At 44.5% G+C, this 72,089-nt stretch overlaps 1 protein-coding gene and 2 pseudogenes across 1 annotated transcript; 2 read left to right on the forward strand and 1 right to left on the reverse strand.

The window, feature by feature from the left end:
- Positions 1–12,510: 12,510 nt before the first annotated feature.
- LOC147607170 (putative clathrin assembly protein At2g01600) lies at positions 12,511–49,823 on the reverse strand. Its single transcript, XM_086791415.1, has 15 exons — positions 49,388–49,823; positions 49,228–49,297; positions 48,966–49,063; positions 33,443–33,584; positions 33,252–33,355; positions 25,625–25,717; positions 25,445–25,495; positions 25,271–25,336; positions 25,117–25,182; positions 24,864–24,944; positions 24,580–24,660; positions 24,268–24,444; positions 24,062–24,137; positions 23,848–23,966; positions 12,511–13,447 (listed from the first exon to the last, which is right to left on the reverse strand). Exons 1-15 carry the CDS (start codon positions 49,484–49,486, stop codon positions 13,067–13,069), a joined length of 1,704 nt encoding a protein of 567 aa, XP_086647541.1. The 5' UTR covers positions 49,487–49,823; the 3' UTR covers positions 12,511–13,066.
- LOC147607171 (uncharacterized) lies at positions 43,788–45,725 on the forward strand (annotated as a pseudogene).
- On the forward strand, positions 45,776–46,666 carry LOC147607172 (uncharacterized; annotated as a pseudogene).
- Positions 49,824–72,089: the final 22,266 nt, after the last annotated feature.

A 72,089-nucleotide genomic window follows, 5' to 3' on the forward strand; every position in this document is an offset into this window, starting at 1 on the left:
TGGTTCAGAAGATGGCACAACATGCGCCAACTCCCAAAAATGCTCACTGAATATCCTAATCCCATAGAGGAAAAGGAGACTCTTGGTAGTCCAAGAGTTGGTTCAAGATTGCCAAGCGTAAATGGAAGATGAGCCTCCTACCATCTACCTTGAGCCTAGCTTGAGCCATGCCCATCGGTCTCAAACCTAAGACTTGCTAAAGAAGCTCAGGTATATCCTAGAAAGCACCTAGACTAGCCACCCCCACAAAGGCTAACAAAAGCAGCAGCTTCCACTACAGTAGTTACCCTCCAGTAGGGAAACAGGGTGGCTGAATATCTTAGAAATCTAGGGGATGACCATCTTAGGAGAACGAGTGTTGAAAACCTTGTTCACATCCTGTACACTCAAAAGAGCTTAAGACTAAGCCAAACCAACCTTCCTCACAGGAAAGCCTCCACTCTAAGAGACATTGCAGGTCTCTCGTGTCCTTTCTTCTTAGATCCAAATCCCTATTGGCACCTTGCTCCAAGGCAGCCCAAGTTTATGGAATGATCTGAAAGATTGGATGGAGGGACGTCTCGGGGTAGGCATGCACGAATCTACAGATCTCCTGATAGTTCCAATGAATCTGAGGAAGAGGAACTCATTATACCCCACGAGATAACTGGCACCCCCATGGTTCGAGTGAAGAAGCATGGACAACACTTTGAAGGAGACAAACTCAATGCGGCTTTAACAATAACCTTTGATGGCCTCCAAGTCATAGCAATCTTGGATGGGGGAGCAGGAGTGAGCATTGTTACAAAACAATGCTGGGAAAAATGAGGAGCACCTACCACATTGTTGGTCAAACTAGCTGATGGAGACCCATTGGTCTACTGAGGGATCTAAAAATTAAGATCCTTGGAACTACCGCCACACATTTGTGGTGATGAAATTTGGATGTTAGTCAGTTTCTTACGACTGCATCCTTGGTAGACCATTTATGAGTGAATAAAAAATGATTCACGACTGGGATACCGACCATATATATATTCGGAGAAAGGATCAAACATTCAAGATCAATCTATGCATATGGAAGGTACACCGACTGGGATACCGACCATATATACATTCAGAGAAAGGATCAAACATTCAAGATCAATCTATGCACATGGAAGGTACACCCAATGAGTCGCAGACCATTTGTAGAGGACTTTATCATAACAACACGATCCACCGTAGTCCATCTGTGTCATACATTCACAAGACACTCGAAGATGAGAAGGATAGTTAGGAGTGTGCACCTCTTCCAGAGCCGAAAGACTCTGAGAGAACTGGATGCATATCCTTGCTACCTTAGACATTTTGCCTAGACGCACCAGCACTAGGTTTTCTACGGCAGACGAGCAGGAGATTACATCTCTATACATGCTTAGCTTAGCAAACCTACCCAATGTCCACACCAAAAAACTTGAATAGGCTATTAGAGCGGAGCCATCAAGGAGCACACGCTCCCATAGAACTCACAAGCCTGAGGGGTTCCCTGGGGCTAGAACGATACGTCTTCCAAAACGATTTAGATACCCACTGGTTGAAGTATGTTGGGGCGGTGGAAGCACATGACCACTTCAATGAAATGTGGCAAAAGGAGTCACTAATAGCTCCCTTCTGGTCTACACTATGTTCCCACAGCTAGCAGGGCCTATCAATTCCCAACTAGAACCAGAAAAGCTTTCCCACTCAGCGAGCAGAGCACGCAACAAAAAGTTAGCACTTGCAGAAAATGAAGCCAAAAGGCTAAAAGAGCCGAAGCCAAAGAGACCAGACAGGTGCCTAAACATTTCAAGACCTTCCAGATGGCCGACCGATTTGTCCAATATGATTTGGCTCAAAGGTCCAACAGTGGGCAACCAGGGACCTCTTATGATGGTCTAGCCAAGGTCAAGGAGATAAATCTTACAGGCCTGGGTGAAGACCTGAGGTCGGTATATATTGGAGAAGACCACTCTATAGAGGAAGTACACGGACATGAAAGGTGTACCTCCAACACACCATCCTAATGGTTGATGGAGCTAGGCCGGTCAAACAACGGGCTTATGTGATGAACCCTAAATACTCCAAGATAGTCCGAGAAGAGATCAACAGGCTCATTGTTGCTGGATTCATCTATGAAATCGAGCATAAGGAATGGGTATCACCCATTGTGATAGTGCCCAAGAAGAACGGAAAAGTCAGAGTGTGCGTAGACCTCAAAAAGGTCAATGCCACTACCATCAGGGATCATTATCCCTTACCTTTCACAGAACATGTGCTAGAATGAGTAGCAAGAAAGGAAGCCTACAACTTTCTTCATGGATTCTCTGGATATAATCAGGTGTTGATCAATCCCAAGGATCAGCCCACAAAAAAAGTCTTCGCCCCACTGAATGGGGCACCTATGCATACCGTGTTATGCCCTTTGGGATGACCAACGTCCCCGATACCTTCCAATGTCTCACGTGCATGGCTTACAAGGAATATCTTTAAAAATTCCTTGAGGTCTTTATGGATGACCTTTGTGTCAACTCCTCTTGGAAGGCACACCTTACATGTTTGCGCAAAGTGTTAGAAAGGTGTAGGCTGTATCACATCTCGTTAAACCCACTTAAATGTCAATTTGGGTTTAACATGGAGTGATCCTGGGACATATTGTCTCACCAAGCACCATGCCAAATTTCTCCACCATTCCATTACTTTCTACTCCAGCTAATATGAGTTTACCTGGCACTAGCAGCTCCATCGGGGAATTTCCTATTCTAGTGGGAGCGTTTAAAAAAAATAGCCTAGTGGTGGCCACATCGACGGCAATGCACTCGAAGGCTAATTTTCGTCCAGCCTGAGCGAAGTGACGAACGTCATAAAATCTTCCTGGTTCCACCCGCTCAAGTTGATCTATCCAATAGTAGGAACAAATCAGCAAGAGCAGAAACATTCACTCGTTATGGGATCCCGATCCAGACGGAGTACTGAAAGACGGCGATAAGTCGATTTTCGACGGATCAAGTGAAAGATTCCAAGTTGATTTGAACCCGTGTTGCACTAAGTTACTCAATCATGGAAGTATGTGCTTTCTACTTATGATAGCAAAGCACGGCTCATCCTTGAGCTGCCCCCACCCACTAACTTCAAGGGAGTCTAGCGCTTCATGGGGCACGTCAGCTACTATTGGGGGCAATTCATTTTTATGTACGTTGATATTGCTCGACCTCTTTATTACACGGACTCTTAATCGTCTTCAAGTGGAATGAAGAATGCCAATGAGCTTACACAACGCTCAAAAAAGCCTTGGCAAGTGCTCCAATTCTCAGGTCCCCCAACTGGGACATTATCTTCCATGTTCATATCGATGCCTCAGCTTTTGCTATTGGCTATGTGCTGGCCCACCAACCGGGAGAACACAAGATGGATTTCCCCATTAGCCATCAACTCAATGAAGCGGAGAGGACCTACACCACAACTGAGGGAGAGAAGGATTAGCCATGGTCTACACTATCAATAAGTTTTGCCATTATCTTTTGGCGCGAGACTAAGTTTGTTTTCTTTGTAGTCCATCAAGCTCTCCTATACCTGGTAAATAAGCCATGTATGACAGGCATAATCACTAGGTGGCTGCTTATATTGCTCAAGTTTGAATTCATTCTCACAGTAGTAAGAAGAAAAGGCTCTCAGCATGTTCTAGCAGACCACATATCAAGGATCCCCAACAGTGAACCGCCGGTGGGAGTAGATGATGATTTACTAGATACCGCCCTATTTCAACTATGCTTGATTCATGAATGGGGTGAGGAGGTGGCACACTTCTTAGCCAACGGCTTACTAGTGGATCCCCTCCTCAATAAAGATCGAGCCCATCGCAATTACACAGGAAGCCCCCTACCAACTCTTTGCAAGCCAAGTTTATAAGCAAGGGAAGGATAAAATTCCATGACATTGTGTCCGAGAAGACACATCAGAATATGTCAAGCGGTGTGATGAGTGCCAGCATACAGCGATTCCCCGCTTCAAGGATTGCATGCTCCTGAACCCAATTTTTTCCTTACAACCATTTGAGAAATGGGGCATAGATTTCATTGGACCCATCAGTCCAGCAAACAAATACACTCAAGCTCAATACATAATAGCTGCTATGGACTATTGTACTAAGTGAGTAGAAGCTCGGGCGACCTGCAAAGCTGATGCGCGATCGACTGCTAAATTCCTGTATGAATTAGTCACATCACACGCTTCGATTTCTCCCTTGAGCTCGTCAGTGAGACAATGGGACACATTTCATTAATGAGGTAATCCAATTCCTCTTGCAAGTGTTCCTTGTCACTCACAGAAAGTCCTCTCCCTATTACCCACAAGCGAATGGCCAAGCGGAAAGCATGAATGAAATCTTGTGTGCCAGTTTGACTAAAACCGTGGAGGCCAACCGCAAATGATTGGGAACAAACGTTACTGGTTGTACTTTTTGGGCTTATCGAACTTTCTATAAAGTAGCAACCAATGCCACCCCTTTCAGTTTGGCCTATGGTACTAAAGTGGTCATGCCCATGGAGTTCTTAGTCCCTAGCTTACGTGTCACGATACAAGAAAAGCTCACTAGAAATGTCTTAGGTTGTCGCCTAATTAAGCTTTAAAAGTTTGATGAAACATGCCTTTTAGCAGTATACAACATGATTGTTGAGAAGCTAAGGCACAAACAATGGTTCGACGACCAGCTTAAGGACAAATAAATGGAGGGAGACATGGTCCTCTTATTCAATACAAACACAAACAAAAAGAAGCTCAAGCTTAGAGGCTTAGGACCTTTTCTAGTCACTGAGATAACACCACAAGGTGAAGTGTGCATCGAAACGCTTGATGGTGTAGAAATGGCTGGTTATTTCAATAGTAGCAAACTAAAACATTACTATGGCCCTCTCACCAAGGCTACCTTAAGAGCCATCCACGATATAAAAAAAAATAGCACAAAAAAGACCATAAGGATATGAAACAAGCTGCACAACAAGAGGCCAAAGCAAGGCAAGCTAAGCTTCAATAGAGACACATCATGGTCAATATGGCCCAAGTGGTCAACCTTGAAGAAGAAGAATGGGAGGTGAATCCAGCTCGGTTAGGAATGACCACCCCGATGGGCTTTGTCCAAAAATTAGCTCTTGTCGATACAGGGGCTAGTTACAATTTGATTGTCCCATGAAACATGGCATTCACTTAGGGAACCCTCACTAAAAGAAACCCCGGCCATCGTTACCACAGTGGCGTCACAACATGTTTATTGTTTAGGCACAGTCATGCTTTTATTCCACATTGGAAATAATCCCTTGAAAGGGAAGTTCTATGTGATGCCTGCACAGCAGGAACCATGCGTGATGAAATACTCCTTGGAAGGGGTTGGATGGGGCATAACAGGTGCAACATCGATTGGGACGCATGGATGACGACCTTACAAAGCTGGCCTCTAGCCAAGTTACTGTCCTCTCATGAACAGACGAAGAGCCCATACCCATTGCTCCCCCATGCCACAAAATTCCGCCACCCACCATCATTTTCACCACACCCCCACAAATCTATCCCACTAAAAAAGAGGCCGCTCATCATTCCAACCACATCAACGCCTCTCACAATCTCCCTCCCAACCCACCTCCTTGGCCCGGCCCTAAGTAGGAAAGCTTGGAATGCTGCACGTGGTAACTTCTATAGTACCTATTAGGGATTGTGCATCTTTTGCTCTTGTGATGGAGGTAGGAAATATTTCTTGCATCATGTGCTTAATATTTACAGTTGTTTTAAGTGATCCATCATGTGCTTATTAATATTTACAATTGTTTTAAGTGATCCATCATGGTGTGTGATGCATTACCTAAGAGTTTAATTACTTACCTCAAATGTGTGGTGGTGCAAGAGGCATCCATGCATTAGTGATAGAACATGAATTCATGTGAGGGGGAGTTCTTTGCTGCTGGAACTCTAACCTTGAGAGAGGGACACATCAAAAACCAAAGTATTAGTTAGTTGTGCAATGGAAAAATATGAGAAATAAGGGTGTCATATGGGACACCCATGCCTTGAGGATTGGTGCATTGGTTCCTAGATCTTCCCCTAAATTTGGGTTGGAGCATATGGGTTTAGTGGCAAGTGCTATAGCCAAACCCACCTATGTCCTCATGGATGTATTCATTGTCTAGGTGTAGATGGCCATTGATTGTAAATGCTTGGACGAGCTTCATGAGTATGTTTATGTGTGTATCGATGTTGGGAGGACACACATGAAGTGGAATTCTACTTGGGTTGTTTCATTTAGTATCATAGCTCGTTTTTCATGCTGGGAAATTAGAGCTTGAATCGAAGGTGTTGCTTTGGCTAACTGTTGAGAATTCAGGGAGCTAATTTGGTTGTTTTAGGAAGGATGTAGTATGTGCTTTAAGTTGCATGGATACCAAATCTTAATAACCATTCAGAGCTTCTTTGTGTGAGAAAAGGAATAACCTTTGTTGGTTAGAAAATAGGATTTTCTCTTATAAGAATATTAAGCTTTTGTGTAAAATTTAAGATGAAGAATATATTTGTTAAAAAGGTTTTTAAGAAAAATATATAAAGGTTTTAGAAACCTTTGTAGGGTGTGTTGGTTTCATGGCTTTTTTTGGGGGGGGGGAGGGGGGGCACAGAGAGAGAGAGAGAGAGAGAGAGAGAGAGAGAGAGAGAGAGAGAGAGAGAGAGAGAGAGTTATCCCTAAAGACTTTTTTCAAAGTTGGAAATTACCTTATCCTTTTAGAAGCTACAACAAAGGTGTTTTATGCCTTTCAAAACTTTTGTGAAGCCATAGTTTAGTTGCATTAAAAAAAAACACATGGATTATTGCTCATTAATAGATTGGTTAGAGCACTAAAATCTAGTTACCATGGAGTGGAGCCAAAATAGCCATGGCAAATAGTTGTTATCATGGTATCTCTTTGTAAAGCGAGGGGGGTGGTAGTGGTTTGGAAGGGGGATGGGAGGGTCAGTTAAGCTTGGAATGCTAAATGTGGCAGCTACCACATAAAGGGATTGTGCATATTTTTCTCTTGTGATGGAGGTGAGGAAATATGTCTTGCATATCGTGCTTAATATTTACACTTGTTTTAAGTGGTGTCAAATGAATTACCTAAGCGTTTAATCACCTACCTCAAGTGTGTGGTGGTGCAAGAGACATCCATGCATTAGTGATAAGGACATGAATGCATGTTGGCACATTGGAATGACTAATTTACGAGTGTGCTTTGAAATTGACACAATTATTTAAATGAATCTCGTGAGATAAATTGGCATATTAAGTGAGGCAAAACTCTTTTTTTAAAAAGAATTATGTGCCTTGAAAATAAAGATGCTTAAATTGGCATATTAAGCGAGAAGAAACTCTTTTTTTAAATTATGCGCATGCATTGCTAGGTAAAGAATGATTTTTACATAAGAGCCCTAATGTAATATTGACTATATACGTCATGTAGTCACTTTTGCACTTCATTGCTAGGTGAAGAGCAATTTTTACATAAGAGCCCTACTATAAATATTGACTATGTACATGTAGTCACTTTTGAACTTCATCAGAAGAATTTTACTTTGTATGGAAATCTTTTAAGTCTAATGAATAAAATGTCTTCTTTCATTGATAATCTGGTATGTTATGGCTTTGGAAACTATTGAAATGCTTCGTTAAGAAGAATGTAATGTTCTTTTCTCTATTTTTTAGCGTGAATTATAAATTTAATGATCATAGTAATTCATATTCAAGTAGGGACAAGTATGAAGAATTATTAAATAATAGTAATCCGGTCTTAGCTGGTTGTCTTCACAACATGAAGTTGAAAGCGTGGGGATGACAATTGCCAGTGGTGGATTGGAATTTGGATGGGAGAGAATTATGAATTGGTTGGATCAACAAGCTGGGTCAAGTTCTCATTTCATGAATTTGACAAGACGCAAGGTGTTAGGCATTAATAGTATATAGACTCTTACCAAATCTTTTGTAATATTATGTTTGAGTACTCAGAGGTGCTTCCAAAGAAACTACGATAAGGTTTATTTTTAAAGAGGGATATAAACCATAAGATTGAGCTTATACTTGAGGCACAACCCTATAGGTTAAGTGACTCTAAGGAGGATAATGTCGCTACATCTTCAAGAGTGCCTCTAGATGTGACATGTGAGGCCTAACAAACCACCTTGGGAGCGTTGGTTTTCTTGGTGGAGAGAAGAATAAGGTAAAGAGAACATGTGTGCATTATAAGGGTCTTAACAAGTTCACAATTAAGAATAAATATCCTTTACTTAGGATGGATGCTATCATTGATCAATTTTGTAGAACGCAATATTTCTTTTGAGAACATGTAACTATGAGATTAGGATATTTGAGGGAGATGTCTATAAAGACTTGTTTTAGAGCTAGATATGTGCATTATGAGTTCTTGTTTTTACCATTTCTACTCACTAATGTGCCAATCACTTTCCAACTAATGAGAAAAGTGTGTGAATGGTCAATTATGAAGACCAGCGCCTAAGTCAAATCAAGAACTTTATTTGGAATTATGTCAAGATTTTATTGCCTCTTTTGAATCTTGTGTAAAAAGGCAAGTGCAAAAAGTATAAGCTTGTGGAATGGATTGAGGAGCTAGACAAGTGTTTCAAAGAATTGAAACCATAATTCCAATGCTCCAAATTTTGGATCCCAATAAGTCATTTGTGCTTGAAATAGATATCTATGTTTATATTATTGGACCAGCTTTATTCGTGGATGATGTGCAAATTTCTTTTGAGAGTAAAATGCTAATTAACCCACAAATTAAATAGCTTACGTATGAGAGGGAGCTTTATGCTATGATCCATGCATTGAAAAAGTGGAGACATTATTTGTACGGCTCTACTTTTGTGCTTTTGTAATTCATCGAAATTGAGGGGGAGAAAGTTTGTTGGGACCAAAGCTTATGCAAGAGTTTTACTTTGAGATTTATTATTGAAAGGCTCTACCAATAAAGAGGAAAATGTTTTGAGTAGAATTTGACAAAACAAGTAAATCATCTTTCATTTACTAAGATTCCGCCCGATCTTTAAGACTCTTAAAGGCTTGTATCTAAGAGGCAAATTGTATAGAATTCGGGATATTGTTTGAGGGAGATTATTTGTACGACTCTACTTTTGTGCTCTAAAGTACTTTTGTAATTCATCGGAATTGAGGGGGAGAACGTTTGTTGGGACCAAAGCTTATGCAAGAGTTTGACTTTGAGATTTATTATTGAAAGGTGCTACCAATAAAGAGGAAAATGTTTTGAGTAGAATTTGACAAAACAAGTAAATCATCTTTCATTTACTAGGATTTTGTCCGATCTTTAAGACTCTCTTAAAGGCTTGTATCTAAGAGGCAAATTGTTTGATAGAATCTTGGATATAGTTTGAAATGGGATGAGCTCTATTTGTGTTGGGTTGAGAGACTATTCTATTCAAAATGATTTGCTCTTTTGAAAAGGAAAGGTATGTGTACTTGATGTGGATGTTGAGGAGTCGCATCTTGTTTAAGTGTTATGACACACCCTCTATTGGGAATCTTGGGGTATTGAGGACTGAGCATTTGGTAAGGAGAGATTTGTTTTGGCTAAAGCTGAAAGCTAACGTCAAACAATATGTTTGAAATTGCAAGCAATGCTAAGTCAATAAAGTTGAGCGTTTGATGTTGTGGCTTACTACATTCATTGGAAATACTTGAAATGAAATGACTGACTCACTACTTATGGTAGTTCAAATTATTAGTGATCGTGATCCTAAGTTCACTAGACATTCTTGGCATGAAATATAAAGAAAACGGATAATAAGTTGAGTATGAGCTCGTTTGATCATCCTAAGTCTAATGGACAAACAAAACACACAAATCAAATAATGGAGGAAATGTTGCATGCATATATATGTCTTCATGAGATAGTATCATTAAGAAGAGTACCTTCCCTTATCAAAGTTTTCTTATGATAGTGCTAAGCATTATGCTACTAAGATGAGCTCGTTTATGCTGATGTATGTGTATTAGTCCAAAAGCCTTGTAAATGATTGGCTGAAAAAGTCTAAGTCCATGATGCAATTGACTTCCTAAAACAACATAAAGACATACTCTAGTTTGCAAGAGAGAGCATACAGAGTGCGCAAGATAGTGTAATTTTATAGCGATCAACTAAAGTCCTCCAAAAAGGCCAATGGGTTTACTTGAGAATTCCTAAGATTCTCAAGTAACAAGGAGTGGAAAAGTCTATAAGTTGTCTTTGAGATATTCAAGACCTTATTTGATCGTCAAAAAGATTATTGTGTCTCTTGATTGGAGTGTGCATGCATCCTCTCTTTTATGTTAGTGGGATTGAAACAAAGGTGCTAAGTATAGAAGACAACTCAAAGTTTATAACTAGAAGCTTGCGAGACTTGAGGATCTATATGTTAATGTTTCCCATGAGCTGGTTGCAAATGTTGATTGTAGGGAAGAACACTTAAAGACGCCTCAGATTTTGAGTAATTGATTAAATGGAAAAATCTTGTAAACATTTGGAAGAATGTTGCCTTACTCCAATGCCAATACCCAAATTTTGTCTCTAAGTCTTCCTCTTGTTAGAAGGGGGAGAATATATTGTCTTGTGTCAAGACACAATGACGCTAGGATAGTTCATCATAGTGCAAACTTCATTATGGACTATATAGTTGGGATTATGGCTCATTTGTGTAGTTGTTCTTTGGTGAGACTCTTAACCTTGGGAGAGAGGCCTCCCAAGCACCCAATTATTGGTTAGCCCACTAGTTGGTAGTACCAATGACAATCATGAGGACAAGTAGGTGGTATTGGCCGTGCATATCTTGAAGTTGCTAGCTTCGGTAGGGTTGCATTGGTCTCTAGCAAGGATGTAGCTTACCGTGATATTCGGTTTGGAGCCTATGGTTGGATGGGGAACCCTAGCCGTATCCACCTATGTCCTCATGGATGCTTTTGTTGTTTATGTGTACATGACCATGGATTGCAAAAGCTTGGACGAGCTTCACAGGTATGTTTATGGGTGTATCAATCTTGGATAGACAAACAATTAAGTGGACTTCTTAGTTGCCGTGTTTCAAAACGTTTGTGTAGTAAGCGATGGGAGTGGTGGGCAGTGCAATCGAAAAAGTGCCAAATATGCTAAAGGAGAGATGGTATAGTCCACACCAAGAGGGAGGGGTGGCATGGTGAAGTCTGAAGGTGGTTGCCAAAGCCCGAGATCCCATTAAGAAGTCTACAATGTTGGATCTTCCATCACATGGGAAGCAAGCAAGGCCACTAGAAGAGTGCCATCCAAATATCCTGTTATAGATTATGAGTTACATAGTGCCTCTCCATCCTCTTTCGGGGATGCCCCTTTGGGAAAGCCAAACACCCGTGCACGTAGAGCCCTCCTCTTTTCTTCTTGAAGTTTGCTATTATAATTGTGTCTTGGGCTGGTTTTTGCTTTTTCCTCATCTCCACCCACTTGGTAATTTCATTTAAGTCCTTAGCCACTGCCACCCATTTTTAGGTGGCATCAACCTCCTTTTCCAGCGAGGCATTGGCCTTTTGAATCTCTAACTTGGTGGCCTCCACCTTTTGGAGAAGGTCTTGTTTAAATGCCTACTTGGATTCCTTCCATTCTCGACAAAGCTTCTTTTCGAGCTGGTGCAGCTTAATAGACCAAGATTCGGAGTGTGATTCCTCTCCAATGTCCACCCTTAGGCGCATGGATGTCCATTATTGCTTTGGTCTTTAGGGCTGCCATTACAATCTCCTCCTCATGGATGGACCCACATACCCCTCTTATCACTAGTAATGTGCCTATCCATGTTGACGGCCTCAAGGACCTTGCACAAGTGCCCATTCCATCTGGAGGAGCGTGTCATCTTGCTGTTGTTATTTGGTGGAGTTGACATCTAGGCACAGGGTTTTGAGAGAGAAAAAGAGAAAATCCTTTGGGGCAAGGGCAGAAGAGAAAAAGTATGCATTGAAATACTCACATCCTCTCCCCTAAGAATGGTGATTATGGAAGCTTCAAGGATGGAGGAAGATTGTGTAAGCCTAACTCAGGCTCACTTCATATTCTGGGTGCTACAGCTAAGACCCTGAATCCAGGTTCCAGAGACTCAAATCATAGCACATGTTGCAGTTATCTACCATTTTCTGTCATGTATGTCCAGAATACACAGCTGTTTTGTGAAGTGGAACCAAGCTTATTGTATACTTTCAGGATGTTAACATATTGACCTCTTAAGGCTGGACCTCAACTCTTTAATGGTTGCCAGATGACTCAATATTTATGAACACTTGCACACTTATAAAATCACAACTTTCTTTTTCTTCTTACTGGCTAGCTTGTTCCAATGCTGTCATCTACCAATGAAATATGTTAGCACATACAAAGCAAACAAAAAAAAAGTATTTATGCAACACTTGTGATGGCATCAGTCCCTATTAAGACTTGAAAAGTTGAAGTCACAAAAGCAGTACCCTTGCCACACATAAGAGGTCGAGATTCGAAAGGTATTGTCTAGGTAAATATCAAATGGGGCACTCTGCAAATGAATCTGCATTCAAATCATTTCTCCAGAAACCAGTGCACCTCACATGATGCCTCTGGTTGGGTTAAGAAGCATTCTCTTTAAGTACATATTACTTGGCAAAAACATGCCGCTTGGTGAAAGATAGAATCACTGAAATTATCCAATTAATGTCTCTATAATGCACCAAAATACTTTCGTTGTCCTCTATTTGGGGATTGAGCAAAAATTGTAAAAATGAAAGAGGTTTTATTGTAGTGAGAACATGATACAAACCTGTAAAAGAGATTTCACCAATGCAGCAGCCCCGTCCCCCTGCTGGCAATGGAAAGATGCTGTCCAACAAGAGCACAATGCCATGTACTTTTCTCTCCTATGGTAACAATAAATTATACAGCAACCACTGCATCATAGCTCTCCCAAAGAGGTCATGCAGGTGGGACAACATCAACAGAGAGTCTATATCCTCAAAAAACTATCCTCCGTATATAAGGGTACCCACTGAGTGTCAGCTTTAAATCTACAACAAGCCTGGGTTGCCAAAAGGGTTGTGCTGGTATTGATCCTGCGGCGTACTCCCAATCCCATAAGGAACATAAGGATTCATAAAAGGATTCGATCCAGCCTGTGCCCCCATTATTTGCTGTTGCTGCAGTAGGTTTTGTTGCTGTTGTAACATCATTTGCTGCTGCTGTGCCATCACTGCCAGCTGCACATTTGGAGGTGGTGCAACCCTGCTTGATGCAATGAAAGGATCCTGAAGACCGGACTGCACACTCAGACTTGAATCAAAAGGATTATTAGCACCTCCAAAACTACTTGGCGAGGAGGCATATGGAGCACGCCTCATCAATGCATCTTCATATAAACTATCAAGAGTGAGCTGGTCAAATCCTCCACCCTGCAAGGAAGAGAGGAGATTATAAGGATAGCTGAACCAGCAACCTAGTACATACTTCATGATACAGTAACGACCTTCGTAGAGCCAACAGCCCCAAAGATTCACAAGAAGCAAAGACAAAACTGGGGTAAATGTTTCATAAATCCTCTCCATGACTGCAGTATGCATTGTATCACCACCGTGAACTTGAAACTACATCAATTGCTCACAAACTTTAACGCCCTTTTTAAATGAAGCCATGTTCCTAAGAAAAATGAAGCAATCTTACGAGCACCTTTGGATCATTTGTAGACGTCAAATGACATCTATCCCCCCCCCCCCCCCCCCCACATCTCCAGTGTCCACATTCACCCGCATTCATTTTCATTACAGTCTTTACACCCCATTTATAGTGCCCATCTTTTTCATCCATCTTCCCATCTCTCCCACCTCACTTCACAACTCACCTCCACCATCCATGACTTTGCACAAGCCAAATTTTTTGAAACCTAAAGTTCCACGACCAAACCCCCTCTCCATTCACAACCTCAAAACAGATGCTATGACAATGAGTGCAAAGAAAAGGGAGAGTGGAAGGATCTTCATGTGATATGCAAAGATCTTTTTGCTGCCTTACTAATAGGAAAAAGCAAGCATTCTTGACTCGGCACTAAGAGGCATTATACCATCTTTTTTTGAGTGTGGACAGCTTGGACGCTGGGTGCATCCTTAAGCAAAAGAGGCAGCCCACACTCATCACAGACCCTCTTATATGGGAGACCTAAGCTCATTAGCTATATCACATCCCCAATCAGCCCTCTCCAAAAATGTTCCATATCTCCTGCGCCACCTCCTCCACCCTCTTTACCATAGCTAATGTAACCAAAGCCCTAACCAAGCTTCACAATGGTTGCGCCAGGGACCACGAGGAACTCCAGCGGAGCATTTTGCACATGGATGCAACACCTTGGCACCTGTCCTAGCTCAGATCCTCTTTTGGACCAATAACAATGTTGTCTCCATCCATAAAGCATGAGATACCATGGACCCATTAATTACTGGACCATCATGATTGGCCATATCTTGGCCAGGATCTATGGTGCAGTATTGGAGGCCGAGATTAGCTACTCGGTAGAGAGATACAAACACAGGGTCGCTAGCGAGGAAGAATTCAAGAAGAACTATACCACATTGGCCCACACCTGCAACCTCAGCTATCATTGAGGAGGCCAGGTCATGCAGACAGAGGGTGCTTTGTAGACTTCAGAAAGGCTTTTGACTTTGTCCAGAGAGCAACGCTTTTGGGCCGCTTCCAGGAGCTTCAGTTCCTACCGTAGATGATGTGGGGTGTGATGGCGTTATATAAGTCAGTGATTGGTTGGGTTAGTTTAGGTAACCACATGGCCGTCCATAGCACTATCTGAGTCAAACAGAGCAGCCCACTATCCCCTGCACACTGTGGCTTATATATTGACAAGATCGCTGGCTTCATTGACAGATTGGGAGGCACAAGCTCTCAAATAGCTCAAGAAGTGATAACTATCCTCTTGTATGCCACTGACAGTCCTCATTTCAGAATCAGCATGTAACATGCAAAAGCTTACACAGAAGGATCATACTTTGATAAATACTTTCAGCCCCTTTGTTCTTGACAATGTATAGCACAATGTAATGAAAGTAACAGTGCAAAAAGAAAGAGAGACAAATACACAGGATTGGGTCCCAAACAACCTCTGAAGGGTCCCCACCACGTATGGTGTATTTGCTTTATTGAATGAGTAGACTGACAGACAGGGCACAGAACAGGAGTGCCTTTTTTTTGGGGGCCTGCTATGGGTAGTAGCCAAGGTACTTTTTAGCCTGGTCAAGCAAATTGCTGGCTGTAAATAACTAGGATTGAATTGACTTGGATACCTTCCCTTGGTTGAGATTGTATTCAGCCTGAAGATGATCCCTTGATCTGCACTTTCCACCTTGCCATTAGCTCCCTCTTGGCTGTCTCAGCCCTTGGACCTTGGCTCTTGCAGAGAATATGAGATGAGAGATGCAAAAGACTGACCGTTGCTTATATAGCCTCCTCATCTCTTAGTTGGTTTTTTGTGTTGCTGTCAGCCTGCTCACGACTGGGGAAAAACACCATTTACTGTCATCACTTCACACGTGTGAGATTGGGCAGCCCTTGCTGCTGGCCGACAGGGTCCTATGGGCTCCCTACAGCTCGCTCATGGCCGAGGCTTGGCCTATGGCTAGCCCCTATAGCCATGGACTCCTTGGGGGCTTTGGACAAGCCTTACATGGTTGTCCATGAGAAAAGACTCTACAAATCCTATCTCCTTACTTGGACCAGTGCCTGTGAATCCGGTTGGAAGCCTAATAAATGCCTGCCGGTACACCTTTGCATCATTCCAAAGGGTAACACATACGTGCGGGACATGCACACCTAACCATGACCCTCTATAGTGGATCCTTGGCTAACTTGTCATGTACAAGGGCTCACAAAGGGCCAATTACCTCTCTAAGACTTGCACCTGTTGTACAAATATGGCCACGTGGCATCTAAGTGCAGGATGCACGTGAAATCCCCTTCTGTTTAACTTGACAAAAGCTACATGGCCTCCAAATAGTCCGTCAAAAATGCTAGATACTCTTCAAAGAAGCTCTTGTGAAGCCAAACTGCTTCATGCGTCCCTCGGTCCCGAAACTTCGTGAGAAACTGACGCTCTTTACCGCTAGAGCCATGCTTGAAGTGGTGCAAAAGGATCTATTCTGGACAATATCAAGTTCCGGTTCATCTTGGACATATGTAGGAGGAGATCCGGCATACCAAGTGACATGAAACACATCATACATGGTCCAGCTGGAAGGTAACTTCAACCTCATGGAAGCTTCGTTGATCTTCTTCATAATGGAGAAGGGTCCTAAACTCCGAAACGACAACTTTGGACATCGTTTGCCCAATTATACCCAATCCCCTTCCGATAATTTCACATCCCTTCTGTCCTTGTTGGCCTACCGAGAATAGGCCTCCTGTGCTTTGGTCCACCTTTCTTTCACAAACTCCAACCAGACACTAGAAACAATGTGTCACATAATGAGTAATATGTTTCTTTAACTGCGGCCACTAGTAGAAACGTTTAATAAGCTCAATAATTGTTTTCTTAATTTCCGGGTGTCCAGCACATGGACTATCATGACATTCTTGTGTCACCAATATCCTCAAATTATCTAAGTCCGGAACACATTCTGCCGTTCCTCTTGAGAATTCTCAATGGTAAACACGTTTACCAGACAATAATTCAAACAAGGCTGATTCCTTATCTACTTGGCTAGCCTTATTCCATTACGATTGAACATACCGATCCGTCTTTTGAGCTTCACGTATTCTATGAATGATCTCATTCTGACTATACCGAAACTCATCTGATACATTATGCGAGACAATGCATCGGCAACATTTTCTCGTCGACACAAGATTTCCATGTGAAACTCTTGCATCAATTCGGCCCATCTTGCTTGATGACCTCTTAAAATCAGCTCATTACAAAAATACTTCAGCTATAACTTGTATCATGATCCCTGTATACCTTAAACTTAGCTCCATACAAGTAATGCCTCCAGACCTTGAGGCTTGAGTGCATGTATAACTGTATACAATTCAAGCTCATGTGTGGGCCACTTGCATTGCGAACTAATAAGTTCCTTACTCTCAAAAGCCACTAGTCGGCCTTCTTGGCTCAACACAACTCCTATGGTAATGACGGATCCACGATCTTCAACACAAGTGCAATTCCAACCACTTGCTTTAATCAAAACTTTGCTGTTGAATGTTGGTCCAAACATAAACAACGGTAACTTGCAACAAGTCAATCAATGGCGCTGCTATTTCAGAATAGAAAATAATAAACTTTCTATAAAAACCAAATAGTCCTAAGAAAGATCTGAGCGTAGTTATATCTTGTGGAACAGGCCAAGCCAAGATTACTGCTACTTTCTTCGGATCCATCTTTAAGCCTAGTGTTGATATAATGTGTTGCAAATATTCAACTTCCTCTTGACATAGGAAAGTCCTTTATTTATTGACACACAACACATGTTCCTTGAGCACATCAAATACAGTAAACAAGTGTGGTTGGAGCTCCAGTAAAGATTTACTATAACCAAAATGTCATCAATAATATTCACCACAAATTTACCCATGAATGGCCTAAAGACATCATTCATTAACATCATAAATGTGGCTGGTGCATAAGTAAGCCCAAATGGCATTACAAGGTACTCATAATATGACCAAAACAAGTACGACAAGCAGTCTTACATACATCTTCGTCTTTAATACGAATTTGATGATATCCAGTTTTTACATCCATCATTGCATCTAGCTTGCCATATGTGCCAGGCTGCAATGCTACTACAAATCTCCCATCTCTGGCATGAGCCCGGTCTCCAGTGGTCAATAGATGGGGCTGTGACTGGTATTGTGAAATGCAGAGGTGAGAGACCTGAAGGTCTAGCCCCCCACCATCCTCCTCATAAGCCCTGACAACTTTAGCCTCTCTGGCCCAAGCGATAATGCCCCATGTAATGATCCAGATCAAGGCCAGGTCCATCATGAAGATGCGGAGAATCCGATGCCAAACCTGCTGGGCCTTCGGGCAATCCCAAAGACAATGTTGTTGAGACTCCTGAGGGTGGTCGCACCTCATGCAAGCTGCTGGTCAACCTCCAATGGCCAGCCGTGTGTCAATCGCCAAGCTCATGTGTGCCATCAACCAAATAAAGAGGATGATCTAGACCAAAAACTGTCCCAGAGCCTCTTTCAAAAATCTGAGAGGAAACGCTAGGACAGGCCTTGTGATTGCGAATAGAATATTGTTGCTCGGGTGCCATCAATCTCTAGCATCTGAATCCTGTGGCCTAGCCGCGCTGTGTATGCAAAAAAGAGGGGCATCCAACGTCTCCTCCCATATGCACGATCATGCCAAGTCCACTCTCCCGAGTCCCACTGGAGGCGTGTGAGAGGTCGGCTCTCCCATATCCATCGCCGCCAGAATTTCTCCCTGGCCACCTTGGTCGGCAGGGGTCTATGTGCCACTCACGTGCCTGAAATCCAGTCACCCTCACCCGATGTAAGGTGCAGCCATAGAAATCCTCCAAGGGGGTCTCGAATCTCTTTGATCTACCATGGAGAGCAATAGAAAAAGTGAGCAAACCATTGCCATCATCCGCTCCATGGATTGCCAATAGAAAATCATGCCTGGTAAACACACCTAGCCATAGTGGGCAGGTCGGGTTTGGGATAGGTGTCAGCCACTCCTGAGGAATAGTAGAGTTGATGTCGATGCTGAGCCTGTCTCTACCCCAGACCCCTACCATGCCTCTCTCCTGAACCACCAAGGGTAGTTATCTATGTGCAAGCCAATCTCCAAGGGACCTGGCAGGTCCTATGCTCAACGCGCCATGAGGCTCGGCCCCCAACATATGGCCGCCGAAGATGCTCCTTTGAGGCTACCGGAGCTAGCTACCTAAGGGCCGGCCTAAGGTGATCCCAAGCTCGGATCCCAAGCTCGGAGTAAACTGGCTGCAAATATGTCCTCAAAAGGATCAGGGGTTCCAGATCAATGGCTGCTCAAGATGCTCCTCCGAGGCTACCGGAGCTAGTTGCCCAAGGGCCAGCTTGAGGTGTTCCCAAGCTCGGAGTAGATTGGCTGCAAATCTGTCCTCAAAAGCTGGGCTAAGTCCGCGGGCCCACATTTGAGTGAAGATCCATCTGGTACTCTGTGGCCAAGGGCCTCCTAGACTCGGGGTGCAGGCTGAAATCCAGGCCAAGAGGAAGTCCTTCCAAGGCTCACCACCGGGAAGGAGTCCTCTAACAATCAGCTTGCCCAATAGGGCGCAGCTCTGAATGGCAGGGTCAATGATGCCTAGGCACTCTCCATGCCACCTTGGCCTTGGCAGGCCCACAAGAAGTTCTGGATCAACCGCTGTACCTAACCAATACATGCTCATCAGGAGAAGGCACAACAAGAAGTAATGTACCACATGGTGGCAAGGACCTGGTTCGCCACCACCACTCTACCAACTAGGGAGAGCCTCGCAGAACTCCAGTACAAAAGCTGCTTCCGAATGCTTAGAAGAAGAGGGGCGCGCTCCTACTCCGGAGAGATATCGATGCCCACCTAACATCCAAGATAGCGAACTGGAGTGCCCCTTGGGATCCACTAGAAAGTCTCAATTGGGCGCCAAGTCGGAGCGGGTGCAGAGCCTACCCGAAAACCACACGACTTGTGCCAGTTGATCTGCGCCCGTGATGCGCAACAAAAGATCTCGATCGACTCAACGAATCTATGGCGATTCTCCACATCTCCTGATAGGTAAGCTGCTATGTCATCTGCAAACTCGGAGTCCAGCAGCTCCTCCTGAGTACAGAGGGGAAGACGTAATCCCTGGAGCCCTGTCTCCTGAGCTGAGAGAAAACTGCTCATGGCCTTGGCAACAAATAGGAAAAGGTAAGGTGTCAGAGGACAACCCTGCCAAACCGAGCCGGAAAGGGGAAATCTATCGCCACAAGTTCCCTGAATGAGAACTGACTATGAGAGGCTAAGTAAAGTTCTGAAACACCATGGATCCACTCCATGGGGAACCCCATCCAGCTCATTGTGCCCTCCAGAAAGCTCCAATCAGCCATATCATTTGAAACCGGCCTCTGATAGAAACCAGAGTGCGGTAGACTAGCAGTCACCTGTCCACTTGTAGTCTAGATATGAAAACAGAAAAGATTGGGGCTAGAGTGCCCAAATCTGAAAACAAAGCGACACCTGTTGGCCCCAAAGCTTGGCGCCCCTTGTGGTATTTCTTTATTCAATTCCAAAAGTATGAAAGGCTGAGTACAACCAAAATCAGCTAAGAGATTACACCTGTATGTCCAATCTGACGGCCCACAATACCTCTTAGCACAGAGGATCCACGCACACAGATCTATGTCTCAAAGCAACACATTGTGCCTCCCTCTAATCAGCCAAGACCACTAAGCAGGGCAGCCATGAGCATACATCTGGCATAACTCAAGCACATGATTCAACATCTCAGCTCATACATACATGTACTATTCAACCTCTGTCTCCACCCTTGTCAATCTGCCATACCCCTCCTCTCACAAGGGGCCAGACAGCTCAAATCTGCAACACACATAAAGCAGTAGAAAGAGAGATAGATGAACAGATGCGGAGCTTACCAAAATCAGCCCGTGGATCTGCAGTGGAGGAAGTAACGGTACCAATCTGTACTTGCAGGCACTTGTTTCCACAACCCTGCTTCACACGTGTGTATGTACTTGTCTGTACCCTCCTCCTTGTATCCACCTCAGTGCTGTACCTGTCTGTACAGTCCTGAAAAACAGCACTGTACCAGTCTGTATTGCCTCGGAACACGTGCCAGAAGCTGTCCTTGCATACGCCGCCTGCAGCCAGTATCTGTACACGACTGTGCCTGAAGGCACAGTTCTGTACTTGCTGTACGGCCACCTGTCAGCAGTCGTACAGGTGACTGTACCTGCTGTACGGCCTGTCAGAGTGCTTCTGCCCTGTCCGTACAGCTGTACCTGGAACAAAGCCTGCAGCAGCAGTTCTGCGCCTGTGCGCAGCCTGTACCAGAGCATGTACCTGCAGCAGCCTGTCCACACAGAGCTGTACGGCTGGTTTGCACAGAGAAAACAACAGCAGCACACCTCCTTTCAGTCGACTCCTTCTCCTCTTGCTTTCCACGCTTCCCAACAGCACGTAGGCTTCACGTTTCTCCAAAAGCTAGAGAGAGAGAGGAAAGAGAGGCATGCACTCCAAAAGTGGAGTTGCCCCCTCCCCATAATAATCCTAGGGCCCCAACTTTAAAAATTATTAAAGTTCCCTAGGGGCCACTAAGGCCTAGGGGCAACTTTAATAAAACATTAAAATTCTAATGTTCTAGTTCCCCCCTTCACACCTAGGGATGTCCACACATCATTAACTCTGTCCGGGCACCCCCCATGTGAATCATTCAATATTTTGACTCAACAACCACCATGCCCACACTTGTGCTGTTCCATTTTCACAGGGCCATGACATCATTAGCTTTCTCAAAATCTAAGAGTAGCACAATGAGGTCTTGCGGTTGCATCGTGGCCGAAGTTGTCACCTCCCAAAAGGTGAAGATGTTGTCCAAAATGCTCCGATCCTTAATAAAACCTGTCTGAGTATCATGGATCAAGTTAGGGAGGAAGGACCGACGTCTCCTGCAAATGGCCATGGCCAAGATCTTGTAGACTAGAAGGGTGATGGGTCTCCGCTGTCGGATCTCCAATCAGTCACCACCCTCCTTAGGAATCAAGTGTATCAAACCCTCTGAAAGCCTCTCTGGCAGGGCACTTGTGATTATAATCTCATTGAAGGCAACTCAAAGGCCGCCTTCCATGAGGTCCTAGTAGCGAAGAGAGAAAGAAACTGGAAGCCTGCCCGCCCACAAGCATTTGCCCCTAGGAAGAGCCGTCAATGCCTCCGCCAGCTCCTTTGCAATGAAGGGAGTCAATAAGAAGGACCAAAGAGCAGGGGAACCACCTCTCTCGTGTGCCGCTAGACCCTCTCGCGCGCGTCCATCACCTGTGGGGATAATGGGACACCCTAGATTGGTGTCGGGCCTCCTCTAAGTCTGTCCTTTGCTACCTCAATCATGTTAAAGTCTCCACCCATGCACCAAAAGTCAGCCTGAGGAAGGGCCTAACGAACTATGGTCCAAAAGATGGCTCTACCTACTACAACTTTCGGGGCAGAAACATTGAGGAAACCCATGCAATCCTCTCCAATCATAGTGGTAACCCACAATGCTCGCCTAGAGATAATGACGCATGAGCCTGTCTCACTACCGGCAAGAGCTTCCCACTGACAGAAATACAAACTCCTCCCTGCGTCCTTGAGGGGCTGAAAGAGGGAGACCAAAAAGTGTGACTCTTGCGGGTATGCCCCTCGGAAAGGTGGTGCTCCAGGAGGAAAAGAATGTCATGGGTCTCCCAACTGTAGCTTTGTAAAGCTCTCCTCTGAGGACGCCTTGCCTCTGAAAGCACTGAGGCCCCCCCTAAACCCCAAATGTTCCATGAGGCTATCTGCATATCAATCTCTATGAGAGGCGGAACTATCGGAACTACCCTCCACTCGAAGAGTCTTGGGCGTGGGTTTAGATGGGAAATAACCTAGGGCGAAGACGCGCCAAGTGGGCGTAGATCCTACCCTCCATGTGTCGCCACTCTGTCTAAGCGCGAGAGTAGGCATACTCCGAACTCCATCGATCACAATGGAGGTATCTGTAAGAAGGGGGGAGGGGTACTGCGACTGAAATATAAAGGAACACAAAGAGTAAAACCTCTAGACAAGAGGCCACCACCTCCCCGTCTTGGTCTCTATGGCTTGACTCCTGGGCCTCCAAGCTCCATCCTAGCCAATGGCCAGAGGTGGGTGAGCACATCGGTGATGCATAGATCGTGAAGATGATGTGAGAGCTCTACTACCTGCCCCTGATGGCAGCCACCGACTCCGAATCCCACTCCATCTCTAGGGCTGCACTTAAAGGAAAGGAGACACATCTTGCCTCATTGTCTTTGGATCAAGCCTTTTCTTCTCTTGACTTACAGAAAAGCGCCAGTGCCAATGTGTTGCGCCATTAGAAGGCAGCTAAGACATCATCCCCCAAATCAACCCTAGAGAGTGGTTGACTCTAATTGATCCTTGTCTTCAACTTCTGTGGATTGCAGTCTTTTTTCCCCATGGCACCAGGGGTCCTCCGCCCGTGAAACAACCTTCCACCAGCAGTCTTCGCAATAGGTCATGAGGTTAACCTCAAAATCACTCACGATGCCACTAAGGAGGACCTAAAGGGTTTCTCTTTAGTGTATCCATGTGCTCGGCTTGCATGGCCGCAAATGGCATACCAACCCCTCGCCCCTAGTGGTAGTTGCAGACCCGTCATGGCAGCAGGAGAACCAACCTTTGGCTTGAATGTGTTCAGAAGGGGGACAACGGGACTGAGGAGGGAAGAGAGGCCCACAATGGGGACGGAGAGGGATCGTTTGAGTTGTTTCTATTTTTGTTTTTTAAGGACATTTTGTATGTTGTCTATAATCTTCTTCATTTCTAGTGACTCCGAGTTAATAATGGCATTGTACAATAAAACAATACTGCAAGAGAGCTTATTGTAAGGATACATGCAATTAACACAATTTCTACGCAACATAGTGTTTAAGGGAAGTTTTTTCGCTCACATTTTTACTCTGGAAGAGAATATTTTGATGCTACAGAAGATGCTCCTCAATTAAAAACACCTTAAGTCTCCTTATTCTTTTTTCCTTCAAAGAGAGACTGTTGAAGAACTAGACTAATATAGCTTTTAATTTTTCTTCTTACCAGTTTGCTGTTATTCAGTGCACTGTCATTGCTGCTCGGATTTGTTACTAATGCTAACTCCCATCCTGTGCTTCCAGGTGCACTTGGATCATAAGCCGCACTCCCATTTGAGGTAGGTCCTGTTGAAACAGTGCAACACAGCTCTTCCTAATTTCAGAAAGATTCTAGAAAATCTCGGGGAAGAGTTTGTGTGTTTGTGTGAACATGCTTTAACCTGATGGAACAATAGCAAGAGCCAAAGCGTTGCTCTCTTCCAGGGCAGAAGCATCAGGATGAAATTCACCTAGGCCCTGAAAGCCATGAGAACACAAACATGATCTTCATGATGCTGTAATATAAGTCTCTCGAGAGCTCCTCTTATATAAAGGAAGAGCAAATTTGGCTCAATAATCCAAAGGTTACTGATAAGAATGTACTTGCCAAAAGATCACTATTGTCAAAAGTCAATCCACTCTCTTTTGGTGATGGTGCTGGTGGCAATGCATCACTAGATACAGCCAAATCTTCGGATGCAGGTAAAGGCTCTGGTTCTGGTTCTTCTCCTTTCTCATAGTAAGTGATGCGCAATCTAGTCGTTGGAACCTCGTCATTATAATCCTGAATGAAACAAAAGCTGATATTGTTAATCTATAACCACCAGATACCCCAGACACTAGGAAAAACTATGTGGACGGATTTTTAACACTCTGATTTACAAGCAAAGTTGAAAAGCAGCCCTGGACTACTATTTACCCCAAATTCCCTTGGCACCATCATGAGGCGAGGGGCATCCTTCACATAATCCTCCATGGTTGCTAGAAACGATTGAGGTGGCTGTCAGAACAAGCAACATTACAGTTGACAATTCAATGCAAATATCTTCCAAAGCAAGTTGGGCGGGAAAACTACAAATGCACATTTCATTTCATATCACAGGGTTGAGCCCAAGTGTGCAAGCTTTTTATACTGATTTATGCAGGAAAGACAAATAATAATAAGTGCACTTTGTAAAAAATAGGCCCGCACTGTTATAGGACCTGTGCAAGCGAGGGAAACTGGAAGTTGCGTGCCAGCTCCAAATTCTTACAAACTCCATAAAACTCAGACAACTTATCTGCCTGTCAAATCACATAGCATCAGCTTATTTGTTTTTATCCCTAAAAAGCTACTGTGCAGTTCATGTGGAAAATAACCTGTGCATCACACAACATACAAAACAGTTTCAACAAGTAGAAAGGAAATCGTAAACAAGACAAGCTGGTAACAGTTTGAATTGTTTATGAATAAAACCTGCTGTGCTGCCCTCTTATAAATATCCAGTGCTTTCATTGCATCATGCCGCTGCATTTCAAAGAACTGCATATAACCCAATGGTCAGCTCTTAGTACCTGTACATGCTAATATAGAGACATAAATCAATAAATGGAACACAGCAAGCCTGTACCTTGTCTAGTAAGTTAATAATCCCATCATTGATTGCACAATACAACTTAAAGCTCTCCTTCAATACCTGCTTAAAGACCATGTAGTGGGTGTTTAAATGAACTCAAGGACATTCAACTTAGATATGAATTTGTACTTGTTTATAAAATATAAAATAGATAAGACTGGTGCATACCAAAGCAAGTGCATATTGAATCATGTAACTGGTCATTGCTGCTCCTTCAGGCTAGAAACAAAAAATGCAACAGCCAAGTAGTACACCAATGGCTATTGTCAGAGCCATCATTTTCCCTCTTTCCTAAAACTTACTGTTATTATCAAATTGAAAAAGTGGATGTTCTTGTCACCTCCATACCTGGCATCCTATCAGACGGTACAAAAGCTGTTGTAAGGCTGGTAGCTGCTCCAAAAGGTCATCCGTCTCAAGATCCCTTGTTTTGCTGTGACCCTGGAGGACCAGGTATTGTTACAGTCATTGTAATTTATCAATAAAACTACTCATTTGCAAGCTCAGAACTATGATCTTCAAAAAAGGGGTCCAAAATTTCATGATAGGCTCATTCATTTCTCATGGAAAAACTGTGAGGAGTGTTCATATGCTTCAATCCAGGATCGATTCTAGCCTGCACAAGAATAATGACAAATCTGGTTACAGGCTACAGCACAAGGGTGAAAAAGAAAACAAAGGAAGCTCAATCTTCGGAAGATGGCAAGAAAATGAAGACGGCAGGAAAATAGGCCACTATATGGGATGTCCCAACAGCAAAACCACTTATGCCCCTGAAGGAAGATGTGCAGGAAGCAAGGACCATGTATTTGTCAAAGGCCCAGATATACTCAAGGCACGTGAAGAAAAGCTCCATGTGAATGTAATCCGGATGTGCAAGGAAATACAGGGCAGCCCGTGGAGTGCAAAGCAAAGGGTCAATTGAAGGATCAATCAGCTCTTTACTAGTTTAATGATTGCTCTCCATACAACTTTATGTCCACAAGATGGCTAGCGCCATATGTGCAGCTCACTAACCCTAATACCTTCATGGTATCGGAGCTAGGTTTATCTCACTGCTGTTGTTCATCTCTGCCTAGCTGCTGCTGCTGCTGCCATCGCCACCGCTGCCCATTTTCGGGCGGTGCTATTGGAGGTACACCACCACCGCCCAGCTTGTTGGCGGCGCCACCCATTCTCACCGCCTGATACTGCAGGGAGCACCACCATCGCTTCCCTGGCCTGCTCCGCCCGCCTCCGTCCAGTTCTGAAATTGCTGTTCAACAGTCCCTCCTGCACCAAATCTCAGTCTGCCTCTCCTCAGCAGGCCCCTCCTACGCCTGGCCTTCGCCCTACTGCCACCTTCTCTGGGCTGCATGTTGTGATTAACATGAAATCTCAGCATGAAGTACCCACTGCCATGTTTGCATAAAGATACTATTTATTCAAGGGGTAAACCTTCTTTCTCATCATGATATCTGCACCATCCATTGAAAAGTTTTCTGGTACCGGGTTTCCAACTTGGCAAACCAAGGTGCAACTTCTTCTCATGCGGTGGTGATGTAGATCTAGGATCCAAAGATCCAAACCCAAGAACATCCAGGAGATCACTCGATTCCAACAAACTCTAGAGGTTTTATTTACATCTTGCTATTGCTACTTTTGATGATTTGGTATCACATTTAATTGAAAAAGACGAGGAACAAAGAGGAGCGAACCAGCATTGGTATTGATCAAGCCTTCATCAACACAAATAAGAATCGGAAGACAAGAAGAAGATTCGATGCAGATTCTATAAGTGGCTTGGACACAAACAAGTGGACTGTTTGAGAAGAAAGAGCAGGAACAAGCACAACATCGAGGTTGAGGACGATTGGGCTTTCTAAGCCTCTTCTCCCCTTCATCATTTGTATGAGTCACTTTGGGCGAGGTTCTCTGCCTCGGTTGTCCCCCATAAAAGATTTGTAAATGTTTGTGTGTTTTGTGTGCCTTCACTTATAAAAGGCTCCATGTTATCCTTTATCCATGTTAGCAGGTAGGGGGGTGACCAAGAGATGGCCTTGTTGCTTCGGTCACTTGCTGATTGGAGGATTAGCATGGCATGGGAGGTGCGCATGGCTAAATCGCACTCTTGCAACATGTGACGGAGCTACTTCCTTTGCGGGTCTCACCACCTTCACTCCAAAGGGGGGGTTTGTTGGGTATTCGGAGCTTCGTGTGAGTGAACCAACTCTTAGTATGTGTTAGTGTGTTTATAAGAGTGAACAGCCACTTATAGCTAGATATTATGTGTGAATGTGATAAGTACTGATGGTATAGGTCTAGCCATGTGCCATTGCCCCAGTGTGTGCGATAAGTCAAAAGATAAGGCTATAAGCCTATAAAAGCATTGTACTCTTTGAAGCTTTCATAACATCAATCAATAGAATCATTGTTGAGTCGTCTATCTATGGAGGATGTTTCTTGACCATGTGACATGATTTCCATGGACTTTTTGCCTCTAATATTGCGAGATATACATTTTGTAATTTTTTGGACAGATTCTTCAAAAGCAATTTTGGGAGTCTTTTCACTATCTTAATGGACTCCAATGGCTATTGTGATAGAGACTCATGATGAGGAGATGTTTTGACATTGTACGTAACTCATTTGCAACCCATTTCAATGTGTTTTCATGGAGAAATTGCAAGAGCTTTCAACTATGACATGGATGTCAAGATAGTCTCCTACATAGGAGATTGATGGTTATTCTTCATCGGGTCAAAGCTTCGGACTGAAGTTTTCTAAGAATGATTGGAGGCTTATTCAATCATTTCCTTGGAAACTTTATTCATGGGACCATGCAGAAGACCAAAGACGTTTCTTTTCTTATATTTGGAGGATCTAGTTCTACACCGACTTTGCTATCGACATGGCTACTTTTGGGACACACGATGGAGACATCTTCTTCTCGGTCTCTCTTCACTATTTCAGATCTTGCGGCTATCCTCTCCTACTCGATGATGGATCCCCTCCATGGACCCCTCCCCTCCATAGATTTGGGATAGAGTGCATTACGATCATTCTTGTATACTCTATAGCATGCTTCCCCATTTGTTATGTGCATTTACCTAGGATGCAACTTCAATTCCTAGGTTTCCAGTTTCAGTTTTAGTTTTATTTTAGTTTTCCATGACGATGATATTCCGTGGATACTTGTAATCATCTTTTGTCTCATAGGCCCATTGGGCCTTTTGTAAGATGTATATATAACTTTCTTTCTTTCTCCCCTTGTGCACCATTGTCATGGCTTGAGCTTCCATATCATCTCTCTACTTGCACTCTACTCCTACACACCTATCATGGCAAGCTTGAGCTTCCATATCATCGCACTCTACTCCTACACGCCTATCATGGATATCTTTCATCCTCTTGGGATACCTTGATTCCAACATGGTATCAGAGCTAGTAGGCTGAAGTTTGAACCACATGGTAGTTTAACATATGTGTGGGGTTCTCTGCCTGAGTAGTCTCCCAAAATCTTAGTTACATATTTTTGGATCCTCCTAGACTTTGTAAAGCCTTGTTTTCTATAAAAGACTCCTCTCCATTATTCCCTTTTACCCCTGCTTTAGGCGAGGGGGGGGTTGTTTTGGTATGTCTATGTAAGTGATCTTTGTCCACCGGGTAGGACTTGACCTCTGAGTCCTTTGCATTGGGCCATGCTTTATGAATCTTTGAGCCACACTTTTAGCCTCTGAGCCATTGAGCCAATTGTGGGGTCCATGTATGGTCTTTGCTTGTGTTGCAATAGGGGACCATTGAAGGTTATGCATGCAACTCCACCATCATGCCGAAGGAGGGTTTGTTGGGTATTTCGGAGTTAGTCTCGAGTCTGGTTGAGTGTCCTTAGTGGTGTCAACACTTGGTGCCTATAAGAGCATTGTACATGGTGGAAGTATTATCATAATATAATCATAATTTGCACTAAGTGGATTTACAAAGCAAAATACAAATCTAAGGGTACTTCGGAAAAGTACTAGGCATGGCTGATCGCCAAAGGTTTTGCACAAGTTGAAGGACTTTTAGGAAACTTTTTCTCCTATAGCCAAGTTAACCACAATCCGCACCGTTCTTGCATTGGCAGTGCAAGGGGCATGGCATGTTCTCCAAATGGATGTAAAATCAGCTTTCCTCAACGAGAACCTCGAGGAGAAGGTATATGTGGAATAGCCACCTAGGTTCATGGTTCTCCTCGAGGTATATGTGGAACACACACCTAGGTTCGTGGTTCCCGATACAGAAGGCACTCTACGAGCTGAAACAGTCTCCACCATGTGCATGGTACCAAAGGATTGATGCTTACTTTGTGGGTATTGGCCTCTTACGTAGCCTTTCAGATGCAAATTTGTATGTCTTTTGTAAGCAGGGGAACTATATGGTCATTGTTCTCTACACTAGAAAAAGATCTTAGAAACACAACACATGCTTAGTGCAGAGTTTGAGATGACACATATAAGGCTCATGCATTTTTGTTTGGGAATTGAGATCAAGCAGAAGCCTGAAAACATTTTCATCTCTTAGCAAAATATACACATGAGATACTCAAGGCATTTGGCATGACCAAATGCAAGGCAATTGTACCCAACCAATGGAGATTGACCTAAAACTGTCTGTCGAAGACACCTCAAACCTTGTGGATGAGACCTTATATAGGAAATTGGTTGGTAGTGTTATCTTCTTGTGTAATACTAGACCAGACATCAGTTTTGATAATTGGTGTTTTAAGTAGGTTCTCCAACAAGCCTTGGGAGAATCATTGGAAAGCAAGTATGCATGTGTTGTGATACATCCAAGGTACTCAAGAGTACGGCATCACCTATGCTACGAGTAAGACCATATTCTTCAAGGATTTTCAATTGCTCCCTTTGGCAAAGTTTTAAAAGTTCGTTTTGCATCATTTTCATAGACGTCAAGATGGCCTCCTGCCCAACGACACAAAATTGTGCAGACATGTTTACAAAGGCTCTTAGCAGAGATTAGATGGAGTGGCATCTTCATCGACTAGGCATCAAACCACAACGGTAGTTCACCTTCCAGTGGGACATTGAGGACGGGTGTTGGATGTCAATGCTCCACTCTCCTATTGTATTGTCCAAGCACCTGCTAGCTCATGTTTGTACGCCCCCCATTATGAGCAACAGCCATGGTTGAGCAGCCCAAGCGCCCGATAATCCCGTATTCACATGGGAAGGTGGCCTAAGAGGTCAAATGGTTTAGAGACGGCTTGGATTAGATTTGGCACACTCCCGAATAGGCTACATGCTGCTCAGAACTGTTATCTCATAACAGTCCCCGGACATGGAATGGGTAGACTTTACTCTTGGACACCTTGTCCTGACATTGCGGGACCCAAGGTGAGCTCGGATGGCCGTACATCTTTATGGGCTGAGTCTACATCACAGACGGCGGCACCAACTATGATTGCGGACCTACGCAGTCATGTCATGGCCGCCCCGCGTATACATGCCTATAAAGATACATGGCCAACCCCTTCTCCACTAAAGTTCATCAATCATCATTGTGAGTTTCCTCCCTAGCTTCTACTAGTATACAACCTCTGTCTTAGCAGCTCCAGATCAGCCATCGAAGCTCCCTTCAGAAGAGCAGACGGGTGTGGGGCTTTGCCATCTATTGTATTAGTAATACATTATTCTTGTCTATCTCTATTATTGCATAATTTGCGTTTTAGAGTTTTGTGATGTGAAAGCTCCTGCTTCTTGTGAGTGTTCTCTTCTATACACACCTCTTACAAGTCTCCTATTTGGATCTAAATGGAAAAATAAGGTTCAAGGCATTTGGGCCACAAGATCTCTTGAGCTACAGTTAGTCAAGGCTTCCAAGCTGCTTAAAAAACTCAGGAAGAAACGTGCCATCTACCTAGTGGAGCTGAACTGGATCGATCAGGAGGCCTAAACAAGGAAACCACATTTTAGTGAGTATGCTGACCTTTTTCTTGAGGAACTTACAGAATTTCCTCCACCAAAAGAAGTAGACCATGAAATCAAGCTTATTCTAGGAGCTCAGTCAACTGCCAAACAGGCATACAAGACGTGTGTCCTGGAGGCCATTGAATTGAAAGAATAGCTCAGGCAGATGTTGGGACGGATTCATCCGCCCAAGTACGGGTGGCCCATGCTTTTCCAAAGAAAGAAGGATGGAACGTTAAGGTTGTGCAAAGATTATTGAAGTTTAAATCAGCTGGCCATTCAAATTAAGTGTCTGATTCATCCAGTTGATGAACTCTTGGATCGATTACATGGCACCCATTTGTTCACCAAGATGGATCTGAATCTGGATACTATCAATTTTCAAATATGAATCAAGGAGCAGGACATACGAATTTAGAGTGATGCCTTTTGGGTTGACAAATATCCCTGCTACCTTCAACAGGTTGATGTCAGAAATCTTTAGGGAACAGCTAGATGACTTTGTTCTAGTACTCTTTGATGACATTTTAGTATATTCTAAGAATGTTGCTGACCATGAGAAGCATGTCCAGAAGGTGCTCACAATCCTAAGGAAGCATATGCTCTTTGCCAAAAAGAGCAAATGCACTTTCTTCACCGTCCAATGCTGCAGACCATGAGAAGCATGTCCAGAAGGTGCTCGAAATCCTAAGGAAGCACAAGCTCTTTGTCAAAAAGAGCAAATTCACTTTCCTTACCACCCATATAAATAGCTGGGCTTTGTAGTTTCAAAGGATGGAATTAGCACGGATCTTTCAAAAATAGTAGCAATAGTGGAATGGCGCAAATCCAAAACAGTGAAAGAAGTTTGGGGATTTCTGGGATTAACGAGATGGTCTTCATCAAGGATTATGCCAAGATTGCCTCTCCGTTAACTGCCTTCTTGAAGAAAGACACTCCATTCCAGTGGACCCCGCACTGTAAAAGTGCATTTGACATACTTAAGGTAGCTTTGGTATCCAATCCCGTTGAAATTGCTAGAGTTTGGCAAACCCGGTCATCGGTCTCAAATTTAATGCAGGTTACTTCTAACCCTAATAGAGTTTCCATTTATAAGGTCCTAACAATCTCCAGGATCCACACACTTGTTACATCAGACCTATAGTCCCCTCCTCCAACCATGCAGCCCACCTGTCTGTTGCTGCTCAGCTTCCCACCTGCGCTACACCCTTTCTTTGTCCCCTGCATTTTACCCCTCCTACCTGCTACATCCCTCCCCTTCCCCCCTTCTTTCATCCCTTCTTCAACAAAGGAACCGGCTGCGCCCCACCACCTCCTGCCTACCCCACCTCTGCCTTGCCCCCATCTCCTCCCCCTCACCTTATCCGCCTCTCATCTTCTCACCCGGCCCCCTCATTTTTCCAGCCTTCTAAGCCGACTCTGCCTTATTTGCCTTCCCCCCCCCCTCCCCCCTGCACCTTCTCCACCCACCCCGCGTTTTTTTTAAAGGCCCCCACTTCTTGTCCTAAGTTCCCTTCAATGTGCCATTGTGCCTTGCCCCAATCCATCGTCACTCATTGCCTCTATTGGTAGTGGCCAACCACCCGCAGCTCTTCACTCACTGCCTTGCATTTTCCGTGAGGGCGCCACGATCAATCAGCTTGACTCCCCTTGAAGACTAAGTAAACAATCACAAAGGTAAAATACTAAATGATTAATTGTCATGGACTTATCTACTTAACCATCTAAAGAGCATCAATCCTGCTGCATAAAACTCATGCGCCGAAAGATTAATATTGTTGTGTATGTCTTGCAGCTTCCTTCAAAAAATCCACGTTTCAAGTCATACAAGCATGCTCCGGCAAGCAACCATTGTTACATTGGGTGCCAATGATCAAATATTAACCACCACACCCAAAAAAAAAAACGGAAGTTTGTGGCCCAAATTTTTTCTTCAGTAATACACCAAGCTGAGTTTGTGTAATAGGCACCTCCATAACCAAGGGTTTAAAAAGACCTGAAATACAGCATGCCCAAATTTAACTTACCTGCACTCGTTCTGCTTCTACATCATATCTCAAAATGCGAAGACATTCAACTCGCTCCTCCAAATACAGGGCATATGTCCTCACCCATGCAGAATAGTCCCAGGCTAAACAGCAAAAATAAAATATAGACAACAAATTGAGAATGGCATTTATCAGCATATTTGAAAAGACAAGTATGATGTACTTTGTACCATTTGGACTTGAGTCATCCTTGAAATTGGATAAATTAAGAATGTGCCCTCGACTGCGTGTGTAGCTGCTAATCTCTTCCTTGAAGGTTGGATCCCCTTCCCTCAAAATTCTATGAATCACGATCAAAGCTTTTAGTGCAACCTGCAAACACCACTAAAAGTTCTCAGAAAAAGAATGAAAGCTTGTGCAGTAATTTGCACATCTGAAAATGTGTAGTTTATCAAAAAATACAAAAACCCTCAATGAGGATTTTGTAAGCCCACTGGTGCTATGAAAGTCTTCACAGGGAAGGGGTACAGTGGAAAACTTACAAAACACAATCATACACAGGTAACTCAACTTGCATACACTCCAAGAGTCGAAGCCTGATTATACAACAAATGGAAATATAAATGGCTATCTAGAAGTAACAAAAGAGATCAATACTCTGATCTCGGCCCTCGTTGCATAGGAATCTTGCTGTCCAGATGCAAATGCTGGTTGGTCCTACTTTTCCTACTCTTAAGTTCACTTAAAAGTCAATTTTACAGAAGAAAGGATATAGAGTATGATGGTAATGAGGAGGGCTGCAGGGTTGCAGGGAAGCCCATGTGTTTTGGCCATTCAGCTGCTGGGGACTCTTCAATTTCTGTGGGACTCTTCAGGTCAAAGCTGTGGGCTATTCTGATGTTGTAGGATGTTCATCTGATGTCTGGGCAACCCACATTGTCTGCCCAACTGCCCAAGGTGCTATACTGTGAGCATCCTGCAGGTGTGCCACATTCTCCCCAACCAAGACTAGGGGTGTCCTCAGCTGTGGGGTCCAAAATCAAGCGACCCTAGATGGGGTGACCTGACTCTCATCACATCTGAATGCTAGAAGAACTAAAATTCAAAACCCATGAGCTTTCAAGCTAACATTCATTCCAGGGCAATCGCCAATTAGCCTCACAAACTAATCCATTTTATGCATTTTGTGTAACAGCGTTTGCTCATAAGAACTTAATAATTCACTTAAAACAACAAGACAATGCAATAATGATATGCAGTTGAGATTCCGTGCATGCTTATATGTGCACTTTGTGTGCGGAGTCGTGGACACTAGAGTGGGGACCAGAGTATGGGCCAATCCCCCATTTCCAGTTTTACAATGCTTTGCAATTGTCCTCAGGCTGTGGACGTGTTTGGACTGTACGGGGCTGAGATAGAGGAGGTGCTCACAATGGTGCGATGTGCTGCCTTGCTGCGGTCTTTTATGGCCGGCCTGTCTTGATGTGTTTTGCTACTGGATCTGGCCACCAATGATGCCTTCTAGCTGCATTTGCCTGCCCCCGGACGCCCTGAGAATGGTGCATTAATGGGCTGAATGCTGGCCTGCACAGCTGCTTTGTTGTGCTTGAAGATGATGACAGTGATCTCTATGCTTCCCCTTTACGCAAGGGCTTGAGCGATCATATGCCTCCTTAAGCCTGGGCTGAACACTCTGCTCACAGGTTGCAAGATATCCTCCATGCTTATGGCTGGGCTGCCTTTATTATATATAGGGCTAGGCAAGGCTAGGTGTTAGTATCCTCCATGCTTATGGCTGGGCTGCCTTTATTATATATAGGGCTAGGCAAGGCTAGGTGTTATTTACCTGGATTAGGGACCTAATCCAGCGGGGTCAGGGGCCTGGGATTAGTATTTAGCAGCTAGGGTTCCTGTATTGATAAAACAAGCTCAATGGCCTTTTATAGCAAGTTAGCTATTTATGGCATAATTGTCACTTCGTAAGTGAGAGCTTGGGTTATTATGAGACACAGTAGTGTGGATGCACCAGTCACGGTCTGGCTTGGACCAGGAGAGCAGACATGCTCATGCCACGCACACGGCAAGTATGCAGGTTGGCGTGTCGAAGGCTTAAGGGCAGGTTTCAGTGGTATGGGACACAAGAGTTAGGCATGGGCCTATGGGATTGTGCGGGAAGCCCTAGCCTTGGATTCCATGGATGCCGATCGTGGTTGGGAGGTGAGCTAGCCTACTACCTCACGATTGGTTTAGTACTAACCGTGTTTCAGACTAAGCACCCAACCAATGGTCTAATAAGTGCCTAGCTGACCTGTACAACATTGTACATCTTGCAAAGAGGGTTTACAAAGACTTGTGCCCCAAGCACAACCAACATGACCCTAACCTAGATGGCGCATGGCAACTCGTCTCTTGGACTCCGGCCCATCAAAAGGAGATTGTCGGTCCTAGAATGGAAGATAATGTCATAATGTCCATGTAGCACGTGGTGTATGTGAGATTCCCTCTTGCTTAACTTGTCGGTAAGAGTTGGAGTGCCTCCAATTAGTCTGTCAACAATGCTCGACACTGCTCAAAGAACTCCTCATCCAACCATTCTACTTCATGGGTACCACGGTCTTTGAACTTAGTCAAGAACTGGTGCTTCTTGTGACCGGTACCATGCTTAAAATGATGCGAGACAATATGCTCTAGCCCTAGGACTTCCCCTTCGTCGACAATATCCAGATGATCTTCTTCACATACCTCCTCGGGAGTTGGTCCCTAAAACAACTTCAACAAGCTAACATGGTCCCTCCTGGTAGTAGCCAAAGCTACATAGAGACCTTATTCACTTTCTTAATGATAGGGAAAGGACCAAAACTCCGAAAAGACAACTTTGGGCAACGCTTGCCCACTTGCTTGACACATCTCTCTTGTGCTTGTTTTCCTAGCACGTATATGCCTCTTGTACCCTGGCTACGGAGTGTTTCTATGTCTCCTTATGCATGTGAAAACTCTGCAAGATATCCTCCACGCTTATGGCTGGGTACGTTAACTATGGCAAAAAGGATAGTAGATAATGAGGGCCGACGGCCTCTAGGTAGAGGTAATTGGCCAGCGGGCCCACCTTGGGGCTCGATTAGAATGCCTCAACAACAAAGTCACAGTGGAATGGTGGAACATAGAGGTGAAACGTCTAATGCAAGCATGATGGGACCCAGGGCTAGTGGAGCGAGGGAGCCTAGGATAGAGTATGGTCAAAATTGGAGTGGGCGAAGAGGGGCCCGAATGCGTCTGCTAACAGTGATTTCAGTAGAGAAGGCTCAAGTGGCTATGCAGCAAGAAGGCCACCCATGTTCCCATGTCGTATATGTGGGGGGCCGCATTGGCCCGTGGAATGCCCAGAAAACAGGGTGCAAAGACCAACACAATCACGAGTTACACCGATGCAAGCAACAGGAGAATATGAGACCAAGCAAGTAAGGGTCACAAAAGTAGATGAAGCTGAAGAAAGCCCACGCAGCAAAGGGGATGCATCCCTGCCCCGTGTTGGGGCCACATTGGTGATGCCGTGATGCATGGTGGTGCAAGTACCAGTGATTCAAAACTTGGTTAAAGCAGGAGAACGGAGGGCAAAATTAGATTTCATCGTGGTTCCAATGGATACTTTTGAGGTCATTGTAGGCCTAGCTTGGGTCGATAAATACTTGATTGCACTAATGGGCAAAGGATTGAATAGCATGATCTTGGATATGCAGGGCAATAATGTTTCACGCCAAGGGCTCGTGTAAATGCAAAAGACAAAAGAACCAGTTGCAGCAGCCGATCCCAAAGGAAAGAGACCGATGTAGCAGACACAAAACAATGCTATGAAAGGGTCCCCATGTGTTGACAATTACACTGCCAAACAAACAGAGAAGGCTTTTAGACAAGGGACACATCTTCACTTGTGTGTTGTGAGGCCAACAAAGCAAGACAGTAAAGAGGTCGTGATTGGTGATCCGGAAATCAAAGAAGAATTGCATGAATTTCAGGATGTAATGCCAAACAAGTTGCTAGCAGGACTTCTGCCCAAGCGAGAAGTGGATCATAAGATTGAGCTGATTCCAAGAAGTGAACCCCCATCCAGAGCACCTTACCTTATGGACCTAGACAAACTAAAAGAGTTGAAAGGCAATTGAATGAGCTTGAAGAAAATGGATTCGTTAGACCAAGCAAGACTCCCTATGGTGCACTAGTCACGCTTGTGTCAAAGAAGGACGGCACTGCCAGGTTGTGTACAGATTACAGAGCACTCAATAAACTTACCATCAAGAACAAATACCCTATGCCAATCATAGATGAACTCATGGGTCAATTAGGTGGTGCCAAATATTTCTCTCGCGTTGATTTGAGGTCAAGTTATCACCAAGTTCGAATAGCAAACGAGGATGTATACAAAACAGCATTCAAAACAAGATATGAGTTGCACAATGAGAAAGACCTCAAAGTGTGGCAGCTATAAGAGAATTCCTGGGATTTACTGTCTTCTGCAGAAAGTTCATCCGAGACTATGGCAAGCTTGCAACCCCATCGTCAGAAATCACAAAAAGAAGATGCCTGTTCAGATGGACAAGCAAGGAAGAAAGTTCCTTTGAGAAGCTCAAGGTGGCAATGTGTTCCGCACCGGTCTTGACTCTTAAAGCTTCCAAGTTGAACAAGCCATTCGAGATTCATACAGATGCATCCAGTGAGGCTTTTGGGGGTGTTCCAGTGTCATGTGCATAGTGTGTATCTACCGTGTGCTACACGCACGCAAGACTAGTTTCGAGGCTTGGGGAAGCTTGGAGCTAGGCAGGCTGATTGACGAGCTAAGTTAGGGATATACTAACGGGCGGGCACCCAAGTATGGACGGGCGGGCACCCAAGTGTGGACGCCCGATGACCGGCCAAGAGCCTATAAAAGGGTGGCCAAGGTTAGTTATTGGGATATAGAGAGTCTCGCGAGTTTGTGAGAGCTCTATGATTCTGGACTGGCCTATACCGCGAACAGTGAAACTACTTCGTTCTTTTCTCGGTTTTGTAGTTTTTCTTCGGAAATCTGTGCGGGGGTACTCTCAGCTCACACTACCGATGACCGACTTATTGAAAGGTCGTGGACGTAAGTCAAATCAACCTATCACTTGGAATAACGATTTGGATATGGCCTTCAGACTTTTGAAAGATAAAGTTAAGGAAGCACCTATCTTAGCATTACCTGATCCTAGTCGGCCTTATGTTCTTGAAACTGATGCCAGTGACTATGCTATCGGGGCTGCTCTATTTCAAGATGGTAGACCGGTTGCTTTTGAAAGTAAAAAGCTAGACGACACTCAATCTGGTTGGCCAACCCTTGAGAAGGAGCTTTATGATGTGATTCACGCTCTCAAGGTTTGGAGACATTATTTATATGGCTCCAAGTGTGTGATATTGACTGATCATCAGTCAATCAAGTATGTGTGTGATGCGGATAATTTGAGAGGAAAGAAAGCTCGTTAGGCGGAGTTAATGCAAGATTTTGATTTTGAGATCCATTATCGGAAAGGGTCCATGAAAGTGTTGCAGATGCGCTTAGTCGAATTAGAGAGGTGAATTCTTTGTCGTTCACCGAGATTTCTACTGACTTATTTCAGTCATTGAGAGGACTTTACAGGACTGATAGTTCTTTTGGTCCATTTTGGCAGAAGATCCAGGACAGGAGCTCATTGACTGACCAAGACTCGATGACTGAGCAGTCTACCATTCAGGCTGCAAGAGGCTAGTGGATGATTCGGAATGGTTTACTATTCCGTAATGACAAAATTTGTGTACCACAGATTCCGGACATTAGGTCCAAGATTCTTAAGGAGTGTCACGACGCCCCTTCTGCTGGACACCCTGGGATACACAAGACACTATCGTTAGTGAAACACTTTTTATTGGCCAAAGATGAAAGGGTATGTAGAAGATTATGTTCTCAAGTGTCAAATTTGTCAGGCAAATAAAGCTGAACGCTTTAGACAGGCTGGGTTGTTGCATCCTTTGCAAATCCCAGGTAATAAATAGAAAAGTATTTCCATGGATTTTATTACCGGATTGCCAAGAACACATCAAGGCCACGATTCTATTTGGGTTGTGGTAGATCGCTTGATTAAAATGGCTAGATTTTTACCGACCCGGAAGACTATTACAGCTACGCAATTAGCACGGCAGTTTATCGAGCAATTGTTTAGACTGTACGGGTTACCGCAGGAAGTGATAGGGACTCTAAGTTTACGAGTGATTTTTGGAAACTTGTTTTTGAGAAGTTGGAAACAACTTTGAATTTGAGTTCCTCAGATCATCCTCAATCTGATGGGGCCAGACTGAAAGAGTGAATCAGATTTTGGAGGATATGCTTCGAGCATATGTATCCAAAAGACAAAAGTTCATGGGAGGATTATCTTCCTATGTTAGAATTTGCATATAATAGTACTAAACATACGAGTACAGGTTTTAGTCCTTTCATGCTTATGTATGGTTTTCAACCTAGATCACCTGTTACAGTAGGATTCTCAGGACTTAGCATGATGCAACACGTAATTTTTTGCAAGATATGCAGGAAATGTTACAAGTTGCGAGGAATCTATTAGAAGTGCTCAAGACTGAGACAGGTTTTATTCTAATAGACATCATTCACCCAGAGAGTTCTCTGAAGAAACGATGGTGTATTTGCGAGTTCCGAAAGATTCCGAGACTTTACGGACAGGTCGATCTCCGAAATTATCCGGACCATTTCGTGTTACACGACGGATTGGTTCAGTTGCATATGAATTGGATTTGCCTTCTCGTGTGAAAGTTCATCCTGTATTTCATGTCAGTAGACTTAAGGAAGTACTAGGTGGAGCAGATCAGTTAGTTACTCCTCAAGAAATTATCGATGTCGAGGACATGACATTTGTTCCGCACGAACCTGAAAGGATTCTTGGATTTCGTGAAAGAAGATTGCGTAATACGCTTATTACGGAATACAAGATCAAGTGGAAGGATCGTGTTGAGGAGGACGCTACATGGGAGACATTGATTACTCTTCGGAGAGATTACCCTGGCTTTTTAGTGAGCTCTTAGAGAAAGGGGAGTATGTCATGTGCACAGTGTGTATCTATTGTGTGCTACACGCACGCAAGACTAGTTTCGAGGCTTGGGGAAGCTTGGAGCTAGGCAGGCTGATTGACGAGTTGAGTTAGGGATATACTAATGGGCGGGCACCCAAGTATGGACGGGCGGGCGCCCAAGTGTGGACGCCCGATGACCGGCCAAGAGCCTATAGAAGGGTGGCCAAGGTTAGTTATTGGGATATAGAGAGTCTCGCGAGTTTGTGAGAGCTCTATGGTCTTGGAGCCTGGATCTAGTGCTCGAGGCCCGCGAGGGCAGCTTCGTGGCGGTATGGGACGTCGCGAGGAGGAAACTGGTCGGTACGTCAACCTAGTTAGCTCAGCTCGTGGCTCGGTGGGGACAACCAAGACTGTGTGCTTGCCCACAGCTGTCATGGTTGGGAGGTGAGTCAGGCCTGCACCCCCTTGTTGTTTGTTTATTCGTTGGTTTGCAGGATTCGAGTCTCGTACCAAGAACGATCACGAGGAGATCCATGGGAATTTGACATCCAGGCCGGCAATCCCGACACCGATGAGTTTCTCAATGCTTGGAAGTAAAAGATGGATCTTGCAAAAAAGAACCTCATCAAGAGAACTCAAAATGGCAAAAGTGCAAATCAGCATCGTCCGGATGCCGAGTTTCATGAAGGAGACCTAGTATTGGTGAGCTCTCAAAACATCAGTCTACTTGCAAATCTTACCCCCACCGATACTATGGTCCTTACAAAGTCATGAAATCATACAATGGAGTTACATACAAGCTTGACTTACCCCTGCAAGTGAGCATTCACAACGCGTTTCATGCTACTCTATTACGCAGATTCTATCTTGACACACGTTATGGTAGGACGCTTCCCGCTCAATCTGGCAACCTTGTTGGCCCACCATATGAGCCAGCGGTCATTTTAAAGTCCCGATTGACCCAGAAGCACCGACCGGAATTTTTACAAGTAGGCAAGCTTCATTCTCAATCATCCCATGCACCGTCTTTCAGTGTTGCTTGGCAAGTTTGACGTTTTGACGTTTCTGATGGTTCCGTGACACGTTTGGAAGTTTGGGGGATAACAATTAGGGATACGCAAGGCTAGGGTTGGCACAACTCCATGTTCATACCATTTTCTTGTAGGCTCCCTCTTTTGGCCCTTCCACACGTCCACAATCCCAAAGTGTCCGAACTAAAAGGTAACCAAAGACCTAAAAGGCATTCATACTTGACTTGACCTCTTGCCCAGGACTTGGACAAGGGACTAACACCGACTTGGGCATCCCCAAGGACCAAACCAATGGTCTATAAGTGCCCGCTTGGCCCGTACAACATTATACATATTGCAAAGAGGGTTTACAAAGACTTGTGCCCCAGCATGACCAACATGGCCCTAACCTAGATGGCGCCCGGCAACTTGTCCCTTGGACTAGCGCTCACAACATGCTCAAGGCCCATCAAAAAGGAGACTAACTATCCTAAATGGAAGATAATGTCCACGTGGCACCATGGGACAGGTGGTGCATGCAATAGCACATTGCACAAGTTTGACTTGCTCTCGTAGGTGTTGCTTCTCCCCCATAATCTGGTCGTCAAACTCGGATTTCTAAATATGCTCAACTCAACAGCAATTTGTTGTCAAACTCCCCGTAATTCTCATAGTCCTACGACTCACGAGTCCATGTGATCATCAATGTATGGAGGAGTCGTCGTCAGGTAAGGAGGGAATCAGTGCATAAACATGGAAGGGTGAAGGAGAGAGAGAGAGAGAGAGATTGCACCACTCAAATAACACATTCATGTTATGAGAAGAACCACCCAAGTACATGCTTCTATAGGCACCTAGGCCTTATCTTTGACCCTTAGATAGAGGAACAGCTCTCTCTCTCTCTCTCGCTCTTTCGCTGCTCTGCACCCCCCCTGCGCCACCCCTCCCCTCACTCGCTGCTCCCCGCCCCCCCCCCCCCCCCCCCGCCATCGCGTCTCTCTCTCTCTCTCTCCTGCCCCCTGTGCCGCTACCCCCTCCCCCTCCCCCTCGCTGCTCTTCCCCCACCCCCCACCCCCCCCCACCTTGCTGCTTACATACACATACACACACACACACACACACACACACACACATTCTCACACCCCCGCTCTCGCTGCCTGTCTGCGTACAGGTCCTTTTGCACATAACAGATACAGAAAAAGAGAATGTATGCATAATGAGGAATGAGGATGTATGCATAATGTGGCAACTAATGTGAGGGGATCCCCTCAGTCCATCTCATCACTCTGTATTTTCAAGATGACAAGCGCATTAGAAACACAACTCAAGATAGAAGATAGAAAGAAAGAAGCTGACAAAAGCTTGAACATAGTTCACAAGTCTCTTCTGGACCGTATCAACCGCCTGGAGGAAGAGAACATAGTTCAAAAGTCTCTTCAGAACCGTATCAACTGCCTGGATGAAGAGAACACACAACTCAAAACACAGATTAAGGCAATACAAGATACAGAGGAGCATTTAAAAAATGAGATACAAAACCTACGAGCAGAACTAAAACAGGTAAAAGAAGGTGGGCAGGAGGAAGGGGAAATTTCCCCCGAAGTGATCGCAGACCTAGCAGAACTAAAGAAAGCCCATGAGGAACTCAAGCTTACAACGACACTGGCTGTCGCAGAAACAGTAGAGAAAATGGAAACCTCTAAGAAAGCATGGGTTGACGCAGTTAAGAATGAAGTACAACAGGAAACAGAGGGAGCATGGACTATTGTTAATGGGAAAGCAAAAGCGGTCTCACTCAAGGAAGTAGACCTTGTCAATGCTACATTGACGGAGGAAAAGATGCGTAAGGCTCGAAAGCTTAATGTGAGAGTCACTGGCATCAAGGAAAAGGCTGGTACCTCACCTGATGAAGATGGCAAGGCATTATGTGCAAAACTTGGGTACAAAGAAGATGACCCCACCCCCTTTGCCAAGGCATGGCAAGCAGGCACGGACCTTACAAGAGAACGAGCACTTATCCTTCAATTTGAGGATGACACTAAGAGGATCACCTTTCTCAAGAAGAGAGTGATATTGCGGGGCTTGGAAGATGAAACTATCTATCTAGATGATGACCTCACTCAGGCTCAGGTTGCCCATCGCAAGAAACTTATGCCCAAGGTGAAAGCAGCTAGAGAGGCAGGACAAAAAGCGTTCTACAGAGACGGTCATGTCTTTATTGAGGGGAAGATGGTCGCATAGCGCCGGGCGACCTATGAGACACAGGACTACGAGTTGCCAGAGCCGGGGATACACATTGCAGTTTGGAACTGCAACGGAGCCTTATGGGCACATCCAGGACGGCTAGAGGAGGTGATGGAGAGACATGACATATTGCTACTCACAGAGACACATCAGAGCCCGGAGAGAGGCTTACCTAGAGTGCAGGGATACCAGTGGGAGTCAGCTTACAGGAGGACCACGAGACAGAGCACTGCATGAGGATCAGGGGGTATAGCTATGCTACTTAGGAGAGAGATGCAGAGACGAGTACAGGTGGTAGCACGTGACCTAGAGGCGAGATACATGTGGATTAGATTACAGCTATCCGAGACCCGAGTGCTCTACATTGCGCTATGCTACTTCTCGCCCAGAGGATGGAAATATGCCACACTTGGAGAGGAGGAGGACATAGGGAGTAGTGAGGGAGAAGAGGAGGAGACTGCACCAGCAGCAAGCGACTCCCCCTACTTGGTTCTTTCAGAGGACATTATACACTACTCCACATTGGGTGAGGTCCTCTTGATGGGGGATTTCAATGCCAGGACACAGAGTCGGCAGTGTGAGATATATGACATGGAGGATCCAGAGATGATGCTTGCCATGGAGGCAGAGGATACAGGTGCCACTCGGCTTTCTGCTGACACAGGACCAGATAACACCAGATACGGACACCACTTGCTAGAGCTAGGCGCCCGACACCATCTCGTTATTTATAACGGGATGACACAGTGGCCTGGTTCCGGTGCACTGACATGCTTCCCACTGGGAGGAGGAGGTAGCACAGTAGATTATGTCCTTGGATCCAGAGAGACAGCACAGGTGGTGAGCTCCTTCACCATACCACACTGCCCGATTGGAGCAGACCACACATACCTTTCACTATCTCTAGCAGGCTCATCATATACACCTACCCCACCCAGAGCTACACCTCACACCACTGTCTACTTCACACATGATCTGGCTGACGTATATGAGCACCATGTTTACAATGGCTTACTTCAGATGGATCCCACAGCACCTATGAGTACACTCACTACACAGCTCTCCTCATTGCTACACACAGCAGCCATTAGCAGTTTCCCCCACCACACATATACGGGCCACACAGCGAGATTTGGGACTATGCCCCAGAACCGATGGTATGATCATGAGTGCAGGGAGCTTTACAGGCGCCTCTGCACACAACAGGCATTGGGAGAGATCACTCAGAGAGAGGCTAGATGGCAGATGCGGTCCCGCAAACGGAGGGCATATGAGGAGGCTCAGTACTGGGATCTCTATCATCTACTTATGAGCCGAGATGCCTCCACAGCTTGGCGCAGGATTAGGGAGCCTCGCCCCTCTACCCCCATAGAGGACCCGCATATATGGCACACTTATGCCGAGAGTCTCTACCATGTACCTCACCAGCCACCGATACCCCAGCCATCAGTATCAAGTCCCACTACATCGACCTTCTTTACTGACTCCATGGTAGAGAGAGCCATTCGACGTCTACAGCATGGGAGATCGTCGGATCATACAGGTATACAGAGTGAGCACCTTATATATGCAGTTGACACACTTGCTCCTTTTATTGCTCGCTTGTTTAACAGGGCACTACCAGAGGGTCTCCCAGCTCAGTGGACCAAACACACTATAGCGCCTATCCACAAAGCTGGGGACATGACAGATCCCGGCAACTATAGGACGATCATGATTGGCCACACACTGGCCAAACTATATGGAGCAGTGCTGGAGGCAGAGCTGAGTACATATGCGGAGAGCGAGGGGCTACGCGCTCCTGGCCAGGCAGGCTTTAGACAGGCCTTCTCTACTATCGACCACATCTTCACTCTGCGTTGCCTGATTGATCAGGCGAAGGCGCGGAAGAGGAGGCTTTACTGCTGCTTTGTGGATTTCGGCAAAGCCTTTGATACAATGCCACGAGACCGACTTTGCCAGTGACTTCAGTCATTGGGGATACCCACAGAGATGACATGGGGCATCTATGCATTATATGGGCAGGTACTGGGACGGGTATGATGCCCAGGAGGCTTATCTGAGACCATTGCTAGCATCATTGGTGTGAAGCAAGGATGCCCACTCTCCCCTTCTCTCTTTGGGCTCTACATTGATGAGCCATGTGCGAGCCATGGCTCCGGACAGATTGTCACGTAGAGCTTTTAAGACATCCAGACAGTTAGCTGAGGCTGGTGACACAGGATCATGGTATGCACAGATGATATAGCTATTGACCCAGTGTGGGTGGGACATAGATCACTTACCACCTCTTCAGTATGATCTTAATGCTCCACATATGCAGCTCTCACACAGTGAGAGGAACAGAGTTATGCGACAGGACTTATTGCAGCGCTATATGAGGCGGACATGGATCACACCCCACCAGCCCCTGCCTAAGAAGATGCTATACTACAAAGATTGTTTTATGAGCATCTCAGAGGATGGATTTATTCAACGACCCGGATATATGGATGTATACATGCCTCACAATGCCCGAGTGGCGATTGGCCAGCTCAGAGTGTCATCACACCAGCTTGAGATTGAGGCAGGTAGGGCAGCACGGATCCCCAAAGCAGAGAGGATATGCAGACTATGCCAAGAGGAGGTTGAGAGTGAGGAGCATTATGTATGCAGATGCAAAGCATATAGTGACATTAGAGAGAGATACACCATCTTCAGTGGACATCCCTCACTCCGCCAGATCATGGAATCTGCAGACCAACGCAGATTTGGCCAGTTCTTGCTAGAGACACAGCACCACAGAGAGGCACTGCTACGAACTCATACCACACGGAGAGGTGGGCGACAACTCCAGCTCACTGATTTCTTCCAGAGATCTATCCTAGTGCCTACCCTGACACAGGAGGTGGTTACACTTCAACGCGCTGCAGACCTCCGAGCCAGACGAAGACCGAGAGCACCAAGCTATCAAACTCCCAGACTACATTAGAGGGAGATTACAGAGATACGGGCTCGACATTAGCACCATATCCAAGAGCGGCTAGCTCACTTACACTCACACCCGGAGATCATGCTCCAAGGGATTTTTGCCTCACCATCACCTATGTATCGCATATTACACCCCCACTATGGTACTGGTTGGAGCTAGACAGATCTGCATTGCATTCTTGTATACCTACGCATATAGGTTGCATACTGAGCCTTTAGCAGTAGTGCTCCATCCATCACCCCCCCCCCCCACTAGCTCAGTACTTTCATAGTTTATTTCATGTTTATTTTTTCCTTTTTTTCTAGACATCCAGAGGACATTGACAGTTGTACATTGATTTGTCTCATACGTCGAGTTCGGCCTCTAGTAGACATTAATACAGCTCTCTCTCTCTCTCTCTCTCTCTCTCTCTCTCTCTCTCTCTCTCTCTACAGTATTGAGAGAGGACCTATGGCAGCTCTATACACGAGACATGAATATCGCCTACACAGCCTCTTCCACCGAAGATGCTGTACTACAGAGATCACTTCATGAGTATCACTGATGATGGATTTATATAGAGGCCTAGATACGTGGAGGGCTTTTTACCACAGAGCTCCCGAGTAGCTATTGGTCAGCTTAGAGTCTCATCACATCGATTGGAGATCGAGACTGGCAGAGCAGCACGGATCCCCCGAGAGGAGAGGATATGCAGATTGTGCAGAGAGAGGAGGTGGAGAGTGAGGAGCATTACGTATGCAGATGCAGAGCATATACAGCCATCAAAGAGAGATATCCCATTTTATTCAGAGAGCCACATTCCCTACGCCAGCTCATTGAGGCAGCAGACCAACGCATACTGGGGGGAGATTCATTCTAGACATACAGCGTCATAGAGAGACATCATTACAGGCTCAGACAGCTCCAGAGAGGGGACGACAGACACAGCTTACTACATTCTTTCAGAGATCCACCCAACTCCCAGCCCCTACACAGCACGGAATTACTTTCCAGAGAGCAGACACTCAGAGCCCGCAGGAGGCAGAGGACACCTGGCTTTCGGACACCACGCCTCTACCAAAGAGAGATGATAGAGATCAGAGCTCAGTTTCACAGAGCGGATGCGGAGCGATTGGCTTGCTTCAGAGCAGACCCAGGCATGTTCTTCAGGGAGCTGTGGACACCCCCTTCATTGATGTATACCATTTTATACCCCCAGTATGGTATAGGATGGAGCTAGCTAGGTTGCATATCATGATTGTATACTCCATGCATATAGCTTTGCTTTCTCCTAGTAGTAGAGCTCAATCCCCTCCCCCACTCATTGTACACCCAGATTCACCTTTTTAGTTCATTACTTTTTCATTTTGTTGGGATGACAGAGGATACCCCACACAGGTACACTGACTTGTCTCATAGGCCGAGTTCGGTCTTTTGGAAGACGTTAATAAAATCTCTCTCTCTCTCGCTCTCGCGCACGATGCCAAGTGGAGGTGGTGACATCATACGTGTACCTAGGGATTCTCTCTCTCTCTCTCTCTCTCTCTCTCTCTCTCTCTCTCTCACGCGCAGCACGCCAGGTGGAGGTGGTGACATCATACGTGTACCTAGGGGTTACCTTCTCTGCAACAACCACGCGCTTCACCATGGGTTCAGCATCCAGAGCTAGATTGACACGGGGATATGCAGCATCGGCTATGCTAGAGAGACAGTGCCACCATGCGCATTTTCAGGAGCCCCAGACGAAGGGGTGGCTATTTGACACATTAGTCACACCGGCACTGATGTATGCAGCAGCGGTATGGGCGCCAGGCCTTGTTGGGTTTTATGTTGTGTATGCACCCAGAGGAGTGCTAGTGATCATCAGTAGGTTACTGGGGCACTTTTTACTTCAGTTAGTGGAGGTTTTTTTCCCAGTTTTAGCTTAGTTCGGAGCAAACAAGCATTCCTTCTGCAAGAAAGGTGTCTATAGTGTCTTTAGCCTGTTTTGTACCCTGTCTTTGTACCCATCGAGAGTCAAGTAACCTTCTAGTGACATGCAGAGTTTGGGGTCAAGATCCATCGTCAGAGTTTGAAGTGATTGTAAACAATGCCTAGTCAGTATTGGACAAAGCACCCAATTTACTAGAGTGATATTTTTCAACAATTTGGTGGGATAACCCACAGCAGACAATTTGATGGCTGATGCACTAACGGGAAGAATCAGGAAAAGTGCCAAATAAGTACAAAAAGCCCTGAACATCCATTGCCAACCAGTTCAACTACCCCACTGAATTTTAAGCCTAAGCTCCACACATGGTTAATATTTGTTGAGACGGGCATGTAGGTGCGATTCTCATGTAAATCCAGGAGAGGCATAATCTTGCAGTTGGCAACTTGGCACCATTGATAATAGAGCATTTCTGCAATCTCATGACAAGATATACACAAAGTCCCTCCTCTTTTATCCTTGAGTCGAACACCAAAAACATAGACTTACGGTCCAATTATGTGTCTTTGCAAGTCGTCTTGCAAGTGCTTGCAAACAGTAAGCGACGTCTGCTCTTGGCCTTGAAGCTGATGTTGCTGCAAATATGACTGAAATGCATTCAACAGAATAGGGTAAGCGCTCTCTCTCTCTCTCTCTCTCTCTCTCTCTCTCTCTCACACACACACACACACACACACATATACGTTCTAAGGAAGCCTCCTGCAGCCGAAGTGTAAAACTGATATAAGACAAGGATGAGGGATTAACTTGCCTCTCACGTGCTTGTCCTTGGGAGGGCACTCGACGTGATTGGTAGCTTTCACAATCGCGATGTCCAAGTCCTATGCGCATGGCATCGTATGGCATGAGGTCATCAGGCAATTTCACAAACAGGCAAACTCGAAATGTTTGGGGTGTGGCAAAATGGGCACCTTGAATTCGCTGTTAACCTTTGCTAGTCCGACTTTGGTAGTGTCTTTTAGCGCACCCAAAGCCCTGCGAAGACTCTGCTGCGTGGCTCCACCAGCCATCACTCACCACCGATTACTTACTTCCTCCTCGCACACTATCGTGTCGTCACATCACCTGTCGATGCGGTTTCCGGAGGACGCACAAAGGGTAGGGGGCCTAGGCGCAGTGCTCCTGCTCCCTGCTCCCTGCTCCCCGCCTTGTCCGATCACCAAGCTCGCTCACTACCCGTTGCTACTCAGCTTCCGTCCAAATCTCTTCTCTCTGGTGATTGCCCGTTCGTCAGATCGTGCAAGTTCTGGGCTAGAGTCGCTGGAGCGATCGAAACCCTTTCACCACCGCGCGCTGTTCATATATATATATATACTTTCTGGCTCGTTCCAATTTAAGCTTACACATAAGATGCCACGCTTTTCAGTTTGTTATAAACTCTCAAAAGGATAATTATTAAACTAAACGTTTTATCTTAATTTATTAAGTTTTAGCTTGGGTAGCAGTTTGGATCTAAGCCACTTGTTGAATGCCATTCATGGACAACTTTGGGACAAGAAGAGGAGAGAAAAAAGAAATCCTGGAACATGGTAAATTGTCCTTTGGTATTCCAACGATACAAGTTCTTGATGAGCTGAAGAGTTTTATTATATGGTCAACTTCGTAGAGGTGGCGACAAGAGATGCCGAGACCGCTGAGACGAAGAAAAAGGAGACACGATGATGGTGGAGGGCTAGGTGGAGTGGCAGCCCCGAGTCACGGCACACGAGGAAAAGACGCGTGGGGGAGGTCGTGGAGACGGAAGGGTTGATAGAAGCCCACAGAGGGTGGATGAAAGCCGAGGGAGGTCATGGAGAGGGCAAAGGGAATTGGAAGGAGGTGGGAACAAGAAAGGGTTGACATGAGCTAGGATTACTAAAGCGAGGGGGGCGGGAGGGGGGGTTGGCGAAAGCATCCACAGAGTCGGAAATAGGCGTGGAGGCAGGTGACGGATGGAAACGAGGAAGGATGCTGAAGGGGAGTCACAAAAATGGAAGGTGGTCGAGGAGACGAAAGGCGGAGGTGTAGCCAAAAATACTTCTCGCTACGGAGATGAGGTGGGAGCGGAGCAGTGGGGGAAGCTAATGAGAGGACAAGTTCGTGGAGAGAGAAAAGGAGAGAGGTAGACAAGTCAGAAGCAGTTGCAACACGGCGACAAACAAGCACTAAGGTGGCTAGGCGATGGTGAGGGAGAATCATGTGCATGATATTGCCTCGAGATGAAGCCGTGGCAATGACATGGCTAACCCATCTCCACACATTAAATTTAATCAAAATTAATTAAATTTATGTGTGTGTATTTATATTTTTAAATACACGTATATATATATGTGTCACGTAGGCTGTAATGCCTGTGAGACCGACGCGGCAGACCGGATGGCCATGTCCGGGGTTCAGTGGGAGAGGACGCCCATGCGGAGTCATGGGCGGCCAGGCTAGTGTGGACGGCAGGCCACACACTATATAGCCTGGGGGATGAGGGGCAATCCTCATTCTTCCTCTATGGCTGGGTGGTGAGCCAGAGGCCGTCTCCTCTCATGGTAACGCCCGTAGTGGCGTTACGGATATCTAACACTGGTATCAGAGCGTGGTTCGAGGGGATCGTGAGAGTCCGCGCGCGAACGGGGGACCGGAGCCCACTCGATTGTTTTCAACCATTCATCTTCTCACCCTTATCTCCACAAGGGAGTGTGTGGAGGGAGGCGGCCAAGCCATTTTTGAAGGGAAGAACTCTCTCTCTCTCTCTCTCTCTCTCTCTCTCTCTCTCTCTCTCTCTCTCTCTCTCTCTCTCTCTCTCTCTCTCTCTCTCCCCCCCGTCACACACAGCAAGTCTCCACGCAGGTAAGCAAAGCAATTTTCGTTTTGTTTTGTTTTTTTTTCTCTGTGTTGAATGGCTGCGAAAGAAATTGTTAAATCCTCTGTGTGGGGGTGGGGGGGGCGAAGACCAGCCCCACGAGCTACGTTAATGCTGTGTGTGGGGGGGCGAAAAGCAGCCCCCTACCTCACGTAGCGCTGTTGTGCAAGGGGGGGGCTTGGCGTTGTTGTGCAAGGGGGGAGCTTTCCTTTCTGAGGCGAAGAGCACCCAGGGCGAAGAGCCATTATGGACGGCACTCGAAACCCACGTGCGTTGAAGAGCTCACGTTGTTTGCTGGCCACTGGACTTGTCGAAATCGATGTTGTGGGGTGAAGCTCTGCGGCGTCGTCGGCAAGCTCCTGCACTCTGCGGCGGTGAGGCTACTTGAAGGGATGACGTACCTACGCACTACGGTGTGGTCACGGTCGACGTGGAGGAAAAGGTGCACCCTGGACGGCGCACTACGGTGGGGAGGTGCAACGCCGGTTGCGGCACAAGACGGCAAGAATCCGGCTGCTATAGCAGCTGCTGTAGCTTCGGGTGGCTGTGCAACCCCTCCACAGCGTTGGCGTTGGTAGGCGGCCAGCCAAGCGGTCAGGCCAGCCAGCGGCGACGGCGGCGGCCAAAGCAGCCACAACGCCAGCCAAGCCAGAGGGCCGGCCAGCCATCAGCGGCCACCAGCGAGAGGAGAAAAAAGAAAAGAAAAAAGAAAAAAACTATTTATTTTTTAAAATATATTTTTATTATTCATTTTTATGAAATTAAAAATGAGAAAATTTAAATAAACCCTCTCGGCTGGGGAGGAGGGATAATCCCGGCAAGGGATAATCCGAATTTTTCAGGCACAGCTTCCCGAACAAAAATTTATTTTTGATATGAGTTGCAGGCATTTTTCTCGTGGATTAGAGCATCCCGAAAGCGTCCTTGTAGAGGCTCGCAGCGCAACACAAATCGACAGGCGACCGTAAAGGGGGGTGACTATTTACTGCTCATTTTATTAGCGTTCTTTTTAGTAATTTCCGAGTTCTCCCATTGTTTTTTTGCAAGAATTAAAGATGTCTGCTAGGCGTAGTGTGTCCCCACCGCCTTCTACTTCTCTAGGTTTTTCGAGTCTCTTGTCCTCGGTCGCGGGTTTGACCCCGATCGAATTGTCAGGCCATACACGCCCGACCGTTGTTCGGTCCGGAGTGCGCTCGTCGATCACGCGTGATCCGGCGCCCTCCTCGTCTATTGACCCCACCTTAGAACCCAGCGAGCCTGCAGTGGCCGCATTGGCAAATGACCCTTTCTGGCCGATGAGTCAGAGGACATGAACACCGACGTCGCCGAGGGGACCGAGGAGGACCTCTTGGATTATGACGACGACGACTATGACCTATTGGACCCTGCTGATGTCCTGACAGAGACGGAGCTCTCTAGTGGACTATTTAAATATCTTAATGCCAAACTGAACACTATGGGTAAAGTCCAGGCTGATTTAGTCACGATGCTACAGAGCATCTCCACGCGGTTAGATGCACTAACAGCCGCCTCGGCTAGTACTCCGACTCCTCGAGGTAGCCGAGCTCCTACAGCACGGGTGAGCGTAGCCTTGCCAGTGGTTGCAGCAGTATAGGCCGATGCGCCTGCGGGGCCGTCCGTAGCGACAGCTTCGTCGTTATTAAAAGACTTAAAGCCGCCTAGTTTTGGTGGCGAGGAAAAGGAGAGAAACAAGGACTCAATCAACATGTTTCTAGCGAAGTGGTCAGATTTGCACGCGCTAACAGCAGCCTAGCCGTATACAGCCCGTAGAGGCTAGTCTCTCATTAACCGGCAAAGTGTACAAGTGGTGGATGAGTTTGACAACTTGCCCTGCCACTTGGACGGAATTTGAAACAATGTTTCGAAAAGAATTTTTGCCTGTTAATGAGGCAGAGAGAAGCTGGGAGTTATGGGACAAGTGCTCGATGGAGAACAAATCCCTAACTCAGTACATCTCAAACTACAGGGAGATAGTACTCAAGCTAAAGGGAATCGATGCATTCCAGACATTGCGAGGCTTTAAGAGAGGCCTCAAAGATGATTACCTTGAGTACGTAGAGCCCTTACAGCCTAAAGACTTAGCAGAGGCAATTCAATATGCACAGATATTTGATGACATCAAGCGCCGTAGTGCGCATGGTGGTTCTAGCAGGGCCGAGGGTAGTGAAAAGAGGAGATCAGGCTAGTGAAAAGAGGAGACCAGGCCTCAAAAGAAAAGGCTTCCGCAGTGATAGACAAGGGGATAGGACGGACCAGGAAGGACAGGGTGGTCATTGGTCTAAAAAACCGCGACCATCCAAGAAAAAAAGAGACACCAAAATCCAAAAGAAAGAGCAGTATATTAAAGCGCGAAAAGAAAATCGCTGCTTTAATTGCAATGAAGTAGGGCACACGAAGGCTGAGTGTCCAAAGCCTAAAGCTAGCACGAGTGAGCCCAAAAAAGATGGTAAATCTTCTAGGCAGTTGCATACAAGGCAGAGACTCCCTCTCAGTTCCGCAGAGTTCAGAGAGGTGACAGTGTGTCATTGTGATAAGCATCACGCTTGTTCAGTGACACCAGCGATATGGCAGCCTACTGTAGGTCCGCATGACATGGTGCGCATGTATGGCACCATAGGTGGCCGTAGAGTCACAGTTTTTATTGATGATGGAGCTAGCCACAACTTCTTAAACTACTCGTTAGTCACAAGAAGTTGGGGTTGACTGAGACCCGGAGTGATCATGAATATACTGTTGGCCTAGCCAACGGATATGACAAAACGGTATGGAATACCGTAGTATTGGGGGTCCCATTATCTATGCAGGACTATGAGGCTCCGCTTGACTTTCAGGTCATGCACTTAGCTAGAGCAGATGTGTATCTAGGCAGGGAGTGGCTGTATGGCTTGGGCCCTAGTCTAGCTTGGAATTACTTACATAATACGCTATGTTTTGAGCACGGAGGTAGAGTCATCACCCTGCAGGGCGACCGTACTGTCCCTGCCACACCACTTATTTCCTCCATGGAGCTGTGTACAGCGGTCCGCAGAGACCAAATATAGCAGAGGTATATGCTTGTTACCCTCTTTTGAATTCTGTTTCCATAGATGAAACAATAAATGATGTTTGCGTAGACAAACAAGGAAAACAAAATAACCTTGGACGAGACCCACTGTTTCAAAACCCTGTTTGGCATGCATGTGATTCAAACAAGAAAAAATCCAAGGTGAATGAGACATTAAAGAAAAAGTACGTAGATACTTTAATGAATTTATTAGAGGAATTTCAGGATGTTTTTCCTAATGATTTACCAGATGGTTTACCACCATCTAGAGAAGTAGACCATGGCATCGAAGTTATGCCAGGATCAAAACCTATAAGCAAACCTGCTTATAGATTAAGCCACTCCGAGGCACAGGAGGTGGAAAAACAATTGTTTTGGAAACAGACGCTAGTAATGAGGCCATTGGGGCCGTACTTATGCAAAGGGGATGCTTAATTACATTTGAAAGTAAATAGTTAGATCGTGCGCAGCATAACTACTCGCCTTACGAGCGAGAGTTACTAGCGATAGTTCATGCACTGAAAAAGTGGAGACACTATTTATATGGTGCTACTTTTGAGGTCCGGACGGACCATGAAAGTCTGAAATGGCTTTCAAGTCAAAATGAACTGAAGGGTAGAAAAGCTCGGTGGGCGGAGATTCTACAGGAGTTTGACCTTCAGATACGTTACCAGAAAGGTAAGTATAACATGGTGGCAGATGCACTTAGTCGCATGCCATAGATTAATGAACTTAGTTTCACAGTCTTCAAGAATGATTTCTTGGAGTCACTACGTGGTTTATGTGAGCATGATCCATCTTTTACAGAGGTCCAGCGCGTTGTACGCATACGCACTTCTTCACAGACACGACCACCTCCCTCGTTGGCACGTATTGCTAGTCCGGAGAGACTGGCCGAAGGTGCAACGAGAAGGGAAGCGAGAGTTAGTCTGGAGAGACTAGCCGTGTCTTCTGGGTATAGTTTGGAGCCGGAGAGTTTTGACGTAGGCCCTTCATCACCTTTGACTGCCACGGCTTCAAAGGGGAGTGATAAACTTCGTCGGGGGGAGAAATATGCTAATTACTCCATTGACGACAGGTACTTACTCTACAAGGGTAGAATATGTGTACCAACTATTGGTGACTTTCGAGCCCAAATTCTTAAAGAAAGTCATGATAGTCCAAGTGCGGGTCATCCTGGGATTCAGAAGACCTATGCATTAGTAAAAAGACAGTTTTATTGGCCTAGTTTGTTTAAGGACGTCCAGACTTATGTGCTGAAATGCAATAAGTGCCAGGTCAATAAACATGAACGTCTTAAGGTTGGAGGACTACTCCATCTGCTGGAGATTCCTCAAGGGAAATGGAAAAGCATTTCCATGGATTTCATTACCGGTTTACCCAAGACGAGTCGAGGGAATCACTCGGTGTGGGTGGTAGTGGACAGGTTAACTAAAATGGCAAAGTTTATCGCCACGAAGAAAACTGTAAAAATGCCAGAGTTGGCAAAACTCTTTATTGAACATCTCTACAAGCTATATGGCCTGCCCGCAGATATAGTGTCGGATAGAGATAGAAAGTTCAACAGTCATTTTTGGAGAGAAGTCTTCAAAAAGTTGGATACTACTTTGAGTATGAGTACGGCAGATCATCCGGAGTCTGATGGTCAAACTGAAAGAGTTAACCAAATTCTAGAGGATATGTTGCGTTCTTTTGTAGTAAGAAGCAATCTAATTGGGAAGAGTACTTGCCTTTATTGGAGTTTGCCTATAACAGCTCCAAACACTCAGCGACTGGATTTACACCATTCATGTTAATGTATGGATTCCAGCCGAGATCTCCGATGGCTGTAGGCCTAGAAAAGGAGAAGATTCAATCTGTCAAGGATTTCCTTGAAGATATGAATGATATGCTCAGAGCCGCACGTGAGAGCATTCGTAGCGCTCAGGATCGCGCTAAAACTTATGCGGATAAAGGACGAAGAAAGGTGACCTTTGCAGAAGGTGACTTTGTATTCCTCAAGGTTCCTGCGCAGTCAGAAACCATGAAAACGGGAAAGTGTAATAAACTTTCTCCGAGATATTGTGGTCCTTTTAAAATTCTTAAGAAGATTGGGGATGTAGCATATAAACTTGAGTTACCGGAGAGTTCTCAAGTCCATCCAGTCTTCCATGTCAGTAAACTGAAGAAATCAGTTCACGGGTTAGAGAACGTAGTTTCTCCAGAGATTTTGGTGGACTTGATAGAGCCACCAAAGATACCACATGAACCTGAAAAGATTCTACAGTATCGTGATAGACAAACCCGACATAAAGTGTACCAGGAGGTACTTGTTAAATGGACAGATAGGGATGAGGAGGTGGCAACCTGAGAACGTCGTAGTGCAATTTCCAAAAGGTTTCCCCAATTTGTTTTCGAGGACGAAAACTCTTCTTAAGGGGGGGTAATGTCACATAGGCTGTAATGCCTGTGACCGACGGTAGACCGGATGGCCATGTCCGGGGTTCAGTGGGAGAGAATGCCCATGCGGAGTCATGGGCGGCCAGGCTAGTGTGGACGGCAGGCCACACACTATATAGCCTGGGGGATGAGGGGCAATCCTCATTCTTCCTCTATGGCTGGGTGGTGAGCCAGAGGCCGTCCCCTCTCGTGGTAACGCCCGTAGTGGCGTTACGGATACTAACAGTATGTATAAGTATATGTGCCTATGTATCTAAAACATAATATTGTATATACTAATATTTACATGTGTGTGTGTGACAGTGTGTGTGTGTGTGTGTGTGTGTGAGAGAGAGAGAGAGAGAGAGAGAGAAGAGGGGTGTGTACATGTGTGTGTGTGAGAAAGAAGAGAGAGAGTTTCAACATTTGAGAGAGAGTGTGTGCGTGAGAGAGAGAGTGAGGGAGAGGATCATGTGCATGTGAATGTGTGTGTGTGTGTGTGTGTGTGTGTGTGTGTGTGTGAGAGAGAGAGAGAGAGAGAGAGAGAGAGAGAGATGGGCGCAAGCCTAGGAGTGAGAGAGAGTGAAAGAGAGAGAGATGGCTATAGAGAGGGAACCGGTTCTTTTCTGGAACCTTGGTCACCGTAGCAACACGTGGGTCCAATACTAGTATGTCAACAATGAAGCTAGCTCTAGAAAAACTCAAGACTCATTTTGAAAACTTTAGCATAAAGGCGTGGCAAGACACATGTACTTCCACCATTTTGAGCAAAACTCTCTCGTATCAGAAGAACCATCAATTCTTTACTTCTTGAAAACAATAAATTTGTAAAGAGCTAGTAATGTACAAAATAACATTTCAAACCTTGTTTTTCATATTGTAAAAAAGACTATACATAAGGTATGGTGAAGAGGTCCCTCCCTTAAATAATAATCATAGTGGAATGTGCCTTTCCCCCATTGAGCAAAGAGCAATTTAAATATAAAAAGTGGAGCCGATGAAAATTTTGTACAGTTATATAACAAGTAACAAAGTAACTTACACTTTAAATACTTAAAATGATATCGTTGCTTGATTGTGGCCTAATTCTCATAAAGTTGCACCTTTAATCTCAAAAAAGGCACGAAACTCATTTTAAATCTCCAGAAATAAAACTCACTAGCTCTTAGATAAAAATACTTAACAATTATTCTATAATTATCATGTTGATTAATATAACATGATATTTGTTTCACTTAAAGTATTATTGTTTAACAATGCCAAGATTAATATTTTGTTTTGAATATTTGTGCTATGGAATATGTCTAAACAAAGCGTTTGTTACACTCTCCACCACACATAGAGCTATGCTTTCCACTTGAAGCTCACCATGTTTCTATCGAATGCCCTTAAACTGTGCACACTTGAAGCCATGTAAGCTGCACTTCTTCTTGAAACCATGGCAAAACAAGTTTTCACCTTAATATATAAAAAGTTCCCCTGCCAAGCTTTACAACTCGAGGCATCGTGCTGCATGAATCCGCTAGACTTTTCATGAAAGAGGAGTATGCATGCAAACGATGAACACCCAAGATGATTGTAGACTATTGAAATTGACACTAACAATGGACAATTAACATGACTACGGATGATTAAAATATATGCTATTAAAAGAGGATAGAAAGAGCAATAGAGAGAAATTACCTTGAAACGAGTGTAGCTCTATTGAAAGAGAATAAAAATAGCAATAGAGAGAAATTACCTTAAATTGGTGTAGCTCTTCCTCATAATGAGATGTGAGCCTATGTGAGAGGGTGCCAATTAGAGTTAATGAAAACTTCGAAATAACTATTTACATGTGATTAGCCCCTTATAGAGTACTATATGTGAACATAACATTTGATGTTGACCTTAATATAGCAAGGTTTAACAACAAAAAAGGTGTAAATTGAAACATAATCATGTTTTTAAGGAAACCCTATCCTAACGTGTCGTGGGGGAAGTTGCCTATCTGCCGAGCTCGAGCAATGCTTAAGAGCTCCATCGTAGCCGCTCGTCCGTCGCCCTCCTCGTGCACTATCACACCAAGGCGGTTGCTCTAATGCAACGGGTGGTGTAACCTCTCTCATGAAGATCGTGTGGGATCTCTGTAGAGTGACGATCATGTTGGTAGCCTAATCACTCGAGAAAGAGGGAGAGAGGAAGCAAGAGGGAAGCAAAAGAGAACAAGTGATTAGCACTAATCACTCCCAAACCCCAACCCTATGCACACCACACATGCTAGATTAGAGTTGCAAGATAGAGAAAGAGGGAATACTCCACTTCTATTGTAAAAATGGGAGAATGAGTTACAAACAAGAGAAATTGGCCTTTATAGTTCCAAGCGTTTTCCCACTAGGCCGCCTGGGAGTAAGCGACCCAAGCTGCCCAAAACATAGTTACAAGGCTTTTCTCTATGGTTTGGCCAACTAACAAAGGTCCTCTTGTCTGTCCTTTGAAGCTCAATACTTGGGAGCATATTTAGGGTGTTTCTCTCATCAAATGATGGGATTTACAATATAGTGTCGACGCCCATGATATAAGTGTGCAGACATAGTTGTTGTTAGGAATGTGTTAACCAATATGTGGTTAACATACTCCCCTTCCTAAACTCGATCGCATCCTTGTGATCAGTAAGAGGTTGTCGAGGCACGTGGGGAAGTGTCGCACTTGGTTGGTTCTCTTGTCTCTCCGAAAATGAGAGGGGGTGAGGGAATTAGTATGATGGAAAGAAGTTATGGGAGTACTGGCAATTATCCAGCTAGTCAGATGGACTCTTGTATGTGCCCAGTAGTACTCTTTATTTGGTTTTTGGTGTTTTTTCTATTTGGTCACCTTTGTGGTGGGACAGCCTGATTAGAGGAGTCAGAGTACGTGAATGAGTAGACTAGCACAGAATACTTCATGTCCAATATCCAAGTGGTAGGTGGTATGATGAAGGAAGGGTTAGTAAAATAATGGTGTAAGCAAGTGGCAAGGGGGGAATTTCAAAGAGACAAGGAGATAACGTGCATGGAACTTCTTGCACTTCGAGATGTTATATGTTGATGGCGATGCTCATGAAGCTATAGTATCTTTAGCAAGACACCGTGATGGGCATCTTGGCTCCCATGGGTGTTGAGTTATCTTGTTGCGGTGTTCTCTCTGTTTCTTTTGTGGGTTTTCTTCTTCTGTCATTGTACTTCAGGGAGCTGGAATCCTATGTTGATAGGAGTGGTAGTTGATGGCAAGGATCCATAGGTGTTGAGCCAAAGAAGAAGTTATGGCTAGGATGGATTAGGCATGAAGCACAGTTATTCAGGTCAGGGGATCATAACAAAAATCCAAGCAATGGGTTGTACCATTGACTAGGCTTGCACCCACCATGGTCCCCCCATCCAGAGATGTACCTGGATGGTTGTCGATGATGAAGCTTTGTGCTATGTGTATGCATAGGACAGAGCCCAGTGAGAATTGCAAGTGTTGTGCATGGGTGAGGGCAAAAGGTTTGCCCGTGGTCCTAATCTAAGATCCTAATCACCCAGAGACTCTTTTTTTTCTTTCTTTATTTTTTTGGGTCCTTATGTAGGTGAGGGCTTACATGTGTTTATTTATCAGCACCCCGAAAGAGGTTTTTGTACTAAGTAGCCCATTTGGCTAGATTTGTTTGCTTACCTTTGAGGTTATCTTTGAGTGGTTGGATAAGTTCTGCCATGTGTAGCACTGCCTTTGGGTTCGGTGAGATGAAGTCGAGGGGCAAGGTGGAGCGTTGGGTACGAGGATCCATTGGTTGAAAGGGCTGGGTGAATTGAGTGTTTGAGGGCCCATGGGTTGGGTGTGGGCAAGTCCGTAAGATTTAATTGAGGAAGAGGAGACTTGCTTACTCGTTGGTCGCCAAACCATCTTCATCGATTAGATAGGTAGTGGCTTGATTGGTGTGGTTTGGACCAACTGTTGAGGGGTATGTCGTGGGAGCCAAATGATGGAGTTGCCATCATGGAATCCTTGGGCTTCTCAGAGACATTTGGGCACCCATCATTGCCGAGTGATGAAGGTTCGTGGTTGTCGAGGCTTCATGGTTTTTGGTCAATAAGGCTTTGAGCTAGGAGTAGGTTGTCGACATTGAGGATAGACTTTTGATTGTGGCTTGGGAAGCCACAGGTGTGTGTTGCCTTCATGGAAGCCTTGAGCTTTGAGTAGGTTGGTAAGCACCCAGCATTGTTGGCTTCGTTGTACTTGGGGTTGCCTAACTGCCTTTTACCGTAGCTTCCTGGGGAGTTGTGGTGGTCGATGAGCAGCACAGGCGGCATTCTTGGGTAGCCAGAGGCAAGTGTTGCCTTCATAGTAGCCTTATGTTTGAAGTAGGCGGTCGGGGACTAGCCAACATTGAAGCTGTGGCTTAGGGTTGGTTTTTATTGGCTTGGGTGGCTTTTGGTTTTTGGGTTTCGGAGATGGCCGTTTTGGAATCCAAAGTTATGTGTAGCCATCATAGAACCCTTGAGCGGCAAGAAGATTCATAGGCACCCATCATTGATTGTCATGGTAAAGGTAAGAGGTCATGGTGCTTGCGGTGTGGGTGGTTGAGGATGTAGAGTTTAGGGGGATTATCGACAATGAGGCTTGATTAACATTGTTGGAGGGTGTTGACAGTGTCCTTTCAAACAACCGGCTTTGGCAAGGCATGGGGTGTGGGAACAGGGGAGACTGTTAGTGATGAGGATGGGACATAAGGGGGAAGAGCAGTCGAGGGTGAGGGTGTGTGGATGATTTCCTCTTAGAGACACAAGAGGATTGTGGCCTTTTTGCCATGGATTTCCATGGTGGTCGTTTCTTCGTGCCAATTGATTTGGCAATGAGTGGCATCAATCCACTCTTTTCCAATGATAACCCGGCCTTGGAGTGTTCCTGCATCTATGACATGAAATTTGCACTCCAACTGGTTATTTCCTATAGAAATTTTAGGAATGAAATACCCAACACTCATTAAACGCATTTCATGTGAAATTTGAATGTAAGTGTTTTCTTGTGTAAGTGTGGGTTTTCCAAGAGTTTTCCACGCCTCTAAGAATATGAGATTGGTGTGGACCTTAGGATATATGTGGGCTTGCCCCATCATTGTAGATCATTCTCAGTTAGGAGGCCAATCCATATTCTTCTGGTGGTAGGTTAGGGGCAGTGGAAGACTTATCAGTTATTGTTAGGGGTGAGATAATAGCCTTTGTGGAAGTAGTTGGTGGGGGCAGAGGATTGGATTCAATGCATTTCCCATCCCAGAGGATCATCGTTACACCTTGCCCTAGGGAAGCTTGAGGATAGCTTTGTGGTCAGTTGAGTTGATTGTACTTGTAACGTTCTGGACCCAGCTTTCTCCAAGGATGACTGCTTCTTTTGTCTCACCTGTGGGAACCACATTGGGAACTTACAAGCCAATGGGTTAGAGACAGTATGTACAGTTTGGGTAAAAGACCCAAGGCTTTGTAAACAGTTTCCACTAGGCAATTGAATTTTTGTATGGCCACTTTTAAGAGATGGTTTACTTAGGGAGACCCATGTTTCCCATGGCAAAAGATTGTGCTTAGTTGTGTTGTGGGAGACAGTAAGGCATGCTTTCTTTGCATACTTCTGCCACCAAAGGAAAAATCTATCTAGACCCTAAGGGTGGTTGTTTCAGGTTGTGGAGCTACACTTACACTCAGGGTGTTAAGCGAGGCAATGGCTTTGTAGGGTTCATGAAGGGTCTGGCCATTTGGGAGCATGAATTGCATGTCGAGTTTGCGATATGGGAGGGTGTCAAGTGTAGCAAGGATTTTCAGCCAAAATTGGTCAACTTCGTCACCTCACTATTGTTGATAGAAGTGATTGTGTATGGCACCCACGCATCATCAAGGGCTTGATGATAAGCATCGTAAACAAAGAGGACGTTGCTCCTGGTGGTGGTCACCTAGTGTTCGGCAAAGGGACCTCTGGCCGTGGGATGTGAGTGCCAGGTATATAAATTAACCTTGAGCGCTTGACGGAGGTAGACATGATTGGTGTCCCAGTTATGGATCAATTGTGTTTGGTGCATAATGGGTCTGCCTAGGATGCTATCATATGTGGTGTTACGAAAGTCCATAACTACAAATGTGAGGTTGAAGGTCATGTCACAGACTTTTATCTTAAGGTCATGCGCTAGGCCCAAGGGTTCTGCAGATTTCCCGTCCACGAGGTTTATCACCAATGTGGTACGATTAAGGCATGGTTGGCCCCAGTTTTCCTAGCATGCTCTGGTGAGGATGCTTATGCCATCTAGGATGCCTTTGACCACATGTCCATTATAGGAAATGGGCAGGGTTACGTTGGTGTCATCACCTTCAAAGCAGTGGCCCAATGCATTTCCTCGAATTGTTGGTTCGCCTTTGGGTTGTGGGTTGTGGTGATGGAGTAGTTCAGGATGATGGGGCTCAGATTCATCCGCGGAATCTGAGTTAGCTCTCTCCTCCATGGAAGCCTTGTAGTTTTCATTCCATCCAATCCCAAAGGTTATTTCCATAAATTTGGATTACCTCTTAACAAGGTTCCAATGGGCATTTGGATTTGCAAGGAAAGGAAGGCTGAGAGGACGGCCAGGTCGCGTTGATGAGGAGCATCTGCAAGTATGGGGCCTTAATCATAAGGTGGACCAACATAGTATATGGAAGTTCAATGTGGTCCTTATTTGACGGAGGGGGAGGTCGAGAGTTGTGTGCCATAGGAGGGTAAAATAGCTCATCAAATTTTGTGTGGGCACCTCGTGAGCCTTTGTCAGACTCTGTGTTGCTGTTTGCATTGAGTGGTTCAATGTGAACATGGGATTTGGGCTTGGCGGCTTGTGGAATAGGCACTAGAGAATTAGGAGGCACATATGGGGCAAGATCTTCGTTTGTGAACGCCATGTTGACGAACGGATCTTCCTTGGCCTTGATCAGAAACAGGGGCTCCTATCGTACCTAGTGAGGAAGTTTAGGTTCTGTGGGGGATGGTGCGCACTTAGGCACTGGGTCCAATGTCACAAAAACGGGTCATGGCTCTAGTTGCGCCTGTTAGTGCTCTACCAGTGCTTGGGCCTCCTGAAGACGGTGTTTCTTGAGGATGGCATTGGGATATGCGGCCAGCCATTTTTGTCGTTTGGTAAGTTTTTGGGGGGGCTGCATGGGGGAGTAGCATTTCAGCACGATCATTGCTCCTCCCAGAGGAGAATGATGTGGTCATTGTTGAGCCAGTGCGGATGCTAATTCGATCATCACCTTGGCCAACGTGCTTAGAGCATTGTTTCTTTTGGGATGTGGCCTTCTTTAGCTTGGCCTGCAACAACTGTGTGATGACATTCGATGGGACAACCAATATCTTCCCATGTTGAATGCTCAACACGTTAAGGGATGGCATGCCTTTGACTGTGGAGTGAGAAACTGGTTGCAAGGGGCAATCCTTGTAGTAATGGTTGATTCCACAGCCCCCATGACATTGTGGTGTCACTGGCAGACGTTTCTTTTGAGGGCATTCAGCCACTCTATAGGGTCCTTGGCCGAGGAAACACATAAGAGGTGGTTTTCCTGCAGGTGCACCTATAGTGTGCACAGTTGGTTCAGGGTCCATGAGAGGCACAGGCAAAGGGAGGTGATGTGTGATGGGTGTCTTAGGGATGGCGGAGTGCATGGGCTCTAGGGGTTTAGTAATGGACCTGGTTTGAATCTTTCCATGATCAATGGTTTGTTTGGAGAGGCAATGGTTGGAATGGAAAGATGGGCACTGGAGAAGGTCGTGGTGGTGCTATGTGTGAGTTGTTAGGTGGGGGTGGTGCCACCAGTAAGGCTTGGTGCCTTGGAGTAGAGGAAGGTAATGTTACAAAAAATGAGCTTGGGGTTGTCATTGGCGCAGTGGCCAATTGTGTGGAATAGCTTTCTCGAATGTTGTCATTGAGAAAGATTGCCCATTTTGCAGGCTTGATCAAAGGTGGAGGAGTCCTTGACCAACATGTGGTCGTGAAGTCTTGGATTGTGCAAGCCCAAGAGGAAACGATCCATTAAGTGCTTAATCACTCAATTTTTCCTTCTCTTCGCAATGCGAATCAAGGTACTTGATGTCTGTGATGTAGTCGCATAAGGTTTCCTTTTATTTTTGTTCCAATTAGAACAGTTGGATGACGGGGCTCCATTTGGGCCTGTAGGGTACAAAGCGGCCTGTCTCACTGCTTTGAAAGCGCCTTTATGTTGAGGGTCCAAGGATTGGAACCATTGCACCGCCTTGCCTTCAAGGCTGAGTCCAAGGAGATGGACTTTGGTTGCATTGTCAAAAATTTTAAATGCCTGATAGATTTGGATAAAGACCTTGAGGTGAAATATGGGGTCTCTAACTCCGTGGAATTTTGGTAGAAGTTTGAAATTTTTCACCCACATGGGTTGTGTATAGAAGGTTTATAGGTGCAATTGTTGGGACACTCCCCTTCTTAGAGTTTATGCTAAGCTCAGAATGTCGAGTTGTGGTTCAAGGGGAGGTGGGGGTGGGAATAGATCCGTGGATAGAGAAGAAGGTACGTGAGTGTGCTCGGGGCGTCAATCCACATCGGGGTGCATGTATGGAGGGGTCCTACTAGATGAGGGCTCTTCATAAATCGTTTCGCCCTCATGGCCAAACGTGTTTAGCGTGGCAGCTACATGTGAATGTGCAAATGGTGGCCGGGGTGCCGCCGAATGGAATGGAGGCACTAGGGACATGCAACCATGACCAAAAGGTGTCTATGGTGTGCGGGGAAGCTTAGAAAAGCTTAAATGGTCTTTTGAGGGGTTTTATGTGTGTAAAAATAGGAGTTTTGGCTCTCTTTTATCTCGCGCGTGAACGCACCCTTAAGGTTAAAAAATGGTCTTTTGAGGGATTTTATGCGTGTAAAAATAACTTAAGTGGGTCGGGGAGGTAGACTATAAGCACCTCTAAAGATTTGAAAATCTAAAAAAAAGGTTTTTTTTTGGGAGTACATCCGTACACTTAGGAAGGTACGTTCGCCATGGCTTTATGAAGGTACGTCCGTGGTCTTACGAAGGTATGGATATGGTTTAAAAAAATTTGGGAAAAAAATGTTTTTTTCAGGAAGGTACATCCATACGCTTAAGAAGGTACGTCCATACGCTTTAGGGTGGCACAGCCATACACTTAGGAAGATACAAGCATGGCAAACAAAATTTGGGACAACACGTCCATATGCTTAGGAAGGTATGACTGTACGCTTTAGGTTGGTATGGTCATACGCTTAGGAAGATACAATCGTGGTAATTTTTTTGAGAACCTTTTTTGGGACAGTACGCCTGTATGCTTAAAAAGGTATAGTCGTACGCTTCAAGTTGGTACGGTCATACGCTTAGGAAGGTACGATCGTGGTAAATTTTTTATTTTTTATTGAGGGGAAGATACGTCCGTATGCTTAGAAGCGTATGCCCATACCAATCGTGGTAAATTTTTGATTTTTTTTTGAGGGGAAGATACGTCCGTATGCTTAGAAGCGTATGCCCATACCAACCGTGTGGCAAGGTGTGAACGACTGTGGCAAGTTTGAAATTTGAATTTCAAATTTGGAGGGAAGTGAGTGGGAGATAACTAAGATCCCCTCATGAATGTAAGGTAGGTGGAAAAAGGCTAAAGTTAGAGGCTACCTCTAGATTAGTGGATTTTGACTAACTTGGAGGCACTCTAACTTAACTAATGATTAATCTTCTTAATCCCACTATTAAATGACCTTTTAACCCTCTTCTTTGCTCTCTAATTTACTGCCAAATGGTGAGGAGTTTAGGGATGGGGATTTGATAGGTGGATTAGCAATGTTTAGGCTAAATCAATGATGTAATCATTCCTAATTAATCTCATTAATTAGGTCTCTAATTGACCCACTTAAAAGATAGGTAAATGAGACCTAATTAATGTTAATTCTTGTTAATTAAGGTTTAATGGGAGTGGACTAAGCATGGATTTGGATCAAGGCAAGTGTTTAAAACACTAATGCCATACCAATTAGTCTAATTACAAGTAATTAGACTCAATTTTTTGATTTTTTCTCTTTAAGTTCACTAATCACATTAACTAGTAGATTAGTGATAACCAATGAAAAATTAAGAGATAATTTATGATTTTTTAGATTTTTTGATAGATTAGGATTCTATCTAACAATGCTAACTTACCTATGTAAAGTAATTAAGCAAAAGAAACAAGATTAAGCTAAAAATAAAGAAAAATAATCTAAGTTTAAGCCAAACCCTCTTGATTAGGTTCTCTAATCACCCAAATCTCAAGTTTTTTCACTTAAACTTATAGTAATCCTATTCTAAACAAAAAGCTATGCATAAATCATAGTTAAAACATCAAAACAACAAAAAAAAATATCAAAATACATTTAAAAACTATATGCCAAAGAGCTTACCGGGCACCGGGCTATGAAGACTCCGTCGGATTCAAATCAAAGAAAGCTTTGACAAGTAGCGGATTGGCACTCCCCGATAGCAGCGCTAAAGATGTTAAGGAAACCCTACCCTAACGTGTCGTGGAAGTTGCCTATTTTCTGAGCTCGAGTAATGTTTAAGAGCTCCACCATAGCTGCTCGTTTGTTATCGTCCTCTCGCACTCGTCACATCGAGGCAGTTGCTCTAATCCAACGGCGGGTGGTGTAACTTCTCTCACGAAGATTGTATGGGATCTCCGTGGGAAGACGATCGTGTTGGTAGCTTAATCACTCAACCAAGAGGGAGAGAGAAAGCAAGAGAGAACAAGTGATTAGCACTCCCAAACCCTAACCCTATGCACACCACACATGCTAGATTAGAGTTGAAAGAGAGAGGAAGAGAGAACACTCCACTTCTATTGCACAATGGTAAATGGTATTGGGAGGTGCATTTGGAGCATGGATCTCAATGGCTTGAAAATGTTAGCCATTGGGTTCAGTGAGGGTGTCGACCTACGTAGTCTCTTTATCGTTGCTATGTCTTGACGCTATCAATTGCTTTTTTAACGAGTAAGTACACCTTTTTTTTTGCTTTTTAGGTTTTCTTACAATCCGTTTACAACCTTAGGAGACCTAGCATACTCTTCGTTGGGTCAAACAAGTATCCGTTTACCCTAATTAGCCTAAGCGCTACATGCACGTGAAAGGACCTCTTAGAGATATTTTTTTGGAAAAGATATTTTTTTTGCTCTTTAGGTTTTCTTACAGATTGTTACAGCCTTAAGGTTTCACATCCAAAATTCAAATTTTATTTGCAGCCTTAAGGTTTGGGAAAAATATTTTTTGAATTTTAAATTGGAGAGATATGGGCATTTTAGGTTTTCTTACAGCATGTTACAGCCTTAAGGTTTCACGCCCAAAATTCAAATTTTATTTGCAGCCTTAAGGTTTGGGAAAAATATTTTTTAAATTTTAAATTAGAGAGATATGGGCATTTTTCCAAAAAGGCAAGCGGGAAATGACATCCTCTTACATTTTTCATAAATGACCCCCAAAATGAACAATTTGACAACTCATTGGCATCTTTTCATTCAATACTCATTAGCCTTAATGAGTTATGTAAAAAAGTGCTTAAAAATTAATCAAAGATTAATTCTTACATTAATCTTTCTCCTTTTTAGACTAATCAAGAACTCTAATTAACCACTAATCACTAATTAATTCACAGTATTGAGCACATCATTGGATAGAGCATGAAATTGTTAAGCTATGTGTATCAACTAATATGTAAATTAATTTATGATTAGAGATTAATTAAACTCTTAATTATAATCTTCTCTCTTTTTGTAAAATTAAGCAAAAGAAAGCTTGTTTTATTAATTGACGAATAAATTGATATAGTTAAGAATTAATCAAAGATTAATCCTTCCCTCCTTTTAGACTAATCATAACCTCTAATCACTAATTAATTTACACATTGAATACATCATTAGATAGAGCATGAAATTGCTAAACTATGTATATCAACTAATATGTAAATTAATCTATAATTAGAGATTAATTAAACTTTTAATTCTAATCTCCTCTCTTTATGCAAAATTAAGTTAAAGAAAGTCCATTTCTCTAATTGATGTAATTAGGTGTTTTGATGCATTTAGATGCTCCCAAAATACTAATTTTGACCTTACATAATCAATTTTGATCTCAATTTTTAAAAAAATTTAACCTCTTGAACTAGATTAATCATTCCTTATTAATGATAAAAATCAGTTTTTTAATGGTTTTGAAAAACTTCTTAAAGGATTAAGCTACTCCTAATGCTTGCCAACACTCTAATGCACACAAATCAAACAAAAAACATATAAATTAAGCAAAAAATAACCATTTTAACTCTATGTTTAACTCAAAAGAGAGCTAAAAATCACTAAAAATTACATTCTATTGCATTGTTTGATGCAATGGAACACTGTGTGCAAGCCCTAGGAACATTAAAAACCACATTAACAATAATAAAAATAATAATTTAAGCTAAAAATTAAATACGAAAGCATTCTTTATAAAACAAAAAAGAGAGCTATTCTACACCAAATCACACACAAATCTCCATCAAAACCACATCTTTTTCATGGGAAACCATTAATCAAGACAATGAGCAATGGATAATGTGTAGATAAGAGAAAAATGATGGAAAAAGCCAAGGGATGATTCCCGGACAATGGCGCCAAAAATATTATACATCACCCTAACCCTCCTTGAAATACATACAACAAGAGATTACTTGGTGAATCGTAACTGTTGTGAGGATCTTTCCAATGGCCGAGCTCATAACCCTTGAGGTCTCCAAGCTCTACAACTCCTTGAGAAGCAATTCCACCGTGTCTCTGCGAGTGTTGTCACACCGCCGCGTTACACTACGTGTACTCGTTCTTCCTCTCACCTCACATCACTCACTAGCATGCATTAGAGAGAGATTAGCAAGACTCTATTACACAATGGGAGAGTTTTTTGTATTATGAGAGATATTCACTTATATACATGGCCATAAGTGTTTACACTCACTTAAACTGTGACCGACCGGGCACTTTAGGCTCATAAGAGGCCTAATGCTATTACAATGACTACTCTCATAATATATCCATGAAGTACATCACTTGAGACTTCATCCTAACTTACTACCACACGCTCTTGAAGTGAAAATCACTAGAAGTATTACATAGGACCATTACGGGCACCCGTCTAAGTTATAGATTTGGACACCATTGCTCTTGAATGTATGACCTTTTGGTGTATTCACCTTGACTCCTTGATATAAGATAATGGTAGTAGCTCTTGTTAACCCTATAAAATGGGTAACAAAAACCAATGGCAATATGTTATTGCACATGATCGCTTATAATAATGTGTGAACGGGTAATATTCCTGGGTGACGGTTATAGGCCAAAGACCTAGTGATGTGTAACATGGGGATACCAGCGCATGAGTATGGTGTGTGGCTAGGAAGGTACACACGTGGACGCTCGAGATTACTGGTATATATAATGACTAGGTGGTTAAACATGGTATTCTAAGCTAGGTTTGTTTTTGCTATTCTTAAGTTTATCTTCTTCTTCTCTCACGTTTTTTGCGTGGGGCTTGATTTAGAGATCTTGGTTACCTTGCATGGAGGTGTGACATTTGGTATCAGAGCCTAGGCTTTTGTTCATGGCTATGGTGAAAGTATAACTGCAAGTTTGAGCTTCCTTTGACCAAGGAGAAGTGTGGAGTCGCTATCGTCTGTCTTTTAAAAAAAAAAATTTATTGATGTTGCTGAAATTCCGTCCGCTGCCGTCTGTCCGCCACCATGACCGTTTCGTTGTTGCTGTCGTCCGTTGCCTGTTGCTAGCTGCTGGCTATTTCCACAGTGCCAAGGTGTGGCTAAGCCCTAAGCACCATTGGGTCGTGCTTGTCAAGCCACAGAGTAGTCCGGTCTTCTCCTTCTCTTGACCTTATTCTGCAGCGTGCATCACATAAGCAAGCCATAGCCATCTCCATCACCATCACCGTACATAAGAAAAAAAGAAGAAAACCCACAATTTCACAAAAAGAAAAGAAAAGAAAATAAATCAAGCCCTAAAGTTCTCTATTCTAAGGTTTCTAGAGGGAGTTCACGCATGGTGTATCTTGATAACAATCTTTTCTTCCGGCGGTCTGTTTCTCGCAACGCCACTTGCACGATCTACAAAGTTATAGCTCTACAAGGCTTCCCTCTTCATTGGCTTCATCCATACAACCAAGGGGCTCACTTAATCCTTCTCTTTTATTTTTCATCATTTGGTGCTTCTTGCATCTGTCCCACAATTACTGGAATTTGTCCCTCTTCGCCAACATATGCATGATTTATGGGAGCAAATCAATTTATTTATGAATGATATTCGTACTATGATAACACCTATAGTAACTCATCCTCACAGACTTCAGATACCCATTCCTTGGGTAATTGTGAGGGTAGTCCAAAAAGGGATTAAAGCCAAAACTTGCTTTAAAGGATTTGAAACCACCAAAGTACACTGATACTTTACCTTCTCACATGGCTGATGCAGTAGTATGGCTTTCTAAGTGGGAATAATGCTGTACTTTATGTGATATCACCTATGAAACCACCAAAGTACACTGATACTTTACCTTCTCACATGGCTGATGCAGTAGTATGGCTTTCTAAGTGGGAATAATGCTGTACTTTATGTGATATCACCTATGAGCACATTAGAATCCATCATGATGCATATAATTTATAGGATGTGGCTCATCATTGGCGGAGGAAAATTCAAAAGAACAAGGCAATCCCGAATAGTTGGGAAGAATTTAAGGATATATTTATTCAGAATTTTGTGCTACTAGATGAGCAGTGTAGAGCACTAGATATTTTTTCTCTCTCAAAAGAATCATACAGTTCAGGAGTATGCAAACAAGTATCGAGAGGTGCTTATGAAAATTTCCCAAATTTTGCCAGATTTCTTACAAGTTCATAAATTCACCTTGGGATTAAATGATAAACTTTGACCATTAGTGTGCTGTGAAAAGTACCAAACAGTGAGTCAAGTTTCTAAGTCTCATTTTATGCAACCTACTTATAAAATTTCAAGGTGCACTAGTGGGCAAAAGGAAAAGACATCTATGTCTAGTGTACATTTCTCTACAAATACTCTTGTAGGATTTAAGAGAAAGGTGTCAATGAAGAATGATCGCAGATCTTCTCACTCTAGAGCAGTTTGAGAAAGCAAAGCATAAAGGCTTATGCTATGCTTGTAATGGCAAGCATAGCATGAAAGGTGTGATTGTCCATTGAAGAAGCAGCACATAACTTGTATAGGCAAGCATCAA

Source organism: Cibotium barometz, chromosome 56 (genome assembly GCF_041138505.1).
Source record: "Cibotium barometz isolate CiBa-2024 chromosome 56, ASM4113850v1, whole genome shotgun sequence".
Taxonomy (NCBI): Eukaryota; Viridiplantae; Streptophyta; class Polypodiopsida; order Cyatheales; family Cibotiaceae; genus Cibotium; species Cibotium barometz.

Excerpts from the sequence above, each read along its gene's own strand:
- LOC147607170 (XM_086791415.1), bottom strand. The coding sequence starts at position 49,486 with ATGGCTGGTGGAGCCACGCAGCAGAGTCTTCGCAGGGCTTTGGGTGCG. Across the intron at positions 49,064-49,227 it reads CAAGGACAAGCACGTGAGAG|TCATATTTGCAGCAACATCA; the intron begins GCAAGTTAATCC and ends AATGCATTTCAG. Across the intron at positions 24,138-24,267 it reads TTGACAATAGTGATCTTTTG|GGCCTAGGTGAATTTCATCC; the intron begins GCAAGTACATTC and ends CATGGCTTTCAG.